This window comes from Pinus tabuliformis, chromosome 3_1 (genome assembly GCF_031772625.1).
Source record: "Pinus tabuliformis cultivar Carrire ecotype Pingquan chromosome 3_1, CPIR1, whole genome shotgun sequence".
In the NCBI taxonomy this organism is placed as follows: Eukaryota; Viridiplantae; Streptophyta; class Pinopsida; order Pinales; family Pinaceae; genus Pinus; species Pinus tabuliformis.
Genome location: NC_142301.1, coordinates 242,637,158 through 242,709,246, shown reverse-complemented (window position 1 = coordinate 242,709,246; position 72,089 = coordinate 242,637,158). Strand labels below are relative to the sequence as shown.

The 72,089-nt window shown below is 36.4% G+C and overlaps 2 protein-coding genes across 2 annotated transcripts; both read right to left on the bottom strand.

The window, feature by feature from the left end:
• Positions 1 to 33,233: 33,233 nt before the first annotated feature.
• Positions 33,234 to 34,535, bottom strand: LOC149186704 (uncharacterized). The gene is made up of 2 exons (XM_089412667.1): positions 33,818 to 34,535; positions 33,234 to 33,281 (listed from the first exon to the last, which is right to left on the bottom strand). Exon 1 carries the CDS (start codon positions 34,232 to 34,234, stop codon positions 33,821 to 33,823), a length of 414 nt encoding a protein of 137 aa, XP_089268793.1. The 5' UTR covers positions 34,235 to 34,535; the 3' UTR covers positions 33,234 to 33,281; positions 33,818 to 33,820.
• Positions 34,536 to 37,044: 2,509 nt separating this feature from the next.
• On the bottom strand, positions 37,045 to 38,696 carry LOC149186703 (uncharacterized). The gene is made up of 2 exons (XM_089411094.1): positions 38,018 to 38,696; positions 37,045 to 37,428 (listed from the first exon to the last, which is right to left on the bottom strand). Exon 1 carries the CDS (start codon positions 38,437 to 38,439, stop codon positions 38,026 to 38,028), a length of 414 nt encoding a protein of 137 aa, XP_089267220.1. The 5' UTR covers positions 38,440 to 38,696; the 3' UTR covers positions 37,045 to 37,428; positions 38,018 to 38,025.
• Positions 38,697 to 72,089: the final 33,393 nt, after the last annotated feature.

The following is a 72,089-nucleotide window of genomic DNA, read 5'->3' as shown; positions in this document are numbered from 1 at the left end:
CCCATGATCCATCTTTCTTGTGCACCAATACTACAAGAGCAGAGAAATAACTTTGGCTAGGTTGAACTATATTGACCTCTAGCATTTTTGCAATGGTATGTTTAATTTCACTCTTTTGGGCATAGGGATATATGTAAGGCATGATGTTTGGAGGAACACTTACTAGAATGAAGTGAATAGCATGGTCATGATCATGAATATGTGGGAGGCCTTGGGGAGTCTCAAATACCTTGGAATGGTTGTCCAAGCTTCTTTAGATATCTAGAGAAATGGATTATTTCTATGCTTGAACATCTAGTGAGAATAATTGTGCAATTATGCACCTCATTGTTCTTTCTTAAACACATTTGTTATTCCATTAGATTAGATTACCTTCCCTGGTTTCCTTGTGATGCCCCTTAATTAAATTTCCTTTCCTTCCCATGAAAATTTTAAGAAACATTCTTGAAAATTAAAAGTTATCATTCCCAAAGATTGTAACCATTGGACTCCTAAAACAACATCAGCACTAACAATTGGAATCGAAATAATTTTACTATTAAGTTCATACTACCCCATGGTTATATTTATATTATGAAGCTTCCCTGAGTAATTTATAGTTCCTCCATTTGTAACCATCACTCCAAACTATGGTGTTGGATATAGAAAGAAATTGAATTCCTTGGCTGGGCCCCAAGGGTTAGCTCAATTGGTCAAGTTCCTGTTGTTAAGTGTCTCGTTGATCAACAGGTCATAGGTTCAATTCTCCTTGACACCCTTGGTTTTAGGCCATGATAGTCTGGCCGGTGAGATTTGATGCATTTCGGGGTTGATCTGGCCAAATTTTCCTATGTGAAAAAAAAATTGAATTCATTGGCTATCTTACAATGAATAAAATAATGGGTACTACCAGAATCGATCAACACTATTACATTTTTTTTATATCCTTATATCATGAGATTTTGAGGAGTGGTAATCAGTGCCAATGCATTAAAATATATGGTTAGATTCATTTCATCTTTATTTGAGGTTGGTTCCTGGTGTATATCCTCTTCTTTTGATGTTTCTTGTTCCTTCTCTTCCTCCTCTTCATAATATATGTAAAATAATTTCTTCTCATCACAGTTATTACCCTTAGTGTGTTTTCTATCACAACTGTAGCAAATCCCTTTTTCTCTTTTTGCTCCAGTTGTTATGGTGTCAACCTTGTAGGTTGTGGGAGGCTAGGAGTAGCAACACTTCCATCTTTATAGTTGTGAGTGGTAGACTTCCTTGTTTCCATAATTTTGCTTTCAATTTTTCTTCCCACCTTGAATGTCTTCTCCAATGAATCAAGTTCCGAAAGCTGAACCTCATGTTGAATGTTATCCTTTAAATTCCCTTTGAATACATCAATCCTATGCTCCTCTGGAATATCATTTACCTTGATATTCAATCTTTATAAGTCTTCAATGTGATTTTTCATTGAAACCTTTTATTTGAGATTTATCAATTGGCTAAAAGAAGGTATTTCTCTTTGTATCCTCATAATGAGCTACGAACTCTTTCGTAAAAATTGTCCAAGTGACAATTTGTTTATGAGAACAAAGCCATCAATACCCCACAAACTGATTTTGTTCTAAATACAAAGATGCTATGTGTACCTTTTGTGTGTGTGACACATCATGTAGATTAGATAATTGCTCCGTCTATAGTATCCATGTAACCAGATCCTTGCCATCAAACTTCCTCATGTTGATATTTAGAATTTGGTAGGTCTTAAACCCAACAATGGAGTCTCTAAAATCATGATTCGTATCCCTTTTGTTCTCATCATGATTTTGATGGATTAGCTTGTCACTAGTTGGATTGCTTTCTTGCAACAACTTTGTCAACGCTTCCAATTTGGCATTCATCACATCCATGTCTACTTTAAAATATCCTATATACTCTTTTAAACCATTCTTCAAGCCTTTCATGTTGCCTTTCATTTTTTCTTCTAAACTAGGCTTCTATTTCATTTTTTGTTACTCTTTGCAAGAGAGAAATTTGTTGCACTTGGTCTCATAATTTTGATCTATCATGTTGCATTTCTTCCTCTTATTCATGCATCGTAGTAGAGATTTCTATTTTATTACTAAGTGTGTCCATTTTTTTGTTTCGAGGAATTTTGGAATCAAACATTGATATATATGCTTCACTATGCCCTTTGAATAACTTCAAGCTGATTTCTCAAACAAAAGCTATGGAAAATTTTAAAAATACACACCTTTTTCTTTCTTTTTAAAAGCTCGATATTTAAACTCTTGTATATCTATAATTTCAGATCTCCAAGGTATGAAATTTCATCTTGTGATACCCTTATGAGTCTTATTTCCAATTCCACAAGTGATACTGAGATTGGATTCTTCAAGAAAATGTTAGGCCCAATCTCCCACGATGAACTAATTATAGATTGGTTCAGTAAAGTGAACTTGTACATAATTCCACGTGTTACCGTTTCGACCTTTGGCCCTGAAAATGATACATGACCAATTTCAATCCATGACATTTTATTCACCTTTTACAAAATTCTAATCCGATGCTCGTAGAGAAAGTTATGATGATTATCCGTAGGTCACATGTTTGATATTGAATTCTAGAGCCTGCAAAACTTCTAACATCTTCGAACCATATCTCAGAAAATATAATGAAAGTATACATGAAATTCCTACACCAAGTTCACCAATATTTCAGCTCAATGTGGTAGAAATTTTAGCTTTTGAAGCATCCTATAAAAATATCTATAGTGAAACCCTAAAATCCAAAGATCTGATACCAAATGTTATGCAACAAGATCACAAAATAGAATAAAATATAGATCAATGACTTGAAACTTAACCTCTTTTAGGGGGAACCTCATTTAAATAACAAAAATGAACAATTCTTGGATTATTCAAATGACAATACTTCCTTTATATGTATAGGATTCTAAGGGGTCACATTATAATAAGAGCCCACATAACAATAATAATTTAAGGGCGCAACAATATTAATAGTGAGATTATATAGGGCACAACAATAACAATATGGGGCTACATTAACAATAAAAATAAGGGGCTACACACTAACATTAACAATAAGGGGTTTACACTATTATTATAGGGACCTAACACACTAGAAGACTCTACAAACACTGAAACACATGTTCAATGACCACTTGAAATTAATGACAACCACCTGTCAATATCCAATGTTACCCCCCCCGAGCTTGACATTTATTGACATCAATGAATACTCCTTTGACATCAGTGACAACAATTTTCTTAATAATACCCCCCTTTGGCATTGATGACAATGCATCCAAAAAACGTTGGTCGTTGGTGGAAATACTGCTTGCCAATTTTTATTCATTCTCCCCCTTTGACATCAATGGAAAAAGGGTCTGGATACTCTATAGTTGACCATTCTACCCTGGGAGCATATAATAGGTTTTTTATGATTATGGTTTGGACTAAAAACCATTTTCATCTTCAATATTCTCTCATTGCTCCAATGTTGTTGTATGCACATGCTCCCCCTTAGCTTTTGGGAAACCAATGGTTGGTCACTCTCCATCTTCCAATAATAGTAATTATACTACATCTGTCCATTGTTATTTGAATGTTCTCTAACTTGCCATTTTGGTGCTTCACTAGTGTATGGATTCACAAAGCCAATGAATGATTAATTTCCCCTCTTAACCACTCTCCCCTTCAAAATATTGTTTAACATACAAGAGGTTGATACAGTAGAAACAAAGAATATCAATTGGAACTAAGTTAAAAAAAATCATAGTTGTAAATTTTCTCTCACCCCGAAACTTTACCTTACTAAGACATACATATCCTTTTGTGAACACTTTCCATTTGCTCCATAAATGAAATATGATACTTTTATTTCTTGTTTTTCTTGAGCACTAAACTCTTGCTTAAACCAATATATGATGCATGCTATTGTGCCACATGTGCAGCATCACTAGTCTTGCAACATGGGATAAAATGATCAATCTTCATAAACCAGTCCACAACTACAAGTATAGAGTGAACCTGGTGTTCTTGTTAGAGATTATACTCTTTGGAAAGCCATGCAACCAGAAAATCTCATTGTAAAACAAATGAGCCACATGTGTAGCACAACTAGCCTTACAACATGGTATAAAATGATCCATCTTCGTAAATTAGTCCACAACTACAAGTATAGAGTCTTTACCTCATTGTATCCAAGGTAAAACAAAAATAAAGTGCATACTCACTATGTCTCATGGTCTGCTAGGAATGGAAAAAGGAGTATACAATCCAATGTTTTGACTCCTCCCTTCCACATGTTGGCATACCCTACACTTTATCACATATTTTTGCACATCATCTCTCATCTTTAGCCAGAAATAGAAGTGTTCTAATGGAAAAAGTGTCTTGTCCATGCCAAAATTCCCTTCAAATCCTATATTGTACTTTTATTGCATTAAATTCTCTCTCATTGAGAAACAAGGGATAAATAATTGAATGTTCCCGAATGACAAACCATCCTACAACATAAAATCCCTCCATGGGTTGTTATCTCTACTCACAGGGTTCTTGCATGCTTCAAAGGCCTCTAAAAAATCAACATCATCCTCATACAAGTCCTTTAATTAACCAAAGCCCATAATATGTACATGGCACTCCTACATGACAAAAGTCCTCCTGCTCAAAGCATCAACTACCTTGTTCTCATGTCCACTCACATGTTTCCGAACAAAGGTGAAATTTTTTAGCTATTCCACCCACTTGGAATGAATATGGTTCAACTTATGTTGCTGCATTATATACTATAATGCAGAATTATCAGAGAACAAAAAAAAATCCACAGGCATCAAAAAGTGTCTCTAATGATTCAAGGATTGAACCACCACATATAATTCCCTGTCATAAGAGGAGTATTTATGTTTTGAATCATTCAAATTCTTGTTGATATATGCAACATGTCTTCCTTCATGAATCAATATTGCTCCAATGGTTGTTCCACTAGCATCACATCTGACTTGGAAAAGTCAATTGAGGTTAGGGGGCTTCAACATAGGTTTCTTAGTGATATTTCTTTTCAAGAGTTAGAAATGTTTCTTTTTTGTTGTTGTCCAACAAAATGGTTGTCTATACATCTTGATTGTTTCAACAATGGATGTACAAATATCACTGAAATTGTTGATGAACTTTTGATGAAAGCTAGCTAAACCACAAAAAATCTTAACCTCAAAAATGTTATTGGGTGAAGAACAACTTAAAATCACCTCTATTTTCTTCCAATTCATTTTCAGCCCATCCTTTGAAATGAAAAAGCCTAAGTATACCAAATTAGACCTCATGAACGTACACTTCTTTAGGTTAATTAACAATTTCTCTTGTTTCAACCTTTCTAGAACATACCTTACATGCTGAAGGTGTTCTTCCTTTGTTCGGCTGAAAATTAAAATATCATCCAAATAAACAATAACAAACTTATCAATGAACTCCTTCAAGACCTCGTTCATTAATAACATGAAGGTACTTGGTGCATTTGTTAATCCAAATGGCATCACCAACGATTCATTTAGCCCATTATTTGTCTTGAAAGTTCTCTTCCACTCATACCCTTCTCTGATCTGGATATGATGGTAACCACTATTCAAGTCAACCTTTGAAAAGTAGGTTTCCCCACTCAAATAGTCCATCATGTGATCCATCTGTGGCAATGGAAATTTGTACCTAATTGTAATCTAGTTGATTTCTCTGGAATTTGTGCACATTGTCCATTCTCCATCTTTCTTTGGACTAAGTATAGCAGGGACATCGCATGGACTCAACCTATCCCTTATCAACCCTTTGTCCAATAGTCCTTGAACCTATTTCCTTATTTCCTCATTCTCCTTGGGTGTTATCTGGTAAGAATATTTATTGAGTAGATGGATCCTAGTATCAAGTCTGTGTAATGGTTGATACTTCTCTTAAGTGGAAGCTCACTTGGAAAATCATCTACCACAATACCAATAAAATATTGCAACATATCTTGAATCTCAATAGGTAAATATGAAATTTTAGTGTGCAGAAGTATTACCTTTGGTTTGCAGACCACCGCATAGTTGACCTCTTCTTTCTCCATTTGTTGCAAAAAATTCTTTCCTCCTAACAATAGTTCTTTGGAGCTACTTGTTCTAGTTGTACTTTCTTCATTCAATGGCACAATATTATTCTTGATACCATCCTTTTCAAACTTATAAGATTTTTTCTCTCCATCATGCACTAGTTTCCTATCAAATTGCCAAGGTTCTCCCAAAAGATGGTGGCAGATATCCATTGCCATGATGTCATAGAGGAACTTATCTTTATATTGGCCTATCTGGAAGTCCACTTTTCTCTACTCAATCACCAACAATTGGTGACCTTTTTACAACCATGACACTCAATATGGTGTTGGGTGCTCATCTTTTTCAATCCAAGTTTTTCCACCATTTATGTAGAAACTAGATTGTCAATGCTTCCACTGTCAATCACTACGTTGAAATATTTTCATCTGCCCTTGCAAAAATCCCAAAAACCACTTTTCTTTGTGTTAGTTCAACAATCTCCTTGGATGGTTTCAACAAGATTATAGTCATCATTAAATCTTCCCTCGTCTCTAATGCTTTTCTACCATAGGTGCCTACGCTTTTGCTGCCTCCGACTGAGCTACATATGCATCTCTTTGTCCTCCTTTATTATTCTCAGGACACTCAAAAGATTTATGACCCAACTTCCATTAAGAGAGTTTTGATTTTTAAAATGGGCCTCCTAAGGAAATTATAAATTACTAGTGGAAATAATAAAATAATATTAAATTACATCATCAGATTTTAGACGGAAAAAAGAAAAAACTAATTTTTCAACTCGCATTTTTAATTTCTCCCTATGGGTTTACTCAAATTTCAAGTGGAAAATCTCATTCAATGCATAATTTGATTCCTCATCCTATAAGTACCCATATTGCATACTTTCGATGGACCCTGCTACATGAAAAATGAGAAGTACATGAAAAATGTGATTGCAATAATGCTTTTTCATGTATTTCTCATTTTTCATGTAGCAGGGTCCATCGAAACTATGAAACATGGCTAATCTTTGGATGAGGAATTTATTTTTTCATCCAGTGAGTACTCTCACTCAAAATTTGAGTAAAACCTTAGCGAGATAAGTTGAAAATACGAGTTGAAAAAATAGTTTTATTATTTTTTAATGTTTTGACTTTTTTTACACCAAAAATGGTGAATCATCCCCCATGGTTGACATCATCATCTTGAATCTTATTGGTTCTTATAAATTTTATTTTGGTTGTACAATTTTTTGAGAAGGCCCATTTTAGACCTCAAAATTTCCCTATTGCCACATTTATAGCACCGATGTATAGTCTCTCTACCTCTTCCTCTACCTCCACCTCTCCAGTAAGGTCTTCCTTCTCTGGAGTCACCTTCCCTCTCTTATTTCTATTGGTGCCTTAGGTTACATGCATCATTATTTTAAGCTGAAGTTTTCCCTCTTCCAATTGTCTATCCACTTCCTCTATAAAACCACAACCTATACCTAAATTATGCTTCCTTATGATCCTCTCTTCTGCCTTCACGAAAAACTGATATGCTTATTCCATCATCTTAGGAGAAAGCATGTTGATTTCATCTTGAATCTCCAACTTCAAACCATTAATGTACCTTTTTGTTTTCTCTCAGGTGTCTTCTACATAACCTTCCCTCAAATTCACCTTATAAAACTACTTGTATACTCTCTGACTGTCAGAAACCTTTTATTGAGGTTACGTACCTATCTGTATAGAGATAACTGATAATATTTCGACAAAAAGATCCCCTTCATATTTGCTATCATCATATCCCAACTTTTTGTCAATCGCTTCCCCTATTTTCTCATTTTAGTCTCCACATTGTCCCACCACAATGCATCATGGCCTTTCAAGTTAGTTACAACAAATTTTACCCGCTTATCTTCTTCCATCTCCTCATACTCGAAATACTTATCCAATTCACTAATCTAATCCATCAAATTCTTCACTATGAGGATGCCATCAAAGGTAGGAAATTCAGGTTTTGGTCTTGAACTTGAGCATAATATTGACTGTTAGAAAATTACATATTACAGAGAAATGGAACACATAAAATATTTCAGAAATATAAACATAGAAAATGCATAAAACAAGAGAGACACAGATATACGTGGTTCACCCAATTTGGGCTACGTCCATGGAGAAACAACCAGTCCTTCCTTTTATATTATGTAGCAAATAGAAGAGATACAACCTACAGTAGATCTACTGTAATTCCCTCTTCTCTCTCGCTCAATCTCCTCTCTTTTCTCACTCAGAATACAGATCTACATAGACGTAATACAATTCCCTCATATATAGCGAGGGGTTGCCTTCTAGGGAACAAAACAATAAATTAAACATAGCTTCTACCATCAGAATTCCGCCTAATGAATGACCTATATTGAATCCAAAATTAAAATATTTTACAAGGAAAATTTACATCTACGTTTAGCTTTGGGGGTGCTAGCCCCGATCCCCCTGCCGAGGGGGCACTCCCAAAGGCCGCAGCAGCCCCCCACTAGACCCCCCCTGCAGCGAATATTTTACAGGTAGCGTTACCGCCCCATTACGAACTGGGATCCAATGTGGTGATATCTTTGAATACAAAAGATAATCAGGCTCCACACCCAACATTGACCTTAATGGTTTAACATTTGGAGCTTCATCCACAAGTGTTGCTCTTTCAGATTTAGCTTCCTCCTCTGATCCGATGTCATCCCCAATATAAAGGTCTCGTGGTATATTGGTCTCCATGCCCTCTAAATGAGCTTGTAGCCTCTATATCTCTTCTTGGAGTTATGCATTAGCTACGGGTCTACCTCCTCGACTTCGTGCTCTCCTTGCTTGTGTAGCCATCTCCTTTTTCCATAGACAACGCCACCAATGTCAAATGTCACTCTACCAAAAAGGTGGGTCTACTTCAAACTTTCTTTGATAACACAAATTGATGGCACAAGGTAGGTTAAAGGTGAACTTAGCTCCAAAATGTAGCATAGGAAATTTGGCTGTAAGCACTGAAAAATATTTTCATAGTGCTTCTAGAAACTCTGTTTTTTGGCTTTTGGGGAGGTGAAGCAACTTTCCCTCTGCAAGTCAAATCTCCACAGTCTTAACATGTCTCCCTTATTAGGGAATGATTTCCTCCTGCATCTCCTTATAACATTTTCTCCCTTATCGATTGAATGGGTCATGCTCCAATAAAAAATGCATGTCTCTGCCTGCAATGTAGAGGCACTGTAAAATATTCGAAGGTCACAATAAAAATTTGTGAATAAACAACAACTGTTCTCATAAATTAAGTGTTTACATGCACATAACACTACAGTTTTGGTCACAGAAATTATGAAATGCACATACAGTTTGAACAAGAGATAAGAGGACACAAATTTATAAAAAAATATGTTGTGTGCAACTTCTTTTTTATCTAATTTAACTGTACATACTCGAAGGTAGGAGAATATCTATCTTCCTCCCCATTTTATTCCTATTTTCATGCATAATTTTTGCAAATGGTTCTCTTTCCTTTCTCTCTAATTGATGGAAGTTGAAAAGACAACCACGTGGCCTATTCATTACAACATAAATGACTCTTACATTCCTAGACTCTTGAACTTATCTGAAATTTTTTATTTACATTAAGCATTTAAAATTCCAACAAAGGTAACAAAATTGATTTTCTAGCTCAACATGTGGCCATTTCACCACATTGTTAAGCCCCCTCCTTTTCTTCATCACGAGCTTTGTCTAATGCTCTTCCATCAATCCTAACCATATCATTGACTCTACTTTGATTTAATTGGAGCCCAAAAAAAATTTCCAAATACATCCAATGGATACACTTGATAGAGAGGTCATGGTGCTCTATATTAGAGTTGTAAGGTTGGTAAAAGTCTAGTTGATATATTACAACCATGAAAAAGTGACATGGAGTAGGAAGAAGTGATGTAATAGGAATACCTTCATTTGTTTCGAAATTTTATGTAAAAGAAAATTTTGGTACAAAAACTATTAAATATGTGCATGCTAATATGCACCAAGGATGTTGAAAAAGTTAGGGTAATAGGAATGTAACACCATGGTTTTGATCCATGTATTAGCACTGTATATTTTTGTATATGATGAATGGCCAAGTGCCAAGCAATGGAATATGTATACTATACATTAATAATAATAATAATAATAAGATATCATATGCTACAGATAGAGAAGGTCATACCCTATATGCTTAACCCAATAAAGGCCTCCTTTGGGTCATAATGAAGGTACACAACATGGGGGGAGATGATTTCACGAGAGTGGAATGGAAGGGGGTTTAGGGGCCTGTGTATATTGTTGGCCATGAAAATACCAAAATTTTGCAGCAATAGAGTTAAAAGGAATACCTTCAGGTTGGGACTACCATGGATTTTTATTTTATGATGAATAAAGTTGTCCTTTTGATTGATCATCTCAATGGTATAGTACTTTAAGACCTGACAAAGAGGGAGAACTATAAGTTGAATGTTCTTCTGCAATAATGGCACAAATAACAATGTTGTCAAGAGGAAAATATTTCTTTGGGTGCTTGTTTTGGTATCTCCTCCTGTTTATTTTTAAAACTTAAAATATATATTTGTAGACTAACGGTACTCAATATATCATATTTAAAATTTTCCATTAAGTTTTCTAACTTTATTCTAGTTACACCATTAGAGGATCTTTTGAGGTTTTTAGGAAATCATCCTAGGAACCCTTTCCAATTTTTTCTTTCCCTTGGGAATACCTCCTATATATTTCAACAATATCATCAAAACTAAATCTATAGATATCCCCAATCCCCATTAAATTGAGCATGTTCATCAATTCTTCAAAAATTCCCTTCAGAAAGAGGATTTTTTTAGTCTCCGAATCTAGCTTATGTTTCCTTGCACATTGAATATTGTATAGAAATATTTCTAAGTATTCCTATAATATTTCATCTTCTATCTATACCATCCTAAATATTTTTTCTTTCATTTCTATATCCTTACAATAATCCTAATATTTCTTGAGAAATGATTTTCTCATTCCTCTTAGGCTGTAATATTATTTTTTGGTAATCCCATAAGCCATCAAAAGACTAATTCTTTAAGAGTAGTAGGAAATGACTTTAATTCTTTAAGAGTAGTAGGATCAGCAATTAGAAAACCAAAATTTACCTCATCCTGATTCTTTACCTAATTTCTTCCCATGTTCATTTCACCTTTTCCCTCAGCCATATCCTACTATGAAAGAAGTTGAATTCAGTTTCTAGTGGTGCAACCTTAATAGTTGTATTGTTTTGAAATGTTGACTGTGCCTCCATTTCAAATGATGTTTCAACTCTAGTACTAGTTGAAGTGATGCCAACGTTTATTATGATCCCAACTATATATGTCTCCCCAAAATTTGCTTGATCCTCCAATATCCTTCTTTCTTTCCTCATATCTGAATTGTTTCCTATAAACAAGTTAATACTAGGGGTTTTCTTTGTTTTTGCTTCAATGGCTGGAGTAGTAAAATTTCATTTACCTCTAACCTTTTTACCTGTTCCTTGACCCATATAGTACCAACATCATCTAAATCTAGTGAGGTAGAAAACCCACTAAAGTGGACGTGTAGGTTCTTACCTCTCACATTACAATTCCTACCACTTTATGTTTCAGGATGATCAGATGCTATAGGAAAGGAAATCTAATTGAACATCAAACCAATCAAGACCTAGTTCCTTGGCACCTACCTAGAAATGGTGCCAAAAATGTTGAGAAATTTAGTTGTTTAACTTTCTACACATAAATTATCAATTGGGGCTAGTAAGCCAATGAGGTGTTGGAAACATATATGTAGAAGCAGACTTGACTGTTTTTTTTCAACTAACAATTACTACAACACTCACCTGCAAATGTATTTTTACTAAACATGAACTATCCAATTCCATGCAACATAAACAAAAAATTAAATCAAAATTTTAAAATTTTCTTTTATTCATCAACATTGTAGAGTTGTACAACACGTTTAGTAGTTCCTACAACTAAACAAGAAAATGCATAAATTCGCAATATATAGGAAATCACAAAGAAAAATAAAATTCTCTAAGAGTTATTGGTTTGAGTCCTTGGGTTTCTTGCAACTCTCAGTGGATCCTTGTGTTGTTAACTCCCTACACATCGACCTCACACCACACAAACAAGTTTACTCAACTCACAGAAAAGTAAATGTGAAACATGGAAAATTAATGAAGTCTATTTGCATAGCATGCTACTACCATAAATCTACAGAACTGTAAGTGTGTCCCAGGTCAAGGGGCCTTTCTTGTCTAGGACTACTATAGAAGAAGAAAATATTTAACTCATAATAGAACTAGAAGCAACACCTTTGTATTAAGCCATCAAAATTACAAAGTATAGATCTGATTTAATATAATGACCACAACAACAATTCAACCTATTATGGAGGCTAACCTACTAAACTATTTACAATGACATATATAAGATTCATAGTGTCCCTATCTTAGATTGCAGAGACCCAAAATAGATATTTCAGTCTCATCCTAATTGTTACAACCATACAGCCAAAATTATACAAAAGTAGCATAAGGGATTGTTTTGGAGAATTTAGCATCTATAGATAAAAACTAATTCACTAGACAAGTAGTTGTGCCTAGAACACTAGTTTAAAGTGTTTTAAACTTTTCCTATAAACAATAGATAAGAAGAGGGGATAGAAGACCTATTTGTAGTTTCACTTTCCTCTCATCTCCCTTATATCAATTATGTCGCTCCTTCCCATACTTAATCCACTTGAGAAGTACCCTGTAAACACAACAAAAGACAAAAACCAATCAAAACATACGATCCATTGAATATAAATGAAAGGAATAAGAAGCAATTCATACATATAAGCATTATGAAAGAACACAGCATATGTAAAAAGGTTCAAACACTTTATTATATAGAAGAAGGAATTAAAACCATCAATGTCTAATTCAAAGTCATTCCTTTAGCTTGGATCCCATCCACCACATCAAAATCAAGACAAGCTTGTGGCATCACATCGTTTGCTCCAAAGTCAAGTCTCATAGTAGCATTATCTCCTTATAATTCAATATAATCTAGCCCTTGATCACTTAGATGAGTAGTAAATTTACAAGAAGATGAAGGAGGTTTTGTCATTAATGGTGACATTGAATGGCCTTCCATACTTAGAATTAGTTCCATGGAGGAAGGGATGAGAGGATAGGATGCTCCTTAACTCATTCCTCATCCATTCTCGAGCTCATAAGAGTTGCTAAGATAGGGAAACTTCTAGATGAATCCAAAATATAAGAATATTCCCCAAACCCTATGTGAATTTCACTCATTCTCACCTAGCACAGGTGAAAGGAAGCCTAAGTGCTCTGCAGAGCACCCTGGTAGTGGACTTAACTGCTCTACAGCGCACCTTCATAAGGGCTTACCTGCGCTATTCCCTCTGGCAATTTCTAGATGTCTTCAAGTCATGAAATTGTCTGGGAAGGAGGCATTCAAAGGGGTGGCTTGTTTAGGGAATGAAACAACTAAATTTAAGGTTTGATGAGCCCTAAAACACCGATCTAAATGTTGGAATTTGATGTGCCCAAATGTATCTGTAACAGCTACCCCCTAAAGCATGAAGTCAGAAAAATGCCAATGTCGAATTAAATGCTTTACGATGTGATGAGGAGGTATCGAAGTGGAAGGTGACCTGCATCAATTACAATATATATGTCATGATATTTGATTTGAAATGAATTGCTGAGGGAAGGCATACCCATGCTCAACTTAGAAAATTTCATTACATGTACATAAACAATCATCCACAGATATATACCCATGATCGGAATGACTATCAATGTAAAGCCATTGTATATATGATTTAGTACTCCTGATATCGCAGCGTGGATGGATGAAACTAGATTCGGGGTCTTCAATCTCATTCAGCCATTCGCTCAAGTACGAGTCTAACCATGTGAATATGTGATCTGAAGTAGAACATGGTAAGACACCATCTGATTACCAGCAAATGATGTAAGTTGTTAACATATGCGAGAGAAATTACCGGTAATGATAATGATCCTCAAGGCACTGCAGTACATTCTGCATGGTTTGAATGGATGATTTGATGTCAAACACTATACAAAGTCTTTTTGGTTGAAGGCCATTGATGTATGCCTATCGCCAAAAGAGAGAAACCTGCCATTGGTGCATGCAAGACTCAAGGTACTGAATGGGTGTTTCTAAGTCAACTTCTTGGATAATGAGTTGATGTCGACAAGAAGCAACTTGTCGCAGGAGGGCCTTGAGGTATCCCACATCAACGACATGAAATGAGTGTAGTGATTTTAGAGATGAAATTTGACTTATGACACAAGGTTCATGAAAGACGGTCATGAAAATGAAGCTTTATGGTATTGCAAAAGATGGATTTTGACTGGATGACTTCTCTTGAACATGTCAGTGACACTAAAGTGAATTGGTAGCATTGACCCAAAACAAAGTGATGGATGGTATGATAGACCAATAGTGTGATAACCATCAAGCTAATAACCCAACCCAAATAGTCACGGTGATTGAGTGAAAGTGTCATGTTCAAGAGCGACCTACTACCATAAAGTGCTTTTCACCTTTTTCCATTTTTCCCAGTCACTGTTGACCAGTACTTCTTTATTTTTATCAAGCTTGAGGAGGATAACATATGCTTTTTGTATAATTTCAAACTCTGGGCGAATCCATCACTATTTGATGTTTTAACGAGTCTAGTGAAGGTGAAACTTGATCTTGTCTAGATGGACAAGTTTGTCGCTATTTGATGTTTTAACGAGTTTAATGACAAAGGTAACTTCGTCCTTTTCATGTTTAGAGAGTTTGGAAAGGTACAAAAAGAAAACTCCAGAAGTTCTTTTTCGTAAATTAATCTCTCAAGTCCAAAAAAGCGTAAAATAATACAAGAGAGATATCCTTTCCAATTCGTTAACGAGTTGGAAAGGATAAGTGCTTGACAATATTTTCATATTTAGAGAGTCTACAAAGAGATTAAAGAGGACTCCAAGGGGGTTCCTTTTTCATTTTTAACAAAGCTTGAAAAAGATATAAAAATGTGCTTTGTGGTCAAAAGTTCAACTTACAATCGAGCACATTGAATTCTTCACATTAGTTGTAAAGCCTGCTCAAAACATCACCAAATGGATTAAAAGTATAAATTTCATCGACAAAAATAAGCAAATACTAATGTTTAGCCGATTAATTAACATGAAATAAACATAAAACAAATTTTTACCATAACATTTTTACCATTTGGAGCTCACCATCCAGTTTTATGCTCTGAGCTCAATTTTTACCTCAAACATCATCAACTGATTGTGAAAGATTATGTGGACCATTTCTCGAGCTGTCTAGATGAGGTAGGAACTAAACCTCTCTACTTTCTTTTCAATTCATTCTTTTGTCATTTCATGCAAATTTTAGGATTTTTTGGGGTCCCTGGGGTTACATTTTTTTCCCTGGGATCAACACAGGCATTCACATCAAAAAATGTGCTGAAGAGCACCCAAATAGAAGGATAGATGCTCTATAGTGCACTGTCTCTATGCCTGGTCTACGGTGGGTGAGTTTCCCAAGTTTTCTTTAGCTGTTAGCTCCAGAATTTGTCCTATTTTTTGCATGGAAAGGATCCTAATTTAGATTATGATTGCGTTTCAGGCTTTCATTGGATCAGAATTTCGATTACATGGCAAGAAAGAGAGTAGGAAGAACAAGACATAGTTGCCCTAAACAACCTGGGTACAGTTGAGGCCCTCAAGAATTGCGGGTTACTCAAATACTTTAAGCTGTCTGGAATGAGGCAACAAATAGAACTATTGCAAATCCTTGTTCGTGCATGGGATCTGAAAGATTAGACATTTCACATTAGGGATAATATGGTCCCTATTACTATTGAGGATATTTACTTTCTTACCAGCCTGTTGAGGTGAGGTGCTCCCATCTCACTTTCTGGATTTTCCCGTGGAGGTGAATTGGTGAGAGATTACATCAGACAGTTTTGTCGGCCAGGTACACAGCCTAGCAAGGATGGGAAAATAAATATTAGGGATTTAAGTGATTTTCCTTTAAGAACGATCCTCTTCATGATCGCAAAATTGGATGGCAGTGTTACACTACATCTGGCGAACAGATCTTATATGCAGTATGCATTGGAGTGTCTAGAGTCAAAAGTTTTCAATTGGTGCAAGGTTGTACTTTCACTGCTGAAAGAACAACTAACTAAGGTAAAAAGCAGTAAGATGAAGAATTTATACTATGGTTCGATCTTAATTGCTTTTTCCTTAGAGAAAATCCCATTGATGCAACCACATCATGTATTACTAGGTGTGGCTGGTCCTAGAGATCCATGTATGCAGAGGTGGGTTGAATTGATGGCTCGACTTGTGGGTCAGTCAACAATCATTTTCTCCCTTGCATTTTTTAGTTGGCTTGAATGAAAACATGTTGTTATCAAGAAGCATCCATACTCAAGGATGGATTATCATGGAGATCCAAATTTGATTCTACCAGTTGGAGCACCATGGGGTGCTATGGCTAAGTTGTTTGGCCAAAGGGTTTTTTGATTTTTCAAGTTTCTACATATTTTTTGTGTTTTTTAATGTTACCAAGACTAAACTAAAATTACTCTTATGCATACAGATGTGGGTACTGTTCGACTTGCAGTACACCAATAGGTTGCAGGTGGGCCAGCGCAAAGAAACATCAGGAGAGCAGTTCTCCAGGACTTGGATTTGGCAGAAACCTTAGCAGAGTTGCAAAATCATATAGAGGGACTAATCGTTGGTATTCCGGATATCCGAATCGAGAAGTTACCTATGAGGCTGCAGTGCCACACTATTGGTGTTCCTAACCGTTGGGCGAGGCTTTTGCGCATGATAACATAGGTTGTGACGTATTACCATGAGAACCACTAGATCTACTTAGGATATTTTGCATGCATTTTTGAGTTTTTGGGTCAGATGACCAAATGTGTCTTGGGAAATTTTTTGTAATTTTTTTTTAAAACACCTATCTATTTTACTTTCAGAGTTTTTAATTGTTATATGCAATCCTATTCAACTGATTATGTGAATTGAAAATATTACTTTTACATGTGTTGCAAATGTCTATTTAACACATAATTTGCTAGAGAATTGGTTAATGTGTTAAGATTTATGGAAATATGTTGATATCGAATGTGTTCAAAATGTCTTTCCAAAATATGAACTCTAAGCAACATATGAAAAATTGTTGGATTTCAGACAGTATAAATGTTTTTTAGTTGTAGTACAATGAGTTGTGAGTCCAGCCTAACAATGATTCGATGAATTCTAAGTGAAATGGCATCAGAGAGTAGTTCAATCAACACATTATACTCAGCGATATTATTTGTCAATCGACCGATACAAATCCCTTGAAAACTCACTAACTCGTCACTTGGAGAGAAAATAGCCCATGCTGCAAAAGACAAATTCTGTGTACTACGACTAGCACCATCGGTGTAACCAAAAAAAGGTTCCAAAGACTCTGACATCTGCAACAAATTCAAATCAAATTACTAACCAAATAAAAACCTCTAAAAGACACACACACACACATGCAATGAAAGCATATATACAATGAATTTTACTAAACTTAATCAAGCATAGTAACGTTTGAGGTACAACCTATTTCGGGGCCACGACAATGGAATCCCATCATAATCTACTAACTTGTAGGCTCATTTTTCCAGAACACGCTTGACAAAATAAGGGCCCATCCACATTGGTTCGAATTTCCCTACTCCAAGTTTATCAGCTTCCTGATTGTAAAGCAATACCAGGTCTCCTTCTGAGAAGATATGAGGCTTGAAATTCCTATCATATTGCGCCTTAATACATTTCTTATGCACTTCGTTAGCCAATGTGGCATCACGAAGGGTTTCATCCAGATGGATTAATTCCAATAAACACGCTTCTTCTTCAGAAGTGTCGAGTAACAGGTCAATTGCGAGTTTGAGCGATGAAATTTCACATTGTATCGGTAAGATTTCTTCCAAACGATACACCAACTGAAAGGGTGTAAATCCAGTTGCATTTCTCACGAGGTTCGATATGCCCACAAGGCAAAGTATAGGATTAAGTTCTAGTTTCTTTTATGAACCCTTATCATTCTTTGCAACATCCGCTTCAGGACTTTGTTGATGGCCTCAACCTGTCCATTCGCTTGTGGGTAATACGGTCTAGAACTATCATGTGACAGTCCTAACTTAGCAGTCAACTTAGCCATCAAGTGATTGCAAAAATGCGACCCATGATATGTAACTATGGCTTGTGGTACACCAAACCGGGCAACCACATGGTTAACAAAGAAAAGATCATTTCTTTCAACATTGTTTTTCAATGTTGGCATCACCTCAGCCCATTTGGTAAAATAGTCAACGACAACTATAATATACCCATGCCCCCCCGGCCGAGGTGGGGTTACATGTCATAAAGTCAATGCCCCATTTGGCGAATGGTCCAACAACAATGATTGAATATAGTGGTGTAGGTAGTAATCTAGTTTTTCGGTCATATATCTAGCCTGCATGACAACTTCTGACAGTAATAATACAATCTTTAGATATAGTTGGCCAGAAGTAACCAGCACGAAGAATTCTTTGTGTGGTTGCATATCCAGATAAGTGTCCACCACAAGCACCTGAATGGCAATCATTCAATACTTTCTAGGCCTCCTCATGCATGAGGCACCTCCGTAAAACCATATCGATACCACAATGGTAAAGTGTGTCATAAATGATAAGATAATCTTTGGCTTGATAACAAATACGTCACTGTTGCGAGCGAGCGATATCTTGCCAGAAAGTTTGGGTTTGGAGATAAATCAGTATATCTCCATACCAAGCATCAGATGATGAAATTAGAAATAGAGACTCATCCAAAATTGATGGTTTGGATGTTGAATCGATGGAGGTCGAGGGAAGGTCACATAGTAACTCAGTGAAAACTAGAGATTTCTTTGATTTAGACTTGATGAATTCTAAATCAAATTCCTATAGAATAACTATCCATTTTGAATATTTCGCGCCCCCAACAATTGACGTGACAAAATTTATGTCATAGGGTTTTAATCTGAAATGACAGCTATTTTCCGTAACAAGATATAATGGCGAAATATTTGAACAGCTTGCACAGCTGCCAAAGCTAGTTTTTCGACATAAGAGTACTTACTTTTTGTATCATTGAGATTATGGCTCAAGTAATAAATAGGATGTTCAATCCCTTTTTCTTCCTGGACTAAAACCATGCCAATGGTTGTATTTGCAGCGGCGAGATAAAGGTAATAGTCATTTTGGTAATTTGGACAGAACATTAATGAAGCTCTAATTAGGGTATCTTTAAGAGCATCAAAGGAAGCTTGCACAATCTGATCCCAATAAAAGGGTATCTCCTTTTTCAAAAGAGGTGTAAAACCTTTAGCCATTTCAGAGTAATTAGGAATGAACTTCCTCAGAAAGTTGGATTTGCCTTGGAGTCTCTGTAACTGTAAAATATTTGAAGGTGGAGGAAAATCTAGAATTGCCCTGAACCTTTAATGGATCTAGTCGAATCCCTTCTTGAGACACTAAAAATCCAAGAAAGTGACTAGAACCAATGCAAAACACACATTCATGTGGATTGAGTCGAATCTTGTAGTGTCAGCACTGTAAAAATATTCCTCTCAAGTGTTGTGGGTCATCAGTCCGCTTTTGTGAATGAGGAGGTAAATTGTCAAGGTAAGGTTTAACAATGTGCTTGATGTCATGGAAGGCATAATTCATTGCCCTCTGAAATGTGGCCCCATCATTATTCAAATTGGATGGGATTTTCCTATAGGCGAATGTGCCCCATGGACAAATAAAAGTTGTTTTCGATTGATCGTGTGGGTGTATATTGATTTTATTTTAGCTGGAAAATCCATCCATAAATTAGAATATTTTGCATCTGGCGCATTCATCAATAGTCTGGCCGAGAAAAGGAGTAGGATAATTGTCCTTTGGACATGCCTGATTTACATCCCTATAATCGACGCACACTCGAATTGTTCCTTCTATCTTCATGATAGGAACAATGTTGGAAACCTAGTCAGTAAGAGGAATAGGGTAACTGCAAAAGTTTTTCAACTTCTACTTTAATTGCAGCAGCTTTCTTTGGATGAACAGGTCGAAGCCACTGTTAAATTGGCTTGACATTAGGGTACATTTTGATTTCGTGTTCAACAATACTAGAGTCTATGCCTGGCATCTTCTCGTAAGACCATCCAAAAATATCTCTAAATTCACAAAAGAGAGTACGGTAAGAGTTCCAATGGATAACAAGATTTTCCAACATGAATGTTCTCTACAATATTAGGCTTGGTCGAAGTATTAATAGAAATCGTTTCTTCAATATTTGACAGGTTTTGTTAAGATTTGATTATGTCTATGAAAACTGAATTCGATAAGAAATCAATGACTGATGGGTGGTTTAGTTCATTTGAATAGTCTTCGATGTCATCTGGAAGATGGGAACGATGATGATAATCTTCCCATGGTCCCTCTCCTATCATCATTGATTGGATGATTCCTTCATCTGTAGAATGTATATGTGAAAAAGGATCCGAAGAAGTACCATATTCTAATGACCGATCTACCCATACAATTGTTGAGTGTAGATTTGGGTTTGCCACATAAGCCCTAAAAATTGATTACTATGATGATTCAATGGGACTTAACCTCATCACCTCAATATTACTATCAACTTCAACTTTGTTGGTAATCCTCCTTAAATCAGATGACGTGGAGGAAATCATGTTGCAAGTCTCTACTCTTGCCGCTTCTGCCAAATTAGATGGTGACGGTAGGGTAAAAGTACCCATTAGGGAAGGATCTTTAAAGAGACCTACTCCAACACTTTGAAGTGATATTGGGGTTCTGTGCACCAACAGAATGCTTCCCGTAGCCTGTGAACTATTGGCAAAGAAGGATAGTTGATCAATGACTATGATTCCACCCTTAAAAGGGAATGCAATAGTAGGAAAGTATGTGGAAACCACAACAGCCATAGCATATACCGAAGGCCTTCCCAACTTCAACAGTAACTGTTCAAGGGGTCCATCAACTACCTCAACTTCAACAGTAACCGTTTTGCCCCTAGTCCAATTTGCAGGTTACTCAACATCCCACATGGAGTATATGTTCTTCCATCAAAAGCTTTCAACGTGGTCAGTGATCGTGAGAATGGCAGTGAACCAAGTGTTTTCCAGCAACTCATGGACATAATGCAAGTAGATGCCCCCTCATCAATAATAGTTCGGTGAACATTCTTATTGAGAGCTTTTACTTGAATTAGCAAAGCTAATTGTGCTAGTAACTATGGTGTATATCCCGCATGGTTAAAAACCAAAAGATTTGAATTTGTAGGATCTATTCCACCTATTGCTGATAGTAAAGCCTGCTTCTGAGAGGGACAGTTTTGCAACACCTCAAGTGTCGACATAGCAGAAGGTGATTGAGCAAGATCTTCCACTATGTTATAATTTTGAGTTGCTCAAGCCTGAGGGTTAAATGTTGATTTGTGCACAAGTCCCTTTGGTGGTTTTATTGTCAATTTAGGTACAAGGGGTGGAACATTTTCAAATGAAGTCGAAGTCGAAGGATTATGTTGATCAGTGGCTTGATTATTTGATAATGATGATGGATTTCCATAATCTTTGTTTCTCGTTGAGACCAAAAATTTGTTTTTTGGCCTTGTGATGGATAACATGAGTTCTTGGGATGTGGAAGCATGGTTTGTTGCAACCAAATGTGTCTCTGGGCTTGGAAACAGATCAGTCAACACTACCGATGTGTTTGAAGTCTTTAAAATTTTAGAGACCTTAGAGTGGTGTGGAAAATCTCCTGCAAAATACACATCATTATAGATTAGACATGGATAACGATGTTTCCTTGTCGAAGTAGAGGAATCAAATGATTTCTCTGGAGGGGAATTATCTCGTTTCTTTTTGTTTTTCCCATTTTTCTTTCTCCCTGGTTGCTTTGGATTTTTGCCTTTGTCAGATGACACGACATTCATTTAAGAGGCAAGAGTATTTTTTGATGCATTGGTAGTTTGATTAGAAAGAGCAAGAGTTTGACTAGATGGTCTTCCTACTATTTGCGTGCTCCAAGAACCGATCACACCATCGCCAACATGAGAGTCCTTACTTGATGGTGGAGGAGGGGGAACAGTGAAATCTGCTCGAGGTGCATTGGGAATTTTATCATAAAGCGTGCCGGATTGTGTTGTTGCTAAATCCCATAAACAAGTGGTTGTTGTACAACAACCTGAGGAAATTGGACTTCTTGACCTGAAACTTGTGGTTGCAAGGTAGAAGGATCAGTTTCTACTGGTTGAGATATAATAGTTTGAACTTGTGGCTATGGTACAGTAGTAACAATAGGTGTAGTAGGAATAGCTGACACAGTTTCCATTGGTTGTGTTCGATACATAAGCCTCGGTTGAATGGGCATTATTGGTTTCCATTGACAAACTCTAACTCCCTATTGACCTGAATACTGCAGGATATTACCATATGGTGGTCCTTTGGAATAAGGAGGATACAGTGAATAAGCATATTTCTCTCCATATGGTCGCAATCCAATATTTAATGGATACATAGTTCTTTGTTGACTAGATTGCCCAGCTTGATACTGATATGCGGGATCAAACTTTTGAGTTCCTGTTAGAGAAGAACCAGGTAAAATTCCTATTGAGGACATGGGTGATGACCATGGTGTAGAAGCAACCCCTGAGTGGGTTCTAGACAATGATTGGTAACCAACTAGGATGAACGATTCACCATACAGGTGCGACTTAGGTGTGGTAGAAAGCATGGAAGAAGTTGCAATAGAAGATTCTATTGCAGCTGCATCAGATGATATAGTCTGAGATGTTGATGGTTGTTCAACCATAGTTAACTGACCCAAAAGTTGTCCTAAAGAATCGGCGGGTACTTGGAAAGAAGCAAGATCAAATGGAACGGAAAAAATAGGAGTATGAGGGTAAAGATAAAGCCTAGTTCCAAAGCGAAACGAGGTTCTAGGTGTGGAATATTCTTCTAATTCCTCCTCTATAACAATTAAACCTAGTGGAAGAAATTCACCATCAGGTCCATAAAAGATTTCTGGTGTTGATAAAGTTGAAGTTTCAATAGGTATTGATATCTAAGGGGTAACCAATTAATCATCTTCCAGTAAAGTAACAACTTCTGAATGTTCAAATTTGAAGTCCAGATGTTCAGGTAAATGAAAAACAGTTTCAGAAAGAGGTTCCTGAACAATTTCAGGTTTAGAAGTAACTTTTGTTTGAATTGGGATAGATTCTGGATTAACTTCTGGTTGAACTGATTCAAGTTCAAAAATACTTTCTTGTTGAGCAACTTCAAGTTGAGGATCAACTTGTTGTTGAACAACGTTGGTTACTATTTCACTAGGATCACTGCTAATGTCCTCAGGTAATTGTGAAACGTCTTCTTCAGAAACAGATGGGCCATTAATAGTTGGATTAATTGGAGTCTCAGTACTTATTGAAATAGATGATTCAGGTAATTCAGATGAAGAATTAGGAGTTCTTGATGTACTAGACTTAGTTAAGCGAGACCGCTTTGTTCGAATAGGTGTTGCTTTGGGTGGAAAAGGCGGTTTGCTCGCTGTTCTCCGCGAATGACGGGGTAAGGGTTGATGTTCCTCCATGATTGTTGATTAATTTTATTATGAAAAAAGAAGTAAACAAAAATGGGTATCCTAGGCGAAAGTTTTACCAAGCAACTGTGAACTGTAGAATACCTCCTGGAGAACCAAGAAGTATGGGCAAACAATCTCCCTGAATGTTGTGTTTGGTGTATCATAGTTTACAAGGCAACCAAATCGGTTACTTAAGGATGGATAGAAACCTAGAGTTGTCCTCCCATATATACCCAAAGGTACGTGGAGGCCCAGTCTGTATAAGCATTGTCTAATGCAAAACTGCACAGTGAGAGCATTCCCATATACTTTACGTACTGTAACACCTCCCTATATACCCTAAGGTACGTGTACGAGCTATGATATACTCACGTACATGGAATGAGGTATAACAATCAGGATGTATTATAGACAAGTTAGCGACAACTGCTTTTTTCTACGATGCCAGAACACGTCTCTAGCCTAGAACCACTAAATGTTATCGTTAACGACAATGCTCCAATAGGTAAATTGATGTTAATTTTAAGTTGATCTTGCTCAGGAATTTACCTTTCATTTTCACCACGTGATGTATTATGAAATTCCTAGGAATGCAACTATCATGATAAGCATTCTTTCCATTCAATTTAGTGATGAAAATCCTAGCTACCTAGGGATAGAGCAATCAAATTTCTTTTGATCAAAGAGAAAAGAGCACAATCTAAATGCAATTTCCCTACATTATCCATATCATCACACTCAAACTTTTTCAATGCAATATACATGTATTTCTTTTCGATTCCCTTAATGTGAATATGAAAAAAAAGGAAATATTCACATACAATCAATCAATCTTTCATATGAACGAAGACTTTTACGATAGTTCAAATTCGAAGGAAGAGAAGACTTTACAACTCTTTCTTTCGATTGAAGATTAATCAATTATATCCTAACTTTGACTATTGATCGATAATGACAAAGAAAATGTGAAGAAAAATTAATCAATCCTATCAAAGTTGGGCTAGACCAGGAGATAAAACCTCATTTTCTGAGACATAACATTCATTGATCAGTCAACAAATAGTCAAACAGAAAAAATTTGGCAAAAAACTCTTTCCAAAGGTGGGAAATTGATCCCATGAGGATCAACGCAGACCACAGTGGGAGACAGTGCACTTCAGAGCATTGTCCCTAAGCCAGGGATGCTTTGTAGCACACTATGTCCCTCACAAGCCTGTGTTGGTGACAGTAAGCCATTTCAAGAGGTAATTTGACATAGTTTTGACTATTTTTTCAATGTAAATAGCTGAATTACAATCGATGAACACAAATAAAGTTTACAAGGATGTCTTAGGAGGTGGATAAGCTACTAGGAAAGAGGATTCTTCCCCAGCGGAGTCGCCAATTTGTTTTGGAGAATTTAGCATCTATGGATAAACACTAATTCACTAGACAAGTAGTTGTGCCTAGAACATCAATTTAAAGTGTTTTAAATGTTTCCGATAAACAATATATAAGAAGAGGGGATAGAAGGCCTACCTATAGTTTCGCTTTCCTCTCATCTCCCTTGTATCGATTTTGTCGCTGCTTCCCATACTTAATTCACTTGAGAAGTACCCTGTAAACACAATAGAAGACAAAAACCGATCAAAGCATACGATCCATTGAATATAAATGAAAGGAATCAGAAGCAATTCATACATATAAGCATTATAAAAGAACACAACATATGGAAAAATGTTCAAACACTTTATTAGATATAAGAAGGAACTACAACCATCAATGTCTGATTCAAAGTCATTCCTTCAGCTTGGACCCCATCCACATCACGTCAAAAGCAAGACAAGCTTGTGGAATCACATAATTTGCTCCAAAGTCAAGTCTCATAGCAACATTATCTCCTTACAATTCAATATAATCCAACCCCTGATCACTTAGATGAGTGATCAATTTATAGAAAGATGAAGGAGGTTTTGTCATTAATGGTGACATTGAATGGCCTTCCATACTTAGAATTAGTTCCATGGAGGAAGGGATGTCAAGAGGATAGGATGCTCCTTAACTCATTCCTCATCCATTTTCAAGCTCATAGGAGTTGATAAGACAGGGAAACTTCTAGATGACTCCAAAAGATAAGAATATTTCCCAAACCCTATGTGAATTTCTCTCATTTTCGCCCAACGCAGGTGGAAGGAATCCTAAGTGCTCTGCAGAGCATGCTGGCAGTGGACTTAACTACTCCGCAACACACCTTCATAAGGGCTTACCTACGCTGGTCCCTCTAGAGGCAATTTCTTGATGTCTTCAAGTCAAGAAACTATTTGGGAAGGAGGCATTCAAAGGGGTGACTTGTTTAGGGCACGAAACAACTAAATTTAGGGTTTGATGAGCCCTAAAACACTTATTTGAATGTTTGGATTTGATGTGCCCAAATGGATCTATAACAGGGATGCAACAGTCCAACCAAAAAAATACATTTATAAAATGCATTCCCTAGATGGGAACATCCTCAGTTGAACTGGAACAAAATAACATCCTAAGTGGTATTGATCTTCTTGGATGAATTGGTCATTGGGCTGAATATCAAGGTTGAGCTTTGGTTATTTGTTTACTATGGTTTCTGGTGGCCATTTCTGGTAGCTCAACTTGATGTATATTGCCAATGTGTTTCTAATAACCAACAATTGTTTCTCTTGTAACTTATACAAAAAGTTGCAATGCCCAAAGTTAATTAAGTAGAGAAAATACACCAAAATATAGACTCAATTAATGAGAAAATGCATGAAATTATGAATAATCACCTTGGTAACTTGTAGTTTCTAAAGGCATGATATTGATAGGAATAATAACCATTTAATAAAATGGAAGGTGAAGCATAAGGTAATGGGCCAGAAAGGGTGTTTAAAAGGTGAAATAGACAGGTCAAAGTTGAGACTCATCACTTATATAAGTTTAAGTGTTAGTGATATCACAACAAATCATTCTTCCATATATTTTTTTCTACTAAATTGGTGTCCTCTTGTAATTGTGGAATAACATTGCAAACTTTCTCATCTTCCTTCCATTATATCCTTGCTTATTCCACCTAGCCAAATTGTAGAATGGAAATTGTGCATAGTACACCATTTTCATCTTCACCTTTCCCTTAGAGTGCATTGGCCACAATATTTTGTATTTCCTCTTTGTAGATAATTATAAAATCATAATGCAATATATTTGTATCCTTTTTTTGTTGTTCTTCTGAAGTAATCTCTATTCCTATAAATTCTTTAAACTATCATGATTTTCTTTTACTTTGACGTGCCTTCCTATTAGGTATGGATGTCATTTCTTAACTACAAGCAGTGTCAATAACATTTCATTTTCATAGATGGGTTTGAGTATGTGCTTTCCAAGTTCACTACTTTTAAAGGAAAGAGACATTTTTTCTTACATCAAACATGAATGTCATGGATTTGGGCATCAAACACGATAAAGAAGGTTTTTGTGAATTTAGATGTCACCACAAAGGGAGTTGTACACATAGCGTCTTTAAGTTTTTCAAAATATTTGGATGCTTCCTTAGTCTAGGAAAATACTTCATTAATTTTGTTATAGGTGTTGCTATTAGACCATAATTCTAGACAAATTTTAACTGTGGAATGTAAATCAAAAGATGAGGAACGTTGGAAATCTCTTTATATTTAGGTGGACCTTAATAATAGGAAACAACAAAAGGGAAAGAAGAGATTAAAAAAATAAAGGCAATAATATACCAACCACAACCTAGATTATTGGAAGCTTCACCTAAAATTGTTCCTAAAATGATATAAGTTTTCAGGTAGAAGAATAATAAGTTTGAATAAAATAGTGGTAGAGAACAACTTTCGTGTGGATTAAAGCATACCACACACCAGACTGCAACTGCCATGAACAAGTCAAGATAGAAGCACACGATTCCTAAAAAATGTTGAAGTAATGATTCAAAAGGTAAATTCTTTTTTGATGGTTGTTCTATTTTATTAATTTGATTTCTAAAACGTTAGTTGAAGATTGTAGTTTAATGACATAATCTAGTACAACCATGGTCACTGTGATTGCTACGCAGGAAAATTTCCATGCAAATAATTTTTTTCTTTAAAACGGGTTTTCCATTATTGTTTATTACCCTAATGATGTAGAATGGAATGTAACAACTCTTAATGCATGTGAATCTATGTTTGATAGTACTCCCTACTTATTGTAAAAGGATATAACCTTCTATAGGAAAGAAACAAAATCACTTAGTTTAAAGGTGGTAAGACCCACCTCATCAAACAACATGAACATGGAGGGAGGAACAAAATATCCCTTATCATAGTGAAATAAGCATACATGGAGAGATCGATTAAGACATTCCAATTGAAAATAATCTTCATAAATAAAAAATTATTAAACCTTAAAAAAAGTGTAGAGCCTATATGCCTCCATCTTCTCTACTAATAAATTTTTGGGATCAAAAGCTTCACATAAAAGAGTGTGATCCAAAATTTATCCTTAACAATTTGTTTATTTTTAATGTATGTTATGTTTCTAGTTTAATTCTAAAAGTATATTTATAAATTTCATGACCAAAACGTGTGGTTAAAATATTTTCTCCGTTTAGTTGAAGCCATTTTATCAGTGTCTTATAAAGGAGCGGAAGTTCTTGCTCCCTCAAACACAAAACAGAAAAGCCTAAGGTGAAAAGCATACTATGCATACAGTATATAGAAAGGAAGTGTACTATTTTTTTTTTTATATATATGGAGGGTGTTGTGAAGACAAATGAATGTGTTACATTCAGTACATGCCCCAAAAGAATTTCATAGTGAAGGTGTGGGAAACGTGAAGTAAAGCCGTATCGCTATGTAATGCACGGGTATTGACTATGTAGATATTTAGTAATGTTGCAATTGATACTTAAAAAAAGGTAAAATTTACCTCATTACCAAGTATTCCATAGTAAAATAAAACAAACAAGCAAGGGAAGACATAATCCTACATATTAAGAATAAAAATAATTTTCGGTGATTGTGAAATAAGTAATAACAAGGGCTTGCCTTAATAGGCGATGTGGGTATATAAGGTTGTGACATTTATAACCGAGGAAGATGCCACATGGTGTTCAAACTGGTAAACGCAATCTTAATATAATACACTTTATGCAAATGTGTATTCTAAAAGGCGGTTAAGTTGGATTGTTTTCGTTGGCCACGTACAAAGATCTACGAGATACATGGAGTAGGAAATTGAATAGGCTTGGGAAGTATTTTGGCTTCCTAGCTAAAAGAAACTAATGGAGGGAGATAATCAAAGGCTCAAATTTAAAAATAAAAAATAAAAAATATAGTACTTTTTTGAAAATATAGAAATTGGAAATTTGGATTTCTAAGATAAAAAAATTTAATAAATAATGGAAGAGTGAAGACAAAAGCCTAAAAAAAAGACTAGATAATGGAAGAGTAAAAAGGAAAGCCTAAGGACAGGGAGGAAAATATGATCATGTTTACAAGAAATGATCATCATTTTTAGAAGCCTAATCAAAATCTACAAAGTATATTTAAAAAATAACAATCATCAAAATCTCAATTAAAAAGGTTTAACCTCTATTTATAATAATTTAAGAGCATATAAAAATTTAGACAAAAATGATACTTTTGGTTGGATTTCTCAAATAAATTTAAAAAATATATATTTGTGTAATTATTAAGTTTATAATTTATTTATTCAACATTATTTTGTACATTTAATTATAATTTACAAGTATTATACAATCAAAATTAATGGCCATTGAAAAACTAAGGAGACATAAAAGTAAAGTAATTCCATGAAATTAGTTTTGTGATGGTAATTTGATTCAACCATTTAACTTGCTTAAGTTAAAAAAGGTATTTTTTTATGTTCTTTTGAATAACATGAAAAATAGTTGTTTTAAATTTAAAAGAGATTTAGTTAAGGATTTCAATGCTTTGTTAAACTATTGGATCATAATAGAAAATTTTCAAATTGTTTATATTAATATTAAATATTACATTGCCCAAAGGAGTTGGCTCCAATCATGGAATGAAAGAAGTTTTTCACCATTGTAAGGTTCAATTCCCATGATGGCTTAACCTCGAACCATAGGGGCACATTGAGGTAGTAGTCGAACATGTGGCTGCACCAAGAGAGACCATATTAAATAGTTTTGTGACTTGTGAATACATAAGTGGATCAAATCCTACCCCCATGTCCTTGTTTTCCAAAATTCCTAGGGTGATAGGAAAGGGGCAAGTTGGGGGGTGCATGGTCTCTACAAACCATCGACAACCATTGCAGACATGGCACAACACCCCCCATGTCTTTAACAGTCATTATACATTCATTTCAAACATCATGACGGCGCACCAGTGAAAGAGTTTGGGAAATCATTAGCACAAGTAGGGTTTTAATGTCTTAGGGGTGGATTATCATTTCAATGGTCAATGTGGAGAGTTCAGGTCTATAGCCATGCTATGTGAAGTTATTGCAAACATCATGTTTCATGTTAATTACTCATTTATGATTTGGGGAATGCTAAGTTTGAGTATCATATTCATTAGGCATGAGAAGGATGGTAGTCAATGGTACAAAACTAAAAAAGATGGAGAGTTATGGGCACTCATGTCCTCAAGATCCTATATGCAATGTCTATGGGATTGGTGGTAGTATTTCTCTCCTGTATTTCCTTCTAATTCTTGTGACAACTCTTCTCTATTGTTTCCCTTTAAAACATGTGAAAATATCACTTTTCTACTACTATTTGTGTTTGTTACTCAACACCCCCCATGGACAAGTCCCTGAAATCTTTTGCAACTTATATCCCTCCTCTTTACTACTCTTATTCAACTCTCTTGTGATCTTTTACATAGCTCAAAGAGTGCTTAGCCCCACTGCATAAGGTCTTAGGAATAAATTTCTTAACTACATCTCTCCACATTAGTTGTTTCTACCTCTCTTTATGCCACCCTTTCTCTTGAAATCCCTTCAATAGCATGGGATATAGGGGAGCATAATTGTGTGTTAGTCAAGATTCCCAAGAAATGAGCACATGCCCATCATGAAGTAGGATACTATAGACAAATGTAGAGTTCTCGCACATTAAAAAGAGACAAAACCTTAGGTAACTGCTACAGAGCCAAAATTGCATATACGTGGAAGAGGAAATTGATAATGTTGATAGGGAAATAGCAAGAGAGAGAGATAGAGAGATTGCCTTTCAAATATAAAGATAGCTAGGGAACTTGTTGACTATGTTGTAGATGTTGGCCACACCAAAGGGAGGTATAACCAATATATCTACACCATGGACATATATTGGAACCTCAAGATGTTGTTGGGACAAGGATTAGTAGACCAAAATGTAGTTGGGGATGAAATATTGATGCTTGATAGCCTTCATCTCACAATGAAAGGAAAGGATAATCAACTACAACACATAGGGGCACATCTTGGCCTTCCACTTTACCTAGGTTGCTCACCAGAAAGAAACACAGAGGAAATAGTTGTGGAAGAATCAAACTTCCCCAAAATAAGATGATTTACATCAATAGACTCTTCAAATGCCTGTTTTCATTTCTGGTTTTTTAACTTTCTATTTATAGATGTATATGGTGTTTTAGAAGGCCAATCGCCTGACTTCATATGCGTTTTAGTTTGAATATTTCAAAACATGCTTAATTTTGGAGACTAAAACAACTCTAGTTCTGCCAATGATCTAATTTCCCTAATAATAGAATAGGTTTAAATAAGATTTTTTTTTAAAACATTAAATTTTACATTTCCATAAACAATAAATACAATAACTAAAACAATAATAAAATTATGAATAACTGTAAATAAAAAAATTATATAATCTTTAATTTTAGCTATAAGAAAAAATCATAAAAACCTGGATAAGCTCATTTCCTCTATATCCAAATATACCAATGATATTTTGAAAAGAAAAATCTAATTATTAATACATATATTTAGGAGTCTTTCATCAATTAAGATTATTTTATCAATTGAGATTATTATAGTGATCTCCAACTAAGTTCAATTCCAACCAATAGCATAATAAACAATTTTTAAAAAATTACAATAAATATAAACTAAACTTTGAGCATTATTTCCTAACATCATTCTAGAATTCTTTTTGCACATCAACTTATTTTATTCTAAATAAAAATTAAGGACAACATTATCTATTACACATCTGTGTTTTTCCTAAATTCATTTCCTTCCCCCCCAAATCTCGGATTACCACAATCATCGGAGTCATTTTTCCTTTTCCAGTATAAGAAAGAAATTCCCAGTAAATTTAATGAAAAACTTAAATTACTGGTAATCAACCATTTGTATCAGCCTAATATTTTACCTCGAAACAAATGATTCCTTCCATGAAGATCCTTATTTCTTGGATAGGCTGGCATTATTTTACCTCGAAACAGATTATTCCTTCCATGGCGATCCCTATTTCTTGGATAGGCTGGAATTGAGTCCTCTGCCCGAACCCTTCCAGCAAGGAGCTGAATAGGTGAATATTACTGAAACCTCGAAATTTTCAAAGTTCCGGAAAAGATAATCGCAGACAGAAGAACAGAGCATTTAGGGCAGATCTGTCTAAGAAAAAAGGCTCGCCATTCCCCCGAAATTTATTCTATTCTACTTGGTATCTTTCCTGCGTGCGTTTGTCTCGATGTTGCCCATTACTATTTAAGAACCAAATCAATCAAGCAAAGAAACTTCTAGCGCACGGTCGTTTAATAGTGGACTCGAAGTGATATATTCAAACTATTTCCCTTTGCAGAATCCTGTGAAATTCCAACCCTGGCAACTTTGAAAGCGACATTAATATTATTGGTTTAAATATCGATCATATCTGATATTTTAAATGGTACAGTGAATATTTATGTTTCAATTATAGAAGATTTTCAATGTCGAAGAGGCCAATGTTAGTTAAAGATAATTGTGATAACTGATCTTGGACAAAATTAACTCTAACATTTTTTCGGCAATTTACATATGCATTCCTATTTCTTGCAATCACAATAGCTAAAGATTTCACAAATGACACATTGAAAAAACATGTGACTTGAGGCATAATTAATACAAACTGCCTAAGAATATTCACAATTTCACAGCACACTGCAATGACCAAATAAGGTCTGGATCTGAACATATATCCTATCGCTCGATCAAGAGTAAAATGTATAATTTTCAGCAAAAATGTCATTTCCCATTTGTCATTCTGGGTGTATTACAATGGAAAATAATAGGTCTAAACTATTCTGCAGTGGCATATTCATTTCTGTTAATACTCGCCTTCCTTAAATATCCATTTGGCTATCTATTTCTTCCCCACGAACTGCACTTCACCTCCACTGCTTGAAACGACCTGGCTGGATGAGCCTGGACCTCTTCAAACTTCTTTGACATATTTATATGTTTATGCACTAGGCTTTTTTCGCTGTATTCTGCAAGTTCTGAATTGCAGATAAAAAAAGTTGTCATGATGAACCTGCTCTAGTAATAAGAAAACAAATCAAGGAAAGTGCGGACTGCAACATATTCACCACAATACATAATCTTTCTCTAATGCCAAAATAATTTTGTATGGAGAGAAAAACAAAAGTAATAGACTGTATCTGTTTTACACAATCCTAAAACAATAGAAAAACAAAAGTAATAGACTCTATCTGTTTTACAATATCCTAAAACAATAAAATTTTCTTTTCTATGTGTTCATGAACCCTGATCAACAAGAAAATTGAATCCCTAACCAAGCCAACCCTCCCACCTTGCTGTTTTTTATTTAATTCATGTTATATTAGCAACCTCATGTAAATTCATACAATAAAAATATTCTTTAAGACCAATACTCATTGTTACTATAACTCATTAGACCTCGTGTAAATTCATAGAATAAAAATATTCTTTAAGACCAATACTCATTGTTACTATAACTCATTAGACAAATAACTGGTCTCAACATTGTATATTTCATGAGATCTAATTTTACCTTCTATTTCGGAGATTTTGAGATGACTTTTCTCTTTGCAAGATCTGGCCCGAAGAGAGATTGTAGATCGGAATCAGAGAGAATGTAAAACCCTTCGATAGTGTTTGCAGGCAACTTTCTCTTTACCGGAATCGATCTACGTTTGATTGGCGCAGGAGGACAGCAAACCGCCGGAGATATCTTGCGCTCCCGCAACTTGGGTGTCTGGCATTTTTCTCCATCTTCTTCATTACCCATTAACAGATCCGGGCATTTTTCTGCATCAGCGCCGGTTTTCAATTTCAATGTACTCTGAAAAGCTGCCAGTGGTGGCAAAACAGGATTACTTCCCGTTACATTGAATGAATCTGCCTCTGGACTGACACAGTCTTGCGTCTTTAATTTCGCCAGTGCAGATGGTCTATTAACTGGAGCCATAATCAGAGCAACTTCCTTCTGGTCCCCCTAACTGCAACAAAAATCGGAAGATTCACAGAACAGCAATCCAGTTTTCATCATGACAGAACCCATCGAAATCTCTTATTGCCAATTCCTAATCAAGTAAAACCTGACGAGCGAAGAAGACCAGAGCAAACAGTCTCCTTTGAAAATATTAGCAGCTGCAATTGGTGCTTCCCTGGAATCTATTTGCAGCTTCAATCTGGGCAGGAGACGGTTTTGACATTAGTGGGGCTGGAAGTCAAGTTTTACCGGTACAATCTGTTGAGGATGGGCCTTGTCAAAAAAACCCACCTAGGATCAAATCCAGTTAAGTAAGGGTTGGTTAGCTAAAGGCTGGGATGGCGTAACCAGGAAAGATGACAGACAACTTGACAAACAAAAAAATGGTGTAGAACTAGAGATAAGAAAGCATGTCAAAGTAGAAAAATAAGAAAGTTTTGGAACTTGGGGTTGGACTTCATGAATCTAAAAACAATTAAAATGGTAATATTTCTACAACTTCACAAACAAAAAAAAATGGTGTAAAGCTAGAGATAAGAAAACGTGTCAAAGTTAAAAAAGAAAGAAAGTTCTCGTTGGAACTTGGGGGTCCACGTCAAGTTAGTTTGTACGTCACATGTGACTAGTTTTAACGGCACATGTGACTAGTTTGTGTTTAGAAAGTTTTTAGTATATAAAGGTATTTAAGTTGTTAAAATTATTAAAAAATTATATTTAACGTAGATTACACCAATTTATAATAAAATTTGTGTTTATCACATTTTAAACCTAAAATTTTAAAATAATTAGGTGTTTTATTATTATCTGGTCTATTATTAGTGAGTATTGCACATTCTTTCCATTCAATTAGGCATCCTTATTTCCATGGCAGATTTCTAGAATATTAAAAACTTTGACTAACAGAAATGAGATCAATAAATTAAGTGAAATTTCACTAATAAAAATGCGATGAATAAATTGAACTAGGTTTAATCGATATATGTACATCATTAATGTCTGTTGGCACTTCAATATGTTAAAACGAATATTGGTGGATTGAAATGTGGCCCACAATGAGATATTGTTGATGACCTTTATCTCATAGTGAAAAACATAGATAATCAACTACAACACATCAACTACTTCACCTAGATTGCTCACTAGAAAACAGCCCTTTATCTCATAGTGAGAAGCATAGATAATCAACTACAACACATCAACTACTTGACCTAGATTGCTCACTAGAAAACAGCAAAAAGCTAAAATTAGATTCCCACAAGACAAATGAATACATCAATACACCCTTCAAATACTTATTTTGATTTATGGTTTTCGAAGTTTCATTTTATAGATTTATATGATGTTTTAGGAGGTCACACGCCTTATCTTAGATGCTGGTTAATTTTTATAAGTCACACCATGTTAATTTTTTAGGGACTAAAACAACTTGGTTTTGCCAATAATCTGACTATAATAAATTAGATTATAAATTTTTCCTTAAATTTAATTAATGAAAATTTATTATAAAAAATTATTAAATTTAAAAAGGCAAAGTATTGTATGCATTTTGGACACCGTTTTAAAAAGTTACAGTGAATGTAAGCTAAACGGCAGACATTCATGTCATTTGAAAATCGCAGATTTACATTAAAAATTAAAATTAAAGAATATCTGGTATGTAATATCAAAATTACTGATATAATTTTTTAAATTTATTATATGTGTCTTTGAAAAAAATAAATTTATATGTGTCTTTGAAAAAAATAAATAAAAAATTAACCGATAACACTAAAATCGGTATCAATTGATCTTAACCACTTATATCTCTTCCGTTCAAGCATATCCCTTACATCTTTTTGGAAAGAAATTTCAACCTAATCTCTTTCACTCAATAAAAAATAACTTGGCTTTGAGCAACATTCTCTCTCACATTTCAGATTTTTCCAGAAAAGAAAAAATGAATTAAAATTACACTAGTAGTTAAAAAAAATATGCTTTCTACCATCAATGACATTATTTGTTTTTTTTTCCAAAAATGCTGGAATTACCACACGAATCGGAAACATTTATCCTTTTCAGGATAAGGAAGATATTCAGAATAAATTTTATAAAAGCTCAAACTATAGGCAATCAGGTTTAAAATCTGCAAAAGATTTAACCATAGGTAGCAGCCTAATATTTTATCTTGAAACAAGTTATTTTTTCCATAAAGGATGACCCTGAATTCTCTGCCCGAACCCTTCCAGTGAGAGCTCAATAGGTGACTCTTAGTGAAACCTCGAAATTCTCAAATCTCTGGAAAAAATAATCGCAGACAGAACTTCAGGTTTCCAGAACAAAGCATTCAGGGCATATCTGTCCAAGAAAAAAAGCTCACCATTATTCTATTTGGTATCTTTCCTGCGTGCGTTTGTCTCGATGTTGTCCATTACTATTTAAGAACCGAATCAATCAAGCAAGGAAGCTTCTGGCGCACGGTTGTTTAACAGTAGACTCGAAGTGACATCTTCAAACTATTTCCCTTTGCAGAATCCCGTGAAATTCCAACTGTGGCAACTTTGAAAGGGACATTAACATTGTTGGTTTAAATATCGATCATATCGGATTTAAATAGTACAGTGAATATTTAGGTTTCAATTATAGAAGATTATCATTATCGAAGATGCCAGTGTTAGTTAAAGATAATTGTGAAAACTGATCTTGGAAAAAATCAGCTCTAATATTTTTTTGGCAATTTACATATGCATTTCTATTTCTTGTAATCACAATGACTAAACATTTCACAAATGACACATTGAAAAAACATATGACTTGAAGGATAGTTAATACAAGCTGCATAAGAAGATTCACAATTTCACAGTACACTGCAATGACCAAATAAGGCCTGGATCTGAACATATATCCTATTGCTCAATCAAGAGTAAAATATAATTTTTGCAGCAAAAATGCCTTTTCCCATTTGTCATTCTGGGTCTATTTCAATGAAAAGTAATAGGTCTAAACTATTCTACAGTGCCACATTCCTTTCTGTCAGTTCTCGCCTTCCTTGAATATCCGTTTGGCTATCTATTTCTGCACTTCACCTACACTGCTTGAAACGGCCTGAATGGATGAGCCTGGACATCTTCAAACTTGTTTGATATATTAATATTTATATGCACTCGGCTGTCCTTCACAGTATTCTGCAACTTCTGAATTACAGATAAACATAAATTATCATGATGAACGTGCCCTAATAATAAGAAAACAAGTTAAGGAAAAGTACAGACTCGACATATTCACCACAATACAGAATCAATCTGTCACATAGAAAAGAAAACCAAATGTAATGGATTGCATCTGTTCTGCGCTATCCTAATTCAGAGTACAATTTCTTCACAGCGCAATCACCCTGCTTAACTCTAAAATGTCTACAGAATTGAACCCATAACTTCTACATAACTTCTAAATAACCACATATGTATAACTTCTTAATAACTATTAATAACTACTAACCTTACTGAACCCATAACCATATAACTTCTCAATAACCACTAAACTTACTGACTCAAACCTTTGAATTAAAAAGAAAAATTCTTCTTTGTGCTAACCTTCAAAATGACTTCTCAATAACCACTAAAAATTACTGACTCAAACCTTTCAATTAAAACAAATCTGGTTTGAGCTAACCTTCAAAGATTTTTTTACGTTATCTATTACCAGAAGAGTAAAATCCGCTTAAAATACTCTTAGGACTAATACTCATTGTTAATGTAACTCTCTATACAAAAATACTTTTACCTTCTATTTCAGAGACTGTGAACTACTTTTCTCTTTGCAAGATCTGGCCCGAAGAGAGATTGTATGTCGGAATCAGAGAGAATGTAAAACCCTTCGGTACGGTTTGCAGGCAACTTTCTCTTTGCCGGAATTGATCTACGTTTCATTGGCGCAGGAGGACAGCAGAGCGCCTGAGGTATCTTGTGCTCCTGCAACTTTGGAGTCTCGCATTTTTCTTCATCGTCTTCCCCATTACCTCCTAACGGATCTGGGTATTTTTCTGAATCAACAGCTTTTGTTTTCAATTTCAAAGTACTCTGAACAGCTGCCAGTGGTGGCAAAGCAGGAGTACTTCTCGTTACACTGAATGAATCTGCCTCTGGACTGACACAGACTGGCGTCTTTAATTTCGCCAGTGCAGATGGTCTATTAACTGGAGCCATAATCAGAGCAACTTCCTTCTGGACCGCCTAACTGCACCAGAAATCTAAAGATTCTCAGAACAGCAATCCAATTTTCATGATATCCGGGAACCCATCGACATCTCTTATTGCAAATTCCTAATCAAATGAAAACTGAGGAGCGAAGAAGGCCAGGGAAAATACTGTCACCATTGAAAATATTAGCAGCTGCAACCGGTGCCTCCCTCGAAACTATTCACAACTTCAACAAGAGCAGGAGACATAATTATAGATGGGTTTGGCATTAATGGTGTAGGGCTGGAGATAAGATCCAACGAGGAGTGCTTAATTGTTATTCGAAGCGTGTCAAAGTAGGAAACAAGAAAGTTGTCTTTGGAACTTGTGGGTGGACGTCATGAATCCTGATCTAAAGACAGTTAGGATCGTAATATTTCTCACGAACTTTCTTTCTTTGTTGGTTAGTTTGTACGTCACATGTGAGAGCTGATTGTCTTTGAGGGGGTGACTTAAAAGGTATTTAAGTTATAAGGGGTGACTTAAAAGGTATTTAAGTTATAAGGGGTGACTTAAAAGGTATTTAAGTTATTAAAATTATAGATTGTTTGTGAGGTTGGGATGTAAAAGTATTTAAATTATTAAAATGATAAATTGTCTTTTAAGTTGAGATGTAATGGTATTTAAATTGTTAAAATAATTAAAAGATTGTATTTTACATAGCTACTTTCCTTTTTTTTTTAATATAATTGGATTTGTGTTTATAGTATTTTAAATTTATAAGCAATTCTTGGATTTGTGTTTATGGCATTTGAAACTTGAGATCTTTATATAAACCGGAATTTTATAAGCAATTGATTTATTAGGAGTATTTCATTGTAAATTTGGAGTATTTCATTGTAAATTTTAGATTGAAGATTTTAATAATACTAAAATATTTGAATAAAAGAAATGAAGTCAAACAATTAATTGCGGTAGTTTTTTTTTAAAGGTGGGAAAATTTATCACAATTTAGTTGTCAAACCAGCATTGAAGACAACCATCTCTAGTTGTTAACCCTGAATGAAGGTTGACTGATCACAGTTATCCAATGAAAACCACTTATCATGATTCAGTTGTCAAACCAACAATAAAGAAAACCATTTCTAATTGTTAACCCATGAGAATGCAGGCTGACTCATCAACCTTATTCAAGGAAAACCATGCCACATGGAATAACCTGCTGATGGTCCGTAAAGGGACAGAGTTTCACTCATGCATGCCTCTGAGTCTTATTTCGTTAAGTTACTCTTAACCAAAAAAACAATTTTAAAACATACTCCATACCCAATTAACTTCCCTCTTATCCATTCAACTCTAAAATATTAAAAAAAAATCTACATTAATTCATTCATGTTATTAATATATTTCATGGACATACTAGTATTGCGAGGTATTTAACAAAACAAAACACAGAAAATTAGTGTAATGATAATGCTATGGCACAGATTGCCACAGATTGTCGTTTCTGCTGTACACTGTATTCCAATGGCGGTGCTTAAATCTCGATCACATGGCAGAACAAACGCTGCCGCTGCATTAACAACCTTTGGCCAAAAGTGGGAATTCTGTACAGCTAATGCTACGTAACAAAAAAGTGACCCACTACATTCACGTGCACTCGGTGGCTTGTGAGAGCAGATAAGTATGTTTCAAATGACAAATTAACTACTTACCTTCTCCCATTTCAGGTGAGGAATGAGATTTCCTTCAATTTTTAATTGATCGCGCGTTGTATGATCTCGACTCTTGTCTTACCTTCGCCTTGGATCCCATCCACATCATTATATATAACCTTTTTAACCTGTGACCTGCGGTGTGTTGCGCCCAGAGAGTCTTTGTTTTCAACGCGGCGTAACAACTCCGCATATTGGCACATGGGAACGATATGTTGTTATCTTCATACCCATGCAGTGGCGGTTTAACATATCTTGTTGTATTAGTAGCAGCGACATATGTTGCCCATCTACATGATAATTTAATACACTCATTTGTTTTAGTTTGTTAGTTTGTTAACTGTGTTAGACGAATAACGTTTGTGTTTATTTTTTAATTTCTTAATTTCAATGTAAATATATTATTTGTTTCGCTGTATCCAATCATGATAAGGTGTTTGATAAGAAATATAATAAATCATATATATATATATAAAATTAATTTATGGTTTTAGGTTTAAAGTGAACTATGTTAATTATATATAATTATAATTATAATTTGTGAATTGTTTTCAAAATTAAAAAATTATACATCTCATTTCAGACGTGGTGCTAACAACTAGGATCATGGAGGGCTTTTCTTTCCTTAAACTTATAATTTAAGTTTTATAAGTATTATGTTGTTATACAATTTTTGTAAGTAGGCTTGCATTGTTTATTTTTATTTATTTTTCAATCTCAATAATATATATTCTTACTCCCTAATCAAAATACGTCTTTAAGTGTAATAGGAAAATATATCTTCATACAATTCAACAAAATCACTTTGAATTGTATACATGTCGTCCATGCAATATCCATTGCTTGGATCTTCTGCAAGTCATTCCTCTAAAAGTTCTATCACATCTTCACGTGTGCTTTCTTCCTCTAACATGAGACTGTCCCCTTAGTCTCTAAATGTAACTAGCTTTGCTATATCTACTGTGTATTTGATTGTGCCCAAGTGTCTTTGCACTTACTACAATTAGTTATGTAGTGTCCCTCAAGATCTCACTGCCCATACTAACATTTTGATCCTCCTGCCTATTGAATAATGTGGGCCCCCATTGCCTTTAAGTACAACTTTTTAGAAAGTTTTCCATTTTATTTTTTGATCTAATTTGTCTAGAATCCAATAGGGATTCCTTGAAATCATAAGTTTGATAGGTGAACACTTGACAATCGAAGTGTCTCGGGGGATTTTGAAGGTGTTGAGTCGAGAAACCTAAGTGGAAGTTGTCGGAAGAGCCACATGTTAGTGACTAGAGGCTGGATCTATTTCTGGAAGGCAATGCGAGTGGTTTCGAGTGATAGTCGGAGGTGAGACAACTCTATTGGAACCAATTTCGACGCACTGCGTGTTTCCAAGGGCCAAGAGTGTGAATTCTAGGCTACTATGATAGTAGGCATATGTAGTTAGTCATGTGCTCTCTTTCCTCATGTTGGGCATGAGATGGGTCAGTCCCCTTGGTTATTCAGCCATGCCAAGCTAGATGCATTGGAGGTTTTCAACATGAGTTGGAATCATGCGACTATAGGAGCTAGGAGCTAGATGCATTGGAGGCTTGCAACATGGGGTGGAATCATGTGACTATAGGAGCTAGGAGCTAAATGCATTGGAGGATTGCAACATGAGGTGGCATCATGTGACTATAGGAGCTAGGAGCTAGATGCAATGGAGGCTTGGAGCACAAGTTGGCATCATGAGATTAGACACGTTGAAGAAAGTGTAACTGGGTTCGGTATTCATGACATTGTATTTATCTTTTAATGTAAAAATATATATTTATTGTATTCCTTGCATCATGGGTTTCATGAGAAAGAAGTGTCATTCATAGTCAAAGACTTGTTCTTGATGTCTTTAGGATTTGTCATAATTAAAGAGCTCTTCTTGAGCCTATGTGTAATGGATACAATTCTATAGAAAGGTTAAATATCCCTCCAAGACCAAAACAATCCTCCAAGTCAAGCACAAGAAGAAGTCTGCAAACAAAACAATGAAGAAGAGAAACTATGTCAGCCTCAAAATATATATTAATGATAAGTCGGGTCAAATAGTAGACACATCCTTTCACTGTGACATGTCGACTTATTTATAGAGACATAACCACTATATATACCCAATTAGGGTATGCAAAAAAGAGTAGAACAAAATCTCAGACAAGTCTTTGAAATCCCGGATGGGTGCAGGACAAAATCTTGGATGAGCGCAGGACATAATCTCACATAACTCTCTGTTGTCTCGGCCTAGTTACAGGTCACATTAACAGTATCTAAATTCATGAGGAAGGATCTCGATGAAGTATATATCATAAACACAATCATCACTATAATCATGATATCAATCATGATCCTATTGAATATAGAGATCTCGATTATAATCCTAGTGAAGATAAGGACATGATGCAGATTTCAATGCATTGATGAAGACATGTAATCAAAGTCATGATGAAGATAAGGTAGAGACCTCATTGACATGATGATAACCTTAGTAAGAGTGCAATTATGATTTTAGTGAAGGCACAACTATGTTGAGACAGTCATGATCTCAGTGAGTCTAGGAGCAGACCTCGTGGAGATCTTAGTGGTATGGTGAAGACCTTGGTGAAAGTGTAGCAATGAAGATCTCATTAGTGCAGTAGTGATAGCCTCAATGATGCAGCAATGACGATGATCTCAGCAGTGACAAAGAAGAGGATTGGTGTCTTGGTCTTGGAGCGTCATAATAGGTCAAGGGTCATGGTCTTGGTATTCGTCAATTGGAATCTCTATAAGAAAAATTTTATGTGGGTTTTCCTGTCCAAGAGGGAGAGGTTTTGGCCCTAGAAGAAAGACAACATATTGTGTTCTTGTCTCTTTGTTTTTGATAGCTATTTGATGAAGTAAGAAATACACACACTAATGATATCGAGAAAAGATTGTGCTAATAAGGTAAAGGTAAAATGCCTCACAAATAGTTATCATGTCAAGAAGAATCTCATTAACTCTAACTTCCCTAGATTCTTCAACATGGAATCAGAGCTAAGGTGTTGAAGTCAAAGGAAGGGCAACAAAAAGAGACATACAAGGATTAGTCTTCAAGAATGGCATCAAAGCAAGGTTGAAGGGTTTTGTCAAGATTAAAGGATCAAGTCTACCACAACAAGGTAACTCCATGTCAAGAACTTATGTCTCCACATCACCATCATCATAAGACTACCAAGACTCTCATCAATATATCTACAAAGCTATGAAACGCAAAGGATCTCAAAATAAATATCTCATCATCTTGGAAAAAATTGAAGCAATCCTGACCTACACTACAAAAGAAGGCAGAGCATATTGAAGAGAAGAAGGCATTGTCATCTTCATTGTTATAATCAAGCAATGATTATCTCCTTGCCCTAGAAGAAGATCATCTGAGGAAGCAAAAAATCATCCTCATTAAAAGGGCCAACCTCTTCTATTGAGGAAAGACTCTCACTCAAAAGAAGGTCATACAAGAAGAAGTACTGATACATCTTCTTCAACCATCATCAAATTAATCAAGGTGAAGATTTCATATTCACGTGTCAAGTATCTTTTCATTATATAATCAAATTTGGTTAAATGACTTCGTGATTTCAAGGAGATCTATAAATCAATTGGGTCATCAAGATTCCTTGGATAAAGAAGGAGGATAGACATAGTCCTCTAAGTACCATAAGTCATTAAACATATCAAAATGTCTCCTCTGAAAATTTCATGGAAAGGGATACTTATGAAAGATCCCCTCATATAGAAATATTGGAGACATCAAAGTGATGTATATGACAAGTTCATTCTCTGAAGGTGCATTGAAGAAGGTCACATGAAATCTGATCTTCATGAAACAAAAGGGTATCAAAGGATGTAGGATATCTTCATAATGTCCCATATACAAGGTCTGGGAAGGAAGATAACCATCATCAAGGTAATAAATATCCATGGGACGAGAAATTTACCTCATTCGACAACTTATGGTCTCTATGCTAAATAGAGAAATATAAGTTGATGGAAAAAGTATTGAAGGTTAAAGGACTAAATCATGTGTAGAAAGGAAAGGGAAGTATGGTCCTCAAAATGTAAAAAATAGTATAACTAAAGTTACGAAAATAGTATGGAAGCTCATATCACCAAATAAATGAAGGAAGCTGAAGAGAAGGGCCAAGGAAAGAGGGAGTAACATATCTCCTCTATGATTGGGATAACATCCCTACAAAAAGGGTCCTATCATAAGCTTATGTTATAAGATATGACAATCATAACAAGATGTATTGTGGCATCATGGAAGCATTAAAAACAAGAGCTCGTGACATCACCATGGGAATCAGGAAGGAAAAAATCCATGGCAGTCAAACATAAAGGATATAGCTCTTGGCAATCTCATTGAACATTGTGATATGAAATTGATCTAAGACAATACAATAAGGTACTATCGACTCATGTGCATGGATGTGCCTATGTTATTTTGTGCAATGGATCGATAACATTGCGAAATACACAGACACTAAAGTAGTAAAAGAAAACATAACAGGCAACACATATAAACACAACAAGTTTAATAAGGAGTTCACCCAATAGTCCTGGGCTACGTCTCCCGGTCCAACCTTTAGTGGTGGCCTCTCTATTATGTTTTCAAGCAGAGGTTCTACAACCGTGAGCTCAATTTGAGTCTCACTCAATAGATACAAATCAGCAAGACTGTACTTGGATCCCCCAAGTCTCTGGAGTACACAAACTCTCCTTACTGACTCTTGACCTCTATTGGTCACAATAGTATGAGTCCAATTTGAGACTCAATACATGACAGGCATATACAGAGGAGTTTGCTTGAACCTCTCAAGCCTTCTCTAGAGTACACAGACTCTTTGGCTCTGTCTCAACTTTTGCTCGATGCTGCCTTTGCTTCTGCAGGTCAGCTCGGCTTCTTCTCTCTGCTCTTTGCTCGTAGCTTTCTGCCTCCCTACTCTATCTGTCAGTTTGTGGCTTTAAAGCCAATCTTCTTTCTGACTGTTCATTTCTGCTTCCCGGCTTTCTGGCTTCCCTACCTCTGTCCGTTTGAATCCCTCTATCCTACGTCATCAGTCACTGTATAATGCCTCACAGGGAGGTGGCCACCTATTTCGTAACGGATGAGTGTCAGTTCTCTTGGACATACACGAAACAATCGTTTTTACCGTTAACTCCAAGAATACCCATGAAACATGACCTTTTGCCAATGCATTGTCCATATCAGACTTCAAATCCTATACAACTCTGCCTATTGACCTCATCAAATCCGGTCATCCATCGAAATGCGTCTCCACCACTTATTTGGAGCCTCCAAATCCTACGGTCATCATCCATATCGGGCGAATAAGTAACATGACGTTTACTCGTCTGATGTGAGCAATTTTCTCTCTCCTCGCCGGGATGCGTGGTGATCGATGTGTGGCATCGAGTGGAACTCAGCCGAAACTGCTTACAGCTCGAAGCCCCTTCAATATCCTGTCAGTTTTTGTGGGAACCCATTTTTGACGGAATCAGAATGATATCAGCTGCATTTTATGATTTTTCGGCCTTTTCCTTCTTTAAATGACCTCTGGATTTGCTAATTTGTGATAGCGTGCATTACCATGGGCCAACAGTTTACATGCTTGACCGACGGTCCTTGTTGCTCCGTGTTGATCACCAATTGCAACTGTTATGAGGATACCTCTGATAAGCTTGGTCTTCACAAGATTTGTAGCCTTTGGCATAATTTTTAAAGAGTTCATGAAAACTTAGAGTGTGTTCTAGGATCCAATTTGGAACACGACCTTCCCACTGAAAAAGCTTTTGGACCACCAAAAGTTGGTTTTAAAGCATCAATCAAGTGAGGGTATAGATTCCTCACTTGCCTAAATTTTATCCATTTTGCACTGCTTGGTTTTGAACCTTTGAGTCCATTTCTAAGGTACTCAACATCCCCTTTGTGCGTAGTTCTCACCTTCTTGTCCAGAACTGTATCTTCCTGCAATTCATTGAGATATTTAGGCAAAATATTATCAATAGAAGGCAACTGACTCTGCTCTTAGGGATCTTCAATCAATGAAGGTTCAAATAGTCTCAATCTTTTTGTATTAACTACTGAATAGATATGCATGTAAGTTGGCAAATCAAGGTGAAAATCATATGCATGTAAGTTGGAAAATCAAGGCGAAAGTCATTCTCACCAATTTTCTCAAGTATCTTGAAAGGTCAATACCTTATTGGCTTCATCTTCTTACCTTCACCTTGCATTCTGTCTTTGTTGATATACAACTAGACTTTATCGCCACTTGGAAACTATGCTCAATCTAATGCTTATCATGCCTTGCCTTGTACTTGGCTTGGCTCTTTTCCTGTTGTTCCTGTATTGCCTGTTGAATCTCTTGGATTTGTTCAATGAACTTGTTTGCTTTGTCCACATCGTTGTGTCCATCAACCGCTATGTCTTTACCAAAGACAAAATCCAAGGGAGACCTTGGTGTGAAACCAGAATAGGTCTCAAAAGGAGATCTTTGTGTAGAAGAATGTTTAGAATGATTGTAAGCATGCTGCACATAACATAAATGTTCATCCCAAAGCTTAGGATGCTTGCTACAATAGACTCTGAGCAACTGGATCATTGTCCTATTGACCACTTCTGTTTGGCCATCTTTTTGTGGATGAAAGGTTGTGCTCTTCTTCAGACTGGTGTCCATCAATTCTCACAGACTTGACCAAAACTTCCCAACAAATTGGGAATCTCAATTAGATGCAATGGAAGTGGGTAATCCAAAATGAACCCATACATACTGAAAGAACAACTTTGTTTTTTGTTCAGCTGTAATCTGTTTGTTACAGGGTATTAAAATACACATTTTGCTGAACCTATCCACAATAACATATAAATAGTCATGACCTTTTCTAGATTTAGGCAGTCCCCCAACAAAGTCCATGGAAACACTTTCCCAAGGATGAGAAGGAACTGGTAGTGGCATGTACAAGCCTAGTCTTCTATTGCTGGTCTTGCTTTTAGCACAAATGGTACACCCTCTTATATATCTAGAAATTGTTTCATTCATTTTTGGCCAATAACAAAATCTTTGCAGCTGTGAAACTGTTTTTCTTACACCAAACTGACCTAATATTAGAGAAGTGTGTGCTTCTCGAATTATCTTTTCTCTTTCATTTTGAGGAATTCATAACTTTCCCAAAATGATACAAGAGTCGGTCCTTAACATGATAATCCAATTCTTCTACTTGTTTGCCATGACTTAAAGTTTCATATACATCTTTAAAATCTATATCTTGAGCATACTGTTCAACGTAGCTTTCATGCAATACTGAGTTATGCTTAAGTATAGTAGTTGCATTTATCTTTGGTCTAGACAACATATCTATAATTTTATTATGTATGCCCTTTTTATATCTGATGACAAGATGAAACTATTGTAGAAAACCCATCTACCTATAGTGTCTTGATTGATGCAACTTAGTTTGTGAGTGTAAATATTGAAGTGGTTGATGATCAGTATGTATAACTGTCTCTCTGCCCATTAAATAATGTTTCCACTTTTTCACACTCTGTACTAATGCATACAATTCCTTATCATATGTGGGAGAATTAACTACTCGAGAATTAAATGTCTTAGAATGATAACATATGGGTTTACCATGCTGCATCAACACTGCTCCCATGGCATAGTCACTGGCATCCATTTCAATCTCAAAGGGTCTTTGAAGATCAGGCAGTGCTAGTACTAGTGTTGTACTAATCTTTTTTTTAAGGTGTCGAAGGCTTTCTGCTATCTACCTCCCCACTGAAACACCTTGTTCAATCCTATTAAAGCATGTAAGGGAACTGCAATCAAGGAAAAGTTAGCAATAAATTTTCTCCAATACTGTGTTGCTCCTAGGAAGCTTCTAACTTCGGTAGCAGATTTCGGTTTAGGCCAGTTCACAATGACTGCAACCTTAGAGGGATCTATATTCAATTCACCGCCCCCTACAATATGACCCAAATAATTCAAAGATGTTTTTCCAAATTCACATTTTGATAGCTTAACATAAAGATTTTTCTCTTTTCAAAACATCTAGAGTCTGCTTTACATGCTTCAAATGTTCTTCACATGTTTTACTAAATATAAGAATGTCATCTAAATATACAATTACAAAATCATCAATAAAAGGCATAAGTACATCATTCATTACTCTCATCAAAGTAGTAGGAGCATTAGTTAAGCCAAAAGGCATAACTAACCACTCATACAATCACTGCTTTGTTTTGAAAGTAGTCTTCCATGCATCTTGCTCTGCAAATTTGACCTGATGGTAGCCACTATGCAAGTCCAACTTGGAAAATTAAACAGCCGTTTTCAACTAATCTAATAGATCATCTATGTGAGGAAGGGGATAACGATTTTTTATCGTTATCTTATTCAGTGCTCAGTGTTCAATGCACATTCTCCATGGGCCATCTTTCTTTCTCACCAAGATAATTGGAGACCCACATGGTGATGTGCGAGGTCTTATGAACCCTTTCTAGAGCAGTTGCTATACTTGCTTCTTGATTTCTGCATTCTATAAAGTGGACAACCTGTACATTCCGATGTTAGGCAATGGAGCATATTGCTGCAAATTAATATCATGTACTATTTCCTTTTTGGGTGGCAGACTTTTAGGTTCTTGAAATAGTATATCATATTCTGAAACAACTTTTTCTAAATCAGCTTGCTCTTTAGCATTACCGCCTTCAAATACATTGGTTTTGTCAGGTTTCTTTTCCTTTACAGCCATCAGTAAAAATTGTTTTCATGAATTTACAATTATTTTCATTTTCCCTGAGTTTATGAGAGTATAATTATTCTTGAGTTATGAGCTCTTACAATATATTCAATTCCATTTTTAACGAGTTGATACTTATTTTCAGCTCTATAGAAAATGGATTTTCTATCATACAGGTAAGGACTTCCTAAAATAATTCCACATATATCTAAAGGAACTATATCTAACTCAACTTCATCTACAAATGTTGACCCAAAAGAAAACCTAAGTTTACATTGTATAGTCACTTGTAGCTTTGCTTTATCACATAACCAACCCAATGGATATGGCTTGTTGTGAGGTGTGGTTAGTAATCCCAGCTTCTTAACAATTGCTTCAGAAATTAAGTTTACTTGTGAGCCACTATCAAACAAAGTATCAATCTTTTGATGCTTGGAAATAACTATAATATGTAAAAGCTCATGTCTTTTCCTCTCATTTTCTTCATTATCAGTAGATTGTGTAGAATTACTAGTAGATGCTTCATAGTTTTTACCTTTTATACCTGTAGCTGTGATTTTTTGATTCATCCCCTGAGTCTGACCCCATGCTTTTTAAATAGTTGCAACAATCTTCTTCTTTTTTCCATCGAACTTCTTGGGTCCTAGCTCCGGATGCAGAATCCAGCAGTTTTCATCATCATGCCCATCCCTCTTGCAGTGAGTGCATGAAGGTTTGGTATTTTGTACAACATTTTTCTTCCTCTCTTTCCATTTCTGCTTTCTCTTTTCCTTGTTCTTTCTTGCAGTGGGTTTTGATGATCCCCCAACTTCTAGGTTCACATTCTTGCTTCTAGCCTCTAGATGTGTAGCCTGAACAAATACATCATTTATGCTAGTGGGATTAAACATGAGAATGGTGTGCTTTAAATAGCTGTGTAGACCACCTATATACTTTAGTAGAGTTTTAGGTGAGTCTAAAGGAATTCCTAGAATCAGAGCTCTTTTTCTAAATTCTTGGGTGTAGCCTTGTACAGTTTTCCCTTTTAATTGTCAAAGATTTTGCCAACTCATCATGGCTTGCTGCATATATGCCAGTGGATAGAAGTGTTTTTTAATTGCAGAAACAAATTCACTCCGGAAAGAAATGATTTTACCATGCTTATTCATGTCAGCTTGTGTCCTACCTTCCCACCATACCAAGGCAGTTCCTCCAAGGCATAGGCTAGCCATCTAAATCTTACTTCTGTCTGAATCAATGCTCTGCACCCTGCAATACACATCTATTTGTCTAATTCAATTATCCAACTTCTCTACATTCAACTCTCCATCATATATCGGCAAATCAAATTTAACATCTAATGTAATCAAAGATGTTTTCTTTTTATTTTCAGGGCTATTAGGAGGTGTGGGAATCTTTTCTTCTTTCCCTTTTCCTTTAGAATTGTCATTGAGGAGAGATTCTTCTACTCCTTTATCTTGTTTGGAGTTTGATGAATCTTCATCTCTACCTTTCTTAAATTCTTTATACATTTCCTCTACCATGGCTCTCATGGTCATGAAACTATCCATCAACTGGGAGTCTGATTCGAAGGGAGTTTCTTTTGCCATTTTCCTCTCATGATAGACTCTTCCAATTTCTAGGTTAGCCTCAACCAATTCTCCTTCTCCTAATTTGAGTTTTGTTCTAGTTAGCATTCAACAACAAAATCTAGCACAAGCTTGTCTAACCTTAGCAACCTAGAGCTCTGATACCACTTGATCTGAAATTGATCTAAGACAATACAATAAGGTATTACAGACTCATGTGCATGGATGTGCCTATGTTGTTTTGTGTAATGGATTGATAATATTACGAAATACACAGAAACTGAAGAAGTAAAAGAAAACATAACAAGAAACACATATAAACACAACAAGTTTAATAAGGATTTCACCCAATACTCCGGGGCTATGTCTCCCGGTCGAGCGTTCAGTGGTGGCCTCTCTATTATGTTTTCAAGTAGAGATCTTATAACAATGAGCTCAATTTGAGTCTCACTCAGTAGATACAAATCAACAAGATTGTACTTGGATCCCCCAAGTCTCTGGAGTAAGCAGACTCGCCTTACTAACTCTTGACCTCTATTGGTCACAATAGTATGAGTCCAATCTGAGACTCAATACATGATAGGAATATACAGGGGAGTTTGCTTGAACCTCTCAAGCATTCTATGAAGTAAACAAACCCTCTGACTCTCTCTGGCTCTGTCTTAGCTCTGGTTCGATGCTGCCTTTGCTTCTACAGGTTAGGTTGGCTTCTTCTCTCTGCTCTCTGCTCTTAGCTTTTTGCCTCCCTGCATTAAAGCCAATTTGCTTTCTAACTGTTTGTTTCCGCTTCTCAGCTTTCTGGTTTCCCTGCCTCTGTCTATTTGAATCCCTCTGTCCTGCGTCATCAGTCACTGTATAACGCCTCATAGGGAGATGGCGACCTATTTCATAACGGATGAGTGCTAGTTCTCTTAGACATACTCAAAACGACCGTTTTTACCATTAACTCCAAGAGTGCCTGCAAAACATGACCTTCTGCCAATGCATCTTCCATATAAGACTTCAAATCCGGTCATCCATTGGAACGCGTCTCCACCGTTGATATGGAGCCTCCAAATCCTACGATCATCGTCCATATCGAGCGGATAAGTAACATGATGTTTACTCATCTGATGTGAGTAGTTTTCACTCTCCTCATCGGGATGCGTGGTGATCATTGCATAACATCAGGCAGAACTTGGCCAAAACCGCTTACTACTTGAAGCCCCTCTGATATCCTACCAGTTTTTGTGGGACCCTGCTTCTAATGGAATCGGAACGATATCCGCTGCATTTTATGATTTTTCGGGTCCGAGTGCTTGCGACCTTTTCCTTCTTTGAGGGGTTTTCCCTGCAATGCGCGTAGATAGGAAACGACCCCCATTTCTTGAAATGACCTATAGATTTGCCAATTTGTGATAGCACGCATTACCATGGGCCGATGGTTTTGGCTGCTTGACTAATGGTCCTAGTTGCTCCACACTGATCACCAATTGCAACTGTTACGAGGATACCTCCGAGAAGCTTGGTCTTCACAGGATTTGTAGCCTTTGGCATAATTTTTAAAGAGTTCATGAAAACTTAGAGAGTGTTCTAGGATCCAATTTGGATCACATTGAAGGAAAGAAAGATGTCATCCAAGACAAGGCTAATCATACATCAACATAAAAGGAAACATCTACCAAATGGGGATATAAAAGATCCTCAAGATTCTCTAAAGGAATCCTCATTAGAGGGTTCACTAATCTAGAGCGGAAGAAAGTGCTTCATTAGGAAATCCAATTTATGGAATTCGTTAGATGATGGTATGATGACATGAGAAATGAAAGGGATTGAAGATCTTTTTAATCAAGGAAGCTGTTGGAAGAAGCCTAGATGACCTAAAGGTAAAATGAGGTATGCATGATTGTGTTTAATATTATAATGTCATTTCATATGGTTGCAGGTAACATGGATCATTACTTCTATCTTGAGAAGAATGATCAAGAGAAAAAGGATCTCCTCCTCTGAAAGGATGTAGGAATGCAAACATCATTCTAGATGAAATCAATATAATATTTCCTCATATGAAATATGAGGTGGTTGACTACAATTAAGAAAATCTGATTGAAATCTCCTGGGAATGGAATGTGTGAGGAAGAAAGAGATCATGAGATATGCAACCTTGATGAAGGCAATCAACATCCAAATGACCAAGAATATTTGACTAGGGAATCTCTTGGAAAGATATGAAGACTAATGGAAAAGATGAAGACCCTTGACAATGGATATCTTTGGGAGATGTGTCAACAAGTATGTAGGATGTAGATACATACAAGAAGATGCAATGATGAAGAGCCATCTTGTAAGGTAATATTTTATTTAATGTTATAATTTCTTGAATAATATCTGGATAAGTTCATGCGGGGCTACTGGAACAAGAGTTGTAAGTACAAGTACAACTAGAATTCATGTGGTGGATGGAAATACCTAATAGAAACATGATGAGGAATAAGTAGCCATATGAAAAAGGTTCCAAATATGTATCAAGAAGGCCACTTTCCATGAAGAAAGGAATTACATGATGAACCAAGAAGGAAAGTCATGAATGACTAATGCGATACAACGAAGAAGCTCCACTGAATTTCATGACATCAAGGAAATAAATTGATCAATCAGTTGAAGGATCCATGCTAAAGAAGTTGCTGATGGAAAGGAGAGTCCGTATTTAAGACGATGCTCTGAAAAGTCCTAATTAAGAGTGAGCTTGTACAAGTTCCTAGTTAGAGGGAACTTGGCTACATTCCTTTACATGGATGGACATATCCTCCCTAATTGAGAGGCAGAGATAGACACAACATTCTTTTCTTCAAATGGGAAGAAAGAATTGAGGATTGGGTAATCATCTGGCGTATGATACTGTTTGAGGATGTGTATGGAATCTAATATAAGAGGAGGAAAAAGGAACGATATTCTTTGATGGTTGGGAACCCAACATAAGAATAGTTCGAGAAGCTCATACTCAATGAACACCCAGATGGGTATGTACCTTGAGAGACAATGATGAAGGTGTCTATAATCATTGATGTCACCAACATTGTGCTCTATTCTAATGAGATATATAGTTGTCATTCAAGGCCTTGATGTGGAAACAATGTTGGTTACTACGATGCTATACAGATGCGTTACCAATCCGATTCTTCTTGTGAGAAATTCTTCAGATTGAGAATGACCAAGTACCATTATGAATACCTCCGTAGTTAAGACGAAGTGTTTAAGAAAGTGTAACTAGGTTCGGTCTTCATGACATTGTAATTTTGTTTTTATGTAAAAATATATATTTATTGTATTCCTTACACCATGGGTTTCATGAGCAATAAGTGTCATTCATATGTCAAATAATTCTTCTTAATGTGTTTAGGATTTATCATAATTAAAGAACTCTTCTTGAGCCTATGTGTAATGTATACAAGTCTATATAAATTTCAAGTAGCCCTCCGAGACCAAGACAATCCTCCAAGTCAAGCACAAGAAGAAGTTTTCAAATAAAACAATGAAGAAGAGAAGCTATTTCGGCCTCAAAATATATATTAATGACAAGTCCTATCAATTAATACAGACATACATTAACTGTGACATGTCGAGTTATCTATGGAGATATAACCACTATATATACCTCATTAGGGTTTGTGCAAAAGAGCAAGAGAAGAATCTCGAATAAGTCTCTGAAATCTTAGATGGGTGCAGGACAGAATCTCGGATGGGTTAAGTATTGAATATCACATATCTCTTTGTTGTCTCGGACTAGTTAGAGGGTCACAGTAATAGTCTCAAAATTCATGAGGAAGGATCTTAGTGAACTATAAATCATAGAAATAGTCATCATTGTAATCATGATATCAATCATGATCCTAATGAAGATAAAGGTCTCGGTTATAATCCTAGTGAAGATAACGTCATGATGCATATCTCAGTGCATTGATGAATACATGTAATCAAAGTTATGATGAAGATAAGGTAGAGACCTCATTGACATGGTGATAACCTCAGTAAGGGTGCAGTTATGATTTCGGTGAAGGCACAACTATGGTGAGATAGTAATGATCTCGATGAGTCTAGGAGTATACCTCATGGATATCTCAATGGTATGGTGAAGACATTGATGAAAGCGCAATAGTGAAGATCTCGATAGTGTAGTAGTGATGGCCTCAATGAAGATGATCTTAGCAGTGACAAAGGAGAGGATTGGTGTCTTGGTCTTGGAGCGGCATAATAGCTCAAGGGTCATGGTCTTGGTATTCATCAATTGGAATTTCTATAAGAAGAATTTTGTGTGGATTTTCCTCTCCAAGAGGGAGAGGTTTTGGTCCTGGCAGAAAGCCAACATCTTGTTTTCTTGTCTCTTTGTTTTTGATAGCTATTTGATGAAGTAAGAAATACACACACTAATGATATCAAGAAAATATTGTGCTAATAAGCTAAAGATAAAATACCTCACAAATAGTTATCATGTAAAGAAGAATGTCATTAACTCTAACTACCCTAGATTATTCAACAAGATAGAATAACACAAATAGAGCATACATGTATTGATTGTGAATCGAGCAAATGATCAGTAGTTGTGTCAAATATACAAAGGATGTGCTCAAATATGAGTAATCACTAATTGGTGAGCCACCAAATGGACTTGTGTAGGTTGAAGTGTGGATGCACAAGTAAGCTATCATGTCAATGGGATGGAATAGTGGCATGATGCTAAATGGATGGATTTATTTTCCTGATGCTATATATCTATATACAAGGGAGGAGTTGAGACAACTATTCGACCAACACAAGTAGTACACAGATGAGTGGCATGGGTGACCCAGATACAACCATGGGTAAGGGATTATAGAGCATGAGTCTAAATAAAGAAAAGTGTGGTTGAAGGAAGTTCGCATGATTACAAAGTTCTATAGGTACATCATTGGGAAGAATGACTTGGTCGCACAAGGGTCATGTGAAAATCTTATACTAGCTCTGTAAGGGTTGTACAATCTTGTATGAGATTTGGATTTTGTTTATATTCCTTGTAATTATGTATAAAAATATGGGTGTTACGCCAATTTGGGTCACATAAGTTATAAGAACTTGTGTTATCCTTATACACTGTGTTGCATGGTGTACTATTTATTCTTCACTTGAAACAATTCGTCAATGAACTAAATGTTAGAGAACAATCGTGTAACAACATTAAGTGTGCGATTGATGAATGTGGAAGATGATTAGTCATGACAATTTATACAAGGCTTCCATCAATGTGGAAGATGGTATTATAACATGATTCCAGGTAGAAGCACATCATTCATACTCACCTAGTTTAGATAACTATATTATTTGTTATCCATCTCACTGCATTTTAGAGTGGAAAAATTGGAGGCTCATTTTTATCAATGGTCCCAATTTGGAAAATTATGGGTGAAAAAAAATCATGAGCCATTTTGAGGCCTTATATGTCCAATGTTTGTGGTCCCAAACTTACTATGGGCCTAGATTCCAGAATCCACAAACCGGTACCTTTCAAACAAGATGTGTATCACCTCATTTGGAGCTCGTATGAGAGTGTTGTGCCTCCTGCAGGTCGAGTCTCATGATTGACCACAAAATTTTGTGAGGATGATACATCAACACTTGTTACTCATAGTAAACAACCCAACCATGTGGGGAAAATGAAGAAGACTCTAGAAGGGTCAACTTGTAACTCACGTTGAGGGTTGAATGGGTCAAATATAACCCGTAATTTGTTATTGGAATTTTTTATAACTAGAGAATTTAGAGGAAAATTGGTTCCATTCTATTTGTTTGCATTTTGTTTCATTGTCGAATAGAGAGGCTAAGTGTGGATAAAGAGAGAGCATAAAAAGGGGTTAGTGTTTTGCAACAGCCCATAGGCCACAAGTCTTAGGAAACTCCATAGAGAGTTCCTTCTCTTTTTTACTATGATCATTTCCATTATAGACAAAAGAAATAAGAGTAGAATCACCTTGTAATTGGTTTTTCCACTACAAGGGTTTCCCGAAACATAGTTTGGTGTTCATTGTGGTCTATGACTGATTTTATTTACTTGTTCTCTATTTTTTCAATATTATATATTGCACGCATAAACAACACAATAATATTACCAGATATGAAATACAAAAAGAATCAACCCATAATAGTATACAATTTAGTTTATTTCAGTGGATCTGTAATGACGAGCTATTAAATGGAATATTCATAATATTTTATAGATCATATTGGTATTAGAGCATGTTTCTTTGCATATTTTATAGCAAGTTACATGAATTAGATAGGTTTAAGCAAAAATTCATAAAATCCCAACCGTGGTATATGGTTTAGTTTAAGGTAACCCTTAGAATATCGTAGAAGAGAGGTTTCAATGGCTAGAAGCGTAAGTGATAGATATAAACCGTAATGTGAATCTCCTCATGGAGGCCTTGACCAATAATCTCAAGCTAATCAAAGAAGATGGGGGTTCCAACTAAGGGGTCAAATTGAAGGTAAAATTGAAGGATCAAGAAGATGCAGGGAAGGAGCCTAGGAAACCTAGAAAAGAGAAGTCATGTTTGAGTGCCATGAACCATTCACGATGCAATACTACATAATGGGGTGTTTTAAGAGAAAATTTAAGACAATTTTAGAGTAAATTGTCTTAACTTGAGACTAAAAAAACTTGTATATTGTATTTAAGCGGGTGTCTCAAATTATTTTCTTAGAAAATTGTCTCTATAAAGACAATATAAAACAATTGTATTAATTTGTTTAGAATAATTTCTTTTAACACAATAACATTTCACTTGTCTTGTTTTATTCACAATTATATCCTATTTTTTTTTTTTTTTACTCATATGTGTTCAATTATGCCTTCTAATTATGTCTTATAATTATTTTTCTTTACTCATATATGTAGTAATTATGTATTGTATTTTCAATAAATTAGGTAAGTACCAGGTCAAAGATATGAATGTATATATAGAGGCTCTTATCGATGAGTCAGTGGAATTATGGAAAAGTCTCACTATGTATGATATCTCTAGATCAATAGTTGCACAAAGGGAATTTGAATTCCATTCAATGCTTGTATGGAAAATTCACAGTGCCCTAGGGCTAACACAATTTTTTGGTACATTATAACATTACCCTGCACTTTAACAGAGTTTAATTTTATGAAGTTAATTTCATGTATGTTTTTCAAATATTCTGCCTTCATTGTATATACTTGAAATAATTGATATAAAATCTGTTCCATCTCTTCAGGTCTTCAAAAAAGAGGGTAATTTTTCTTTTCTAGTTTTTGGTCCTAAGATGAAATCTCATTTTTTAATAAGCTTAGGAAAGGAGGTTTTTGATCAGTATACGCACTTCCTTTCTAATAACTATAGGTACTGAAGTACTGAAAAATATATTTTCAACAGGAAAGAAGAGCCTGGATTAATACCATGGAGAATGACACCTCGTGCATGGAAGTTGCAATATAATATATTCTCTCAAGGTATGGATCGAATTTTCTATGTATCAATATACATGATATGTTTGGATTATTTTATATTATTATGGCATTTTCTTCATAGTAGTAATTGACGGGTTATATTTTTGTTGTAATATCTTTACCTATGATTCACTTTGTAGGTCATCAAGGCATTAATAATAGGGCACCTCCACGGGGAATGAAAATTTATCAAAAGAAATTCAATAGACTCCCATACTATGAACACCTAGAATTTTTTCATTTGTTTGAAAACTGCACATCAGGAAGAATGTAATAGATACCTTATTGCGTATCTTAGATGGAAGGGGAGATAAATAAAAAATTGTCAAGATTTGTAATGACATTAAGGAGACCCGCAACCATGCATCTCAAAGTGCAACTCATTCAAATAATAATGAAGATGGAAAAATTATAAGCACCCTTCTATGGTTATTAACAAAGCAGCAAAGCAAGGATGTTAAAGAGGTTATTGAAAAAATTAAATTTCCAAATGGATTTTCTTCAAACATAAAGAATATCCTAACAAATAAAGGTGAATTAGGTGGGGTGAAAGTTCATCATTGGCATATGTTCATTAAGGTAATTATTTCGGTGTATATATTTATACATTGGTGAAACATTAGGTTAATTAGTGATCTTTTGTCTAATAACTTGGGAAAAAATAATTACCAATCATTATTTTTGTTATAGTATGTTCTACCTATATCTCTCATAGGAAAAAATGACAAAACTATCAAACAAGTTATATATGATCTCGGAAATTATAGAAAATCTTGTAGATTCACAAGCTCATGTAATCTACTAAAACAAGAGACAAGAATTTACTTCTACTCTTTATAGAGGAAGTCCACAAAGATCAAGAAAACAATAATTGGCAAGAGGAAGAACATCAAGGGCAGATAACACAATAATATCCTGGGAAAGCCACAACTCAAAACCCCACTACTATATTGTATTAATCTGGAAAATCAAGATGAAATTACAATCCTTTTTCTCTCAAGAACAACTTTGGCACTTAGAAAATTCAATCTCCAACTCATAAGCAACCTCAAGGCCAAATCTTAGCCTCTTCACAAGCTCTGCAAGTCTATATTCCAATGCATAATTCCTATGGAGGATAGATTGTATTTAAATGGAAATAAAACCTCTAAAAACTGTGCAATCCCTTAATGATTAGTTCATGAATGCATGCACTATCAGTGCAACTCAGAAAATTCTAAAACAAATAGTACATTATGCCTGCACTCTTGTCTCAACTGGGTCTTTCTCATAATTGACATGCACGAGTTTCTGATGAGTATATATTCACTCAACTAGAGTAGCACTAGTTGAGTGCACTAATCCATCAACTGATTGTTAACTCACTATTAGTTCCTCAAACAGTTTGGAAATAATTTAACTGGACTTAACTCGGTAAATTGAGTTAACTAATTACAACTCATACTTAACTCATCCTGGACCATTATAATATAGGGAGAAAATATATATGACTTCAGAAAGACTTCAACTCGAAATTCCTAAGATAATTTAGTTTAATAAACTTAATTAACTATTTACAAGTTGCTATGAGAATAGAATTCAATTTTAATTCTGAGTTTAATTCAAGGACAAATTAAATTGGAATTTCTCGCTTCTATTTTTAACATTTCTTGTTGCTATTTTCAACAAAAATACATGAAGTGGATATTTATGTACAAAGTGCAATTTTCTTAATAAGTTTTTGTGTCACATATTTTTGACTGCATGTGTTTCACTTGTCATCCTATAATATATACTTTTTTTGTTGAAACCTATGATTTTATTGCTTCATTTGTAGATGGTTGTCATCTAAAGAAATCAGTGAAGATATAAAGTACTGGAGGAAAAAAATCATCATATAATGTATGAAATGAAAAAGTATCAACCTCTGGCACCTTTCAATGCACAAGAACACTACCTCACATGCCAAGTAGAGGAGATTGAAAAGTGTGGACCTATACACACAAAATCAATGTTTATGGTTGAGAGGAACTTGAAATCACTGAAGGCTTTCGTCAAACAAAGAACATGTCTTGAGGGTTCTCTGGTAGAGGGATATATGGTATATCAAGCCATGAATTATATTTGTCATTATAGTTGTGAAATAGTAAAAAGTATTAATGTATTGCATCACATTTGGGATGCCAACTCCATGGAAAAATTTGAAGGTTTTCACCTATTGGGGAAAGGTAGAATGAGAAAAGTGAATGTAAGTAGATAGTGAAGATTTATAACACATTTGAATTCTTTGTTTTTATGTATATCGTACTTATTTAATTTTTTGTCTTCCTGCATAATCCATTATTATGAAGGTATAACATGGTAACTAATTATATATATGTGAATTGTTTTATTTTAATACAACCCGTCGAGAGTGGAATGCAATACATTTATACATTGTGAACAATAGTGATTAGATGAAGATATGGATTGGATGATGAAAACACACTAGTAATGGTAGGTTATCATGGTATGGTGTGTCTACATTAGTAAAAGAAGCTCAACATAGTGGAGATACCAAACTCACACAAAGGGAAATTGATTTAGAATATGGTTTAAAATATTATCATGCAAGCATATTCACCCATACTACTTAGCTTTTTTACAATTATATTGATGCATATGGCGTGTTTTTTCCCTTAATTTGTAAAATTTGCAAGTATATATATGCTTATCAATTGACAGTGCATCTTTTATGTGTTTGACGTATTGCAGTTAAAAAACCACAACAAAATGTGGTGCAATGGCCCCAAATTTCACATCAAAAGGTTAGATGAAAAGACGAAACTTATGATAGTGGAATAAATACATTATTTCAAGTTATCAATGTTGCCTCTAGAGGTGATAGACATTTAAAGTCTCTGACGAACATGGGAATTTTCATGATATACTTGAGTGTGACTTTGAATCCTTCAAAATAGTTGTGTTTAATGTCAAATGGTTTAGGTTATGAATCCATGAACATGACCCTGATAAAATTGTTATTGAGCATGCTAACAGATTTACCATGGTTGATACAAGGAATCTTGAGCAAGGATTAGCTCGATATGTTCTTCCAAGCCATTGTGAATAGGTATTTTACGTGGACACTTTAGGTAAAGTGGGTTGGTAATATGTTGTTAGATATGATCCTAGAGGAAGGTCTGTAAAGTATAATGTAGCAGAAGAAGAATATGATGTATACGAGCAATGGGTTTATGCAGTGTTAGACAAAGATGTCGAAGAATTTCAAGGAATAGACGATATTTATGTTGTGTCAAATGAAGAACTTGAAGAAGTTGACCCAAATGTAGAAGAGCATGTTTCAAATGATGATATAAACGATGATGATGATGCTAATATGGTGAATCCTTTTAACATGAATTCTGAATTGGACGATACAGATGATGAGTTGGATGAGGAAGAATATAAATGATATCAAAATTTTGAAACATGCGAGGTATATATTTATATGTTTTGAGTTGGTTTCTTCTCTTTTGTTCACCTTAAATTTTTTTTTTCCTAGATTTTATGTTTGAATGTTACTGTGTTTCTTTCAAATATATTATAGTAGATACATTGGGTGCTGGGAAATTCAGAGTGATGTGAAGGGGGTTGGGGGATGGGGGGGGGGGGGGGGGGGGGGGGGGGGGCGCGGCACAGGGGGTAAGGGGCCATATGAGCTTCCACCTTCATGTGGTTGGCCTTGTTCACTAGAGAATATTTTATTCTTGAAATGAAGAGAAGTTGACTTACGTTTATACCATCATTTACAATTTTGACTTTGGTTCATTAAGAAGATGTATTGGGCGAGTTGGAGGACGGGTGAACTAGGTGACATCGTAGTCTGGAATTCGTTTGAGGTAAGGTCGGCCCATGAATATCCATGAACTAATATCCCACCAAGGGGTCTCATAATGATTTTTAGAAAACTAACAAAATTATTTTTTAGGTATCAAAAGCCAATTTAAAACCAATTAATTAGGTAGCATGGGTGTACTACCAAACAATAATATTTTATTGTTATTGATGAGCCAGTTATTTGTTTTGATTGATTTGCACAGCAGGGTAAATTATCGTTCCCTGGGCATGCTCGCATGAAGGTGGGACACCCAAGTGCCCATGGAGCATTGCGTGCTAGGAATGCAAGGGTGAATGTGCGATGAGTTGGTGGATTAGACAAAATTGGCAAGGGGTGGCCGCACAAAAGAAGTAAGGCTGTCCCATGATTTACTATGCCCACTCAAAGTGGTGAAAAAATGAAGTATGAACCGAAATGAAATAGTCGGGCTTTCGTGTGCACAGCACAGATGCAAGCGCTCTCAGCGCTCTCACATGAAGGCAGTGCACCTTGACACCCACGTGTAAACATGGTGTGCACAATGAGTAACACAAAGGGAAACATAATGGGAAAACCGAACTAGTGAAGTGAACTCAGGGCATCATGTCCATGACAAGGGTGGATGACCAAAAGTGACTTGCATGACACGACGATGGGAAAACAAGTTGGGCATGTCAAGTGGAATGAGGGAGTTGGGTGATGGGTGAATTGGGTGACATGGAAGTTGGGAAGTTGTGTGAAATATGCAAGGACAAGATATGCGAGTGGTTGGGGGAACAATGACATTTCAGTGAAGCAATCGATAGGAAAAATGATTATGTGACGTGCAACTGAGTGGCGAGTTCGTGGGTGGGCTCGACTTGGAAAGGGGTGACTGCAAAATATAAGTAAGGTTAGCCCAAGGGTGCCAATGTATAGAGTTCCCACAAGGGGGTCTCATAATGATTTTTATAAAATTGACTAAATTAATGTTTAGGTGTTAAAAGCCGGTTTATAGTTGATTGATTATGCAGATAGTAATAACAAATGATAATATTTTGTTTTCATTGATGAGTTAAGAAATGTTTTTGGCTGATTTGTAGAGTAGGGTGAACACATGCACCTTGGGCGAGTCCCCACGAATATAGGGCACCCGGGTGCCCACCCGACAAGGGCACCCATGTGACGAGTTGGTGGGTTGGGCCGAATTGTTAAGGGGCACCCATAAAAAATAAGTATGTTCGGCCCATGACTACCCATGAGTAGAGTTACCACAAGGGGGTCTCATAATGATTTTTTAAAAATTGACTAAATTAAAGTTTAGGTGTTAAAGGTCAGTTTATAATTGCTTGATTATGCAACATGGTGCTAAAACTTGATCATATTTTGTTTTCATTGATGATCTAATACTTTGAGTTGGATTATTTACACAGTAGGGAAAATGTCCACACCCTCGGCATGCCTGCACGAATGCGAGATGCCTGGGCACCCATGGAGTGTTGTGTTCTGGCCATGCGAGGGTGCCTACCTGACAGGGATGCCTGTGTGATGAGTTGGTGCGTCAGTCACACAAAAGAAGTAAGGTGAACCATGACTACCTATTACAATTAAATTTATAATTTATTGATTATGCAACATGGTACTAACAAATGATAATATTTGTTGTAATTGATGAACTAATTGTTTGTGTTGACTAATTTCCATAGCAGGGAAAATGCCTACATGAAGCTAGGGGACCACCCTACAGGGGTGCCCATGTGACGATTTGGTTGCTTGGGGCTGTTAACACCCAGGTTGTTCCATTTGACTCCCAAGGGAATACGGCCGGGGTAACCACTAACCAATCTTTGGATTACAGTTTCTAGCCAAACTGTAATCAGAGAGGGCTCTCTCTTTATGATTTATCTGTTTTGATAGTATTTTAGGCTAGCTATTATGTTCAGGGTTTTGTTTTATGTTTTGATTGAGGGATGTCTTCTGTATCTAAGGTGTAAGTTTTCTGGCAGTATTAGTCCATTGGGCAATGGAGTTTGTGGCTACAGGTTGACTGAATATTGAGTTGAGTTACTGAAATTACAGGGCCATTTAAATACTTCATGAAACAAATTTGAAATTGTGATGGTGAAGTGTGTTCAACCAGTGAAAGGCAATTAAGAATTTTCCACTAAGCTGGGTATGAGAAAGAGATATGTTGCACAGGAGAAAACTTGAATTCCTGAAACAACAATCACTGTGAAAGTATATAGTCTGAAAGTGCAGCAATTAAGAATTACACCTTTATAACTGTAACTGAAGAAAACATTTATAATAGCATCGATTGAGTCTAGGGTAATCTGTGATTAAATCCTAGAACTATTCTTTTTCTTTGCCATTAGCTGTAAAACACAGAACATGAATGAGCTATGAGAAGATGACAAAACACATAACTAAGAGTTTGAAGAAAACTTATTGATTCATGAAACACGCAGGAATCCTGTAACATTCAGCAAAACACCACAATGACTCAGATAACGCAGAGACTTGGAAATTCCATCAGCTTTTGTATTAATAGTCTGGAAAATTTACAGCATAAGAAACTCTTGAAGAGAGATCAACAACAACCCCTGCAAGATTATGCGAGGGGGGAATATATACAATTGGTCATACAAAATATCTAGAGCCTTGAGTCATTCTGTTCACCAACTTTTCAAGATAGTAGATAAGAAAGTTATTACATCATTGAATACAAATAAGTGCTCTTTATGTATGTCAGAAGATATTTTGACCTTTGGAGGCCACTGAGTCGGTCTGAACGTTCTGCTTTAACTCTGGAAAAAATGTGCCTTTATGGCTGTCGTGTTGTAGTTTTTTGGCCCTGTCACCTGTAGCTGTCAATGTTGCTTTATTGGCCGATTAGTTCTGCTGAGTTGGCCCAGCCTTTTCCTTTTCATGCATGCTGATTTCATCAAATTTTCCTGTGCATGATCACTGATGTTATTTGATGAAAAAACTTAGTGAATGGCTTCTGGTCTATAAGATCATCTGTATTGCCTTAGTCCACCATTCTTGTGTGGGCAATTGATGTCTCAAAATTGCATCCAAAGTATCATCTGCCTCTGTATATTTATAGAAGTTTGGAGGCACTTCAAACAGATGTTTGATCTCATCCATGATGAAAAATAAGTTTTCTATCCTGTTGTACAGACTTTGTCCTATAGCTGGCCCTGTTTCCTCTGAGGTGCTGGGCCTTTCAGTGATCTGATTTGTGGCGAATGTGTTGACCCTCTTGGCATACTGCTCATGTGTAAGTAGCCTTCCTGCGCTGTTCAGTAAGCCAGGGAGACCTCTGTTTTGCAATGCCACATATTTGTCCCTGAATCTATTGACCTCTGTCTGCATGTCCTGGGTCCTTCTTTCTAGTGTCTGCACCAGGCTTCTTAGTGTTAGGACCCTCTTTATTAACAAAATAGTCTCAGTCTTGTTGGAGATTCCCACAGTTGCTAACTGAGCACTTGTTCTATTATTAAGCACATTGATCATTCTGTTGGCAACTTCAGGCATATTGCCTAGAGAGGCCCTTGATCTCTGAATTTCCCTCTGTGCTTTTGCAATGAGCTCCAGTTGTTCATGAATTGTCTCAATATACTGCCATTGATCAGTGATGGATTGGCCAATATTGGCCCATAGCACTGTCTTGAGCTCAGCCACCACTTTATCCAGTTTGAGCTCCTTTTCTAGCTCCTTTATCCTGTGTCTTTGAGGGCCTTTATTTCCCTGCCCTTTTCTGCGACAGTCTGCTTGTTTTTATCATATCTTTCATTTACCTTGGCTAAATTCTCCCTGGCCTCATTTAATTCTGTCATTTGAGCTTCCAGGGCCTGAATCTCATTTCTCAGCTTTTGCATGTCCAGGCTTGGGGCCTGCTCTGTTGTTGGTGGTGGTGCTGAGGTAGAAGGTGCTGCCTGTTCTGTTTGTTGAGTGAGGGGAGCAGTAGTTGGAGGAGCTTCCTCAAGGTTAATTATCTCTGGAGGAGGCTGAGATGTTTGACCTCCTTCCTTTTGCTGTATTGCTGCTTGCAATGCTGCCTGTGCAGCCTCTGATTCTCCCAACTTTTCTTGAGTCTGGATCAGTTGTTTATATAAAGACACCAGCAAAGCTGCCGCATCTTGATCATGTCTCAGCTGGGCAACTTCTTCCGTTTGAGGGTGAATAGTTGCTGGGATTTTGATCTTTTTCCTCAAAGCTGCCATGTCTGCATCCCTTAATTTCAATATTTCTTGTATGCCCTTGATGTCCTTGGGGTCATGCCCAATCTCTATGATTATATCTTCTAAGGCCCTGATCCTGTTGTCCTTTGCTTGAGAGGATGCTCTCTCCAACTCAAGTTGGGCAGCTGTATTATTTAGGCTATTTTCTAGCCTGTAGTTATCCAATGTCTTGTCTGCCAAGGAGGCATACACCATCTCACCCGTTTGCTTATGCAATTCGATTTTGTCCATTGGGTGGATGTCCTTGGCAAGGACCTCAAGATTGGTCCTCAAGTAGTCTGAAGGGGACTGTGGTTGCAATGCAGTTGGCATGAAGTGACTCATGATCATTTTGCCTTCATTAACATCATATGCAGACATCAGTCTTTGCTGGTTAGTGGGAGCCATTTTCAACAAATGATTATATAGCTGTATTTTTATTAGCTCATTCCTCCTCTTTATGTCAATGAACTGTTGTTTGATGCTCAGTTCACCTTCTCTCTGCTGGCTTGAGGAGCTGACTTCTCCTCCCACTATCCTCTCTTGTTCCTGCTGGAAGGAACTCCCAGATGCCTCCCTGCTAGGTGGGCCCATGCCCAAAGATTGCCCTATAGGCATTTCTTCCTCTGAGAAGGGATTCATTCTATGTCTTTTCTCCCCATGAGTTGTCGATGTTGTGAGGGGAGTCTCTCTGTCCCTCTTCCTGCTTATATCTTCTTTTTGTGGGGTTTGGAGGACTGAGGCCTCCACTGTTGTCTCTTGCCTAGGAGGCACAATTTGTTGGGGCTGCTGCTCAGTGGAAATTGGGGCCTGTGATATATTTTCTTGCTGCCCTGATTTCTCCTTTTCTTGCTGCTCATCTTGTTGCTGCATTTCCTGCTGCTGTGCTTGCTCATGCTGCATCTCTTCATGGTGCACCTCTTCATGAGGTGGCTGTTCTGGTTCCATTTCCTTTTCCTTGCCTTTGGTAGAGGTTTGCTCAGTAGCTTTGGCTGTTTGCTGATTTGCTGTGGAGGAAGATGCAGCTGCTCCCACTTGAGTGCCTGGAAGAGCAAACACCTGTGCACAAAGCTCCAAGTCAGCCATCTTTTGGATATTTCTAACTGCTCTTTGATTTAATTCTTCTTGTGTAGCAGCCTCCTCTAAGGTTCCTCTCCTCCATTTAATTTGATTTGCATACTTTTCTATGTGAGGCAACCTTACATGGTCATAACTTGACAGCCTATATTTGACCCTCCTTAAAGTTATGAAGTGATTGGGGTCATAAGGTTTCCAAAGGAAACTGGTTTGCAAGCCAAGGGATTCTAACATGCTATCCGCCTCTTTCCAACCTTCCTCCCTTTTGTTGTAGATAAAGTGGCCTAATTGGTTCCTGACCTTGAGCTGTGCTTTCTTGCCTCTGCCTGAAAAGTGTAGCACATCAGCATTCCCAAATTGCCTGAAGTATTCCAGGGCAAACAATCTCATGGGCACATATCTGGGCAATCTGTATGGGGGCAACTCACACCCATAGATTCTAATGACTGTGTGGTGTTGGTAATAGTACCAATCCCTGATGCTGTATGCCTTGGATAGCTGAAGAATCCTCTGCATCTCATCAGTCAGTCTAGGAGGAGGTGAGCTCATTAGCAGAGACATGGCTGGGTGAATGAAGAGGTCTATAAACTCACAATAAGTATATGGAGAGCTAGATCTGTAGTGGAAGGCAGAGGACCAATAAACCACTGACCTTGGATTGCCTTGTGCATCCACTCTCTTCATAGAAAAGTGAAATTTCTCATGTTGATAATACAAAATTAAGTGGTAGATGTAAGAGGTGTATCTGAACACCCTTTCTCTCGCCAAGTTCATTAATTGCTCATGCATTTTGTCAGATATGTAGGTGGCATAGTCATAGCAGATTGGAGACTTGCCAGGGGCAAACATGAGCATCATCACCAGCACAGTCTCATCAACAAACTCAATAGAATTATAGCCCAGAATGGGATTGATCATATCTACAAGGTCCCTGCCCAATTGGTTGAGGTAAACATGAGAAATGGGAGGGTACTTCACGGTGTCAGACCTAATGTACAACTGGTTTAGCTTGGTGATCTGAGCCTCTGTCAATTTAGCCCCTTGCTTTATCAGATCAGCCAATGATAAAGGGACTAATCTCTTCTTAGTTTTGAAATGGAGCATCTCTCTAATGGCTTCAGGGGTGACATAGAAAACAACTGAGCCTAAAGGGTCAATCACAACCCTCTGAGTGGCGTCGTAGGATTCAGCACATAGGTGGATCAGTTCAGGAAACTGGTTGACCTGAGGGAGTTTGAATAGATGGAGGAAAGAATCCCAAATGCCTAATACATCTGTTCCAGCCTCATGTTTAATCTTCAACTCATTCAGCAAGTGAATGTGGTACTTGCTGTGCATTAGCATTTCTTATGCTATCTAAAAATCCAGGTCTGCCAATGGCTGCCAATCCAGTTGTCTCTGAGGAGCATTTAAAGGGGCAACATTCAAGGCTACAGGTGCTACTAGAGTATCCATATTTAGTTTATGATTCTGCTGTATAATCTGGTGTTACTGTGCAGAGCAATACGAAAGATTATTCTTTGAAAAAGAAAGGTGAATTACAGAGGAACAGAGGATGGAATGGTCAGTTGCAGCAATTGAAATACTGCTCAAAGCTTTGATGAGACAAATGCTTGGCCTTAAACTCTTTTTCACGGCAAATTGGTGCAGTTTGGATTTCCCGTTCACAATTGCGCGAACAGAATACAGGGTCTATGAAAACTTGGGTAAACAAGGCTTAGCAGGTGAATTTCGACCTTACAGTTGCAAATGGAGACTAGGTACAGGGGATTTGCTGGTAAATTATGTGTTTTTCACTCTTTTAAGCTTTGTTTCAGACAATTTTGGATACAACCGAGCACAGGGGAGGTGAATTCGATAAATACCTGGTAAATTTGCTTGGCAATGGTGAAAATGCAGGTGGATTTGGCGCGCCAATGGTGTCCAGGTCGAATTCAGCAGGTTGGCGACAGTTTGGACGTAAATTTCATGCAGAGGAAACTACAGTTGTTTTTGCGAAAAGTGCAAAAAACACGGCTTTTTGGCCAAAATATGGATTTTTCGGAACATTGGCGCCTTTTTTGGATGACGTCAGCATGACGTCATCAGGTGGGGTCAAGGTCGGATGACGTCAGCATGACGTCATCAGGTGACGTGGCGGCTTAAGAGTGGTCCACGGGGACGATGAGGTGGCGGACAGGTGGAGCAAGTGGCTAGCGGGGGTGCTGACACGGCGATGATGCAACAGTGACGTGGTAGTGACGTTGGCAGGGCGGGTTGGCAGAAACCGGAAACAGTAAGCGGTATCATATCGCACCGCTTATTATACGGAGGCTGAATTGTCAGAGGGGGCTCCGATACGATGTGGGGGTGACGCGTGGCAGAGGCCTGACGTCACCCTCTGACAAATATCGGAAGCTATTCTTCGGACGTCGGAGCCGCTCCGATATTCATGTGGGTCGTCGGATGAAAAGGGCCCGATCCGACGGTCGACGGATCGTTAAGCTGCCAGGTCGATACGGATACGGGCGGGGATTAAAATAATATTTTCTTTGAAAATTGCGCCCGGTGGGGACTTTAGACTTTTGGCGGATTTGTATTGTTTTTTCAATGTTTTTTATAGAATCGTGCACAGCGCCCAAACTTTGGATAAATCGGAAAAAGTGGGTTTTCATGTGCATTTTGCAAATTGAGCGGGTTAAGGGTGAAAACCGGGTTTTTTTACAAGGTTTTTAGCAAATGAAGGGTTAAATGGGTTAAATGACTTCTGAAGGGGAAAGAGGGGTAAGGCTTAGGGTTCTCAAACTGACCAGATGTCAATTTAATCCGTAACAGTGAACATATGGCTATAATGCCAGGGGAGGGATATTTATACAATGCTTGGGGTTTATACACCATAGTGTTATAATAGTAGGGAAAGGGTAACATAGGGGATTTAGATAATAGAAGTTAGGGGTTAATATGGATGGAAAAGGTGAATGAGGAGTGAAGTCACTAATTTTATGTTGAGATAGCTTAGCTTAGGGAGTAGATCAAAATAAAAAGATTTTTAGACAAGAAATGTGGCTTTCAAAGGAATAAGAACCAGCATAAAACCTCAAATTGTTTCATGAACACAACTGATGAAGGGATGTTAGTAATGAAGGTGAAAAAGCGGAAAAGGAAGTTAGTCATGCTTTTTTATTTTGCTGCAACATGATGGAGAAGAAGACCTTCTCAATCCATTGATATTCCTTTGTGAATAGGTTAGCACATATTGAATTGTAAGGAATGACATTTCTGCAACCCCATCTGCCTACCCATCTATTTACCTAGCATTTTTTGTTTCTTCATGGAGGGTGCACTTAGACTTGCAGACCCTTATGTGCCTTTTCTTTGCTTTGGCTTTTTCCTTTCGATTTTCTATCTAGAACTACCCTTATTGCTTCCAAGGTCCCAGATTAAGCAGTTGGGAACCTTACTTCTCTACTTAAGCTACTGGTCTGCCAAGATTAAACAGTTTGGACAGACTTCTTTCTCTATTCTACAACATGAAACATGGCATGATCCAGATTAGGCTTTTGGACCACCCATCAAAACTTTAATCAAGATGAAGCTATATACACACCTTGTCTCCTTTTGGAAATATGGGATCTTTGTATCACCAAAGCAGAGCATATTTGGAACTTTCTTTGCTAATCATGAAATATGAAACCTATTGGTATAGGTAGCTAACAGTGGCTCCACATGGGGATGGCTTTTCCATTTGAAATGCCAAGAACAGTAGGTCAGAATGCCTTGGGCCCTTGACTGCTTTTAAAACTTGAAGTATGCTGCTTTGAGATGCCAAATTGTACTCTTCCCATCTTGGTAGATCTCTGAACTCATTTGCCTTTTGCTGATAACTAATGAAACTTGAGAAACTGTATTTTTACATTTTAACAGAAAGTAATATATTCACCTGAATATGTACAAGGGAAAATAATGCTGCACTCATGTATAGTAGTCAAAATAGTGCTTCAACATCCTTCCATTCACAGGACCTTCATCCAAATCAGTTTCATTAAGACTTTTAAGGAAATAAGTATTGTTTCCTTGTACTGCTTGAACAGCAAATGGTCCTCTCCAAAGGGAATCAAATTTTCCATGTTTTCCCTTATCTTCTTTTCTTGAGTCCCACTTGAGGACTTTGTCTCCAACATTAAAATCTTCTGCCTTGGTCCTTCTGTTAAAGGCTTTCTTTAACTTTTCTTGTAAAACTTGAACTCTGCTGTAAACTTGGTCTCTAGTTTGCTGCAAACATATTATTTGATTTATCCTTCTTTGCATATCATTTGGCTCAACTTGTCTCTCTTGAAGTAATTTCATGACAAGGATTCCTAGTGATGAAGGAAATTTGGCTTCTAATCCATAAACTAACTCATATGGGCTGATCCCAATTGATCTTTTGGTTGTTAGTCTATCTGCCCATAAGGCATTCACAAGCTTCTTATGCCAATCCTTCTTATTTTCTTCCAATACCTTCTTTATGATGTTCACAAGGCTTTTGTTTGATGATTCAGCAAGGCCATTTCCTTGGGGATAATATGCAGTCGAATGGCCCAAGGTAATGTGAAATTTATGGCAGAAATTCACCATCTTCTTAGATCTGAAGGCAGCAGCATTGTCTGTTATTATTTTATCAGGACAACCAAATCTAGAAAGAATATTGGTCTCAAGGAACTGAATGATAGTGGAATCATTTTCTTGTCTGCATGGAACAGCTTCAATCCATTTAGTAAAGTAGTCTGTAGCTATTAGAATCCATCTATGTTGGCCTGAAGATGAAGGGTGAATTTCCCCAATGAAATCCAAGCCCCATTGTTGAAAAGGTCTCTCTGTTGCAATAGGCCTCAAAGGAAGTGGCAGTAACTTTCTCTTTCCCTCAAACACTTGACATTTATGACAAGAGGTAGTGAATTTCTTGACATCAGAGAAAACAGTGGGCCAATAGTAACCAGCCCTCAGTATCTTATCCACAGTGGACTTCCAATACAAGTGTCC

Excerpts from the sequence above, each read along its gene's own strand:
- LOC149186703 (XM_089411094.1), bottom strand. The coding sequence starts at position 38,439 with ATGGCTCCAGTTAATAGACCATCTGCACTGGCGAAATTAAAGACGCCA.
- LOC149186704 (XM_089412667.1), bottom strand. The coding sequence starts at position 34,234 with ATGGCTCCAGTTAATAGACCATCTGCACTGGCGAAATTAAAGACGCAA.